Source organism: Bufo bufo, chromosome 1 (assembly GCF_905171765.1).
Source record: "Bufo bufo chromosome 1, aBufBuf1.1, whole genome shotgun sequence".
NCBI classification, from domain to species: Eukaryota; Metazoa; Chordata; class Amphibia; order Anura; family Bufonidae; genus Bufo; species Bufo bufo.
The window spans coordinates 142,567,443-142,639,531 of record NC_053389.1 but is presented as its reverse complement, the minus strand read 5'-3'; the positions used below and the strand labels follow the sequence as shown (position 1 = coordinate 142,639,531).

General features: G+C 45.3%; 1 protein-coding gene across 1 annotated transcript; it reads left to right on the top strand.

The window, feature by feature from the left end:
* Positions 1-23,185: 23,185 nt before the first annotated feature.
* ZBTB45 (zinc finger and BTB domain containing 45) lies at positions 23,186-56,431 on the top strand. The gene is made up of 3 exons (XM_040415572.1): positions 23,186-23,399; positions 32,588-34,192; positions 55,003-56,431. The coding sequence occupies exons 2-3, from the start codon at positions 32,605-32,607 to the stop codon at positions 55,254-55,256; spliced, it is 1,842 nt and encodes a 613-aa protein (XP_040271506.1). The 5' UTR covers positions 23,186-23,399; positions 32,588-32,604; the 3' UTR covers positions 55,257-56,431.
* The last annotated feature ends 15,658 nt before the right edge of the window (positions 56,432-72,089 follow it).

The following is a 72,089-nucleotide window of genomic DNA, read 5'->3' as shown; positions in this document are numbered from 1 at the left end:
CCACACAGAATCCCTCCATATTTCCCCCCCACACGTCCTCCTGTGTGCACCCTGGCCCCCTCATGTCCCCCAAAGTTGGCACATAAAAGAAAAAAAAACAAGAAAAAAAACAAGAAAAGCTAAATACTTACCTGCAAAGAGCATTATCTATCATGTTACTGCTCCGTGTCTCTGCTGTCCGGAGCGGGGCTTGGCTCTCTTTCAGCAGCGGATTCCACGCACGGCATCCGCTCGTGTGAAAGAGCCCTTAGGGTAAATGCACACATTCAGGCCTCTTTCACACGACCGGGTTATTTTTCCGTTTACGGGCTGTTTTTTGCGTTCCGTATACGGTTCCGCAAAAAAAACGGAATGTACTCCGTATGCATTCAGTTTCCGTATTTCCATTTTTCCATTTAGTTGAAAGATAGAACATGTCCTATTATTGCCCGCAAATTACGTTCCGTGGCTCCATTCAAGTCAATGGGTCCGCAAAAAAAAAGGAACACATACGGAAATGCATCCGTATGTCTTCTGTATCCGCTCCATTTTTGCGGAACCATCTATTGAAAATGTTATGCCCAGCCCATTTTTTTCTATGTAATTTCTGTATACTGTATATGCCATACGGAAAAACGGAACAGAAACGGAAACACAACGGAAACAAAAAAATGGAACAACGGAAAACACTGAAAAAGCCATACGGTCGTGTGAAAGAGGCCTCAGGATTGATGTGTGGACAATCAGCACTGAAATCCGCAGGTGTTAGCAGGGAAATCCATGTGGTCAATCCGCATCAGAAAAAATAAAATAAATTGACATGCTGCGGATTTTGAACTCTGGACCGTAGGTCAAAATCTGCGTTGTGTGCATGATAATTTCTACAAACCGGATTCCAAAAAAGTTGGGACACTAAACAAATTGTGAATAAAAACTGAATGCAATGATGTGGAGATGGCAAATGTCAATATTTTATTTGTAATAGAACGTAGATGACAGATCAAACATTTAATCCGAGTAAATGTATCATTTTAAAGGAAAAATACGTTGATTCCAAATTTCACAGTGTCAACAAATCCCAAAAAAGTTGGGACAAGCAGCAATAAGAGGCTGGAAAAAGTAAATTTGAGCATAACGTAGAGCTGGAAGATCAATTAACACTAATTAGGTCAATTGGCAACACGATTGGGTATAAAAAGAGCTTCTCAGAGTGGCAGTGTCTCTCAGAAGCCAAGATGGGTAGAGGATCACCAATTCCCACAATGTTGCGCAGAAAGATAGTGGAGCAATATCAGAAAGGTGTTACCCAGCGAAAAATTGCAAAGACTTTGCATCTATCATCATCAACTGTGCATAACATCATCCGAAGATTCAGAGAATCTGGAACAATCTCTGTGCGTAAGGGTCAAGGCCATAAAACCATACTGGATGCCCGTGATCTCCGGGCCCTTAAACGACACTGCACCACAAACAGGAATGCTACTGTAAAGGAAATCACAGAATGGGCTCAGGAATACTTCCAGAAACCATTGTCAGTGAACACAATCCACCGTGCCATCCGCCGTTGCCAGCTGAAACTCTACAGTGCAAAGAAGAAGCCATTTCTAAGCAAGATCCACAAGCTCAGGCGTTTTCACTGGGCCAGGGATCATTTAAAATGAAGTGTGGCAAAATGGAAGACTGTTCTGTGGTCAGACGAGTCACGATTCAAAGTTCTTTTTGGAAATCTGGGACGCCATGTCATCCGGACCAAAGAGGACAAGGACAACCCAAGTTGTTATCAACGCTCAGTTCAGAAGCCTGCATCTCTGATGGTATGGGGTTGCATGAGTGCGTGTGGCATGGGCAGCTTGCATGTCTGGAAAGGCACCATCAATGCAGAAAAATATATTCAGGTTCTAGAACAACATATGCTCCCATCCAGACGTCATCTCTTTCCTCTTCCTCTTTCAGGGAAGACTCTGCATTTTTCAACAAGATAATGCCAGACCACATTCTGCATCAATCACAACATCATGGCTGCGTAGGAGAAGGATCCGGGTACTGAAATGGCCAGTCTGCAGTCCAGATCTTTCACCTATAGAGAACATTTGGCGCATCATAAAGAGGAAGGTGCAACAAAGAAGGCCCAAGACGATTGAACAGTTAGAGGCCTGTATTAGACAAGAATGGGAGAGCATTCCTATTTCTAAACTTGAGAAACTGGTCTCCTCGGTCCCCAGACGTCTGTTGAGTGTTGTAAGAAGAAGGGGAGATGCCACACAGTGGTGAAAATGGCCTTGTCCCAACTTTTTTGGGATTTGTTGACACCATGAAATTCTGATTCAACATATTTTTCCGTTAAAATGTGTCACGAGGGTATCAAGAGCCACGTCTGACTCCGTTATACCCGGGGTCAGGAAGTCGCAGCGGGTGGCTGCGCGCTCTATATCTAAAGATCATGGTGTTTCTTAGTTTTTGTTTTCTGTGTTTGCCTTGCTATCCTTTTTGTCTCTCTCAGGGATCCGTAGCTTCTCCTCCTCAGCTGTTTCTTGTCTGCCACTCCCTACCTGATTATATTCTCCCCTCACACTTCTCTAGTTGCCAGTTATAGAGCTTCCTGCCTGGACATCTATACTGACCCACTGGAGTGGTTAATCCTGGTTGTCGTTCCTGTGTGCTACCCTCCGGATCCCTGTTTGGCTTATTGTTGTCTCCTGTTGTCGCCCACCTGGGAATATATGTTGAGTCTGTGTTGTCTGTCCTCCCCTTGGTGTTTTCCCTTAGAGTTAGTGGTGCGGACTAGTGTTCCCATCGCCCTGTTCACTACCTAGGGCTCAGCTCAGGGAAAGCCAGGGCTTTAGGCACGTGATCGGCGTACGGGTGAGGAACCCGTCTAGGGACGTCAGGGCAGCCAGGTGCCATCCGCCAGGTGAGTCAGGGGTCACCATCTTCCCTCTCACTTGGGCAGGGCCTTCCTCGTTCCCTCCCTCTGTGTCACGTATGTGATAGCCACGCCGACCGTGATATTATAACTGGCCCTTACTTTTTGAGAAAAAAATTAATAATTTTTTTTTTAATTTTTTGTTTGTTGTTTTTTTTTTTCTCTCTCTCTACTTAGAATCCAATATGGATCCTATTGATGCCTTGGCAGAACAGCTTCAAAGCCTGTCTTTGGAGGTGGCAGGATTGAAGGCGTCTGTTCTCCAACAACAGCAGCAAATGCAGCAGACCGCACCCCCAGCGGTTGCTATGGGTAACCAGGTTGTCACTGAACCCAAGGTTGCTCTTCCCGACAGATTTTCTGGGGGAAGGGACAAATTTGCGACGTTCCGTGAGGCCTGCAAATTATATTTTAAGTTGCGCCCTTACTCCTCAGGTCATGAAGAACAGCGGGTAGGGATTGTCATTTCCCTGCTTCAGGGGGATCCGCAATCCTGGGCGTTCTCGTTACCCCCTGGTTCTCAGGCTCTTCGGTCAGTGGAGGGATTTTTTGGGGCTTTGGGTCTCATATATGATGACCCTGACCGAGTCGCCCTGGCTGAGTCGAAGTTACGGAGACTCCTACAGGGAGATCGGTCAGCAGAGGAATATTGCTCAGAGTTCCGTAGGTGGGCTACGGATACTCAGTGGAACGACCCGGCTCTCAGGAGTCAGTTCTGCTCTGGGTTATCTGAAAGAGTTAAGGATGCACTGGCGCTGTATGAGACCCCCCTTTCCCTTGATGCTGTTATGTCCCTCTCTATCAGAATAGATAGACGTCTTAGGGAGAGATCGAAAATTCCGGAGCAATTGGTTACCTCTCCCAAGCAACAGTCAGCCTGTACTGACTTAGGGCTCTTTCACACTTGCGTTATTGTCTTCCGGCATAGAGTTCCGTCGTCGGGACTCTATGCCGGAAGAATACTGATCAGGATTATCCTAATGCATTCTGAATGGAGAGTAATCCGTTCAGGATGCATCAGGATGTCTTCAGTTCCGGTACGGAACGTTTTTTGGCCGGAGAAAATACCGCAGCATGCTGCGCTTTTTGCTCCGGCCAAAAATCCTGAAGACTTGCCGCAAGGCCGGATCCGGGATCAATGCCCATTGAAAGGCATTGATCCGGATCCGGCCTTAAGCTAAACGTCGTTTCGGCGCATTGCCGCATCCGACATTTAGCTTTTTCTGAATAGTTACCATGGCTGCCGGGACGCTAAAGTCCTGACAGCCATGGTAAGTGTAGCGGGGAGCAGGGGAGCAGCATACTTACCGTCCGTGCGGCTCCCCGGGCGCTCCAGAGTGACGTCAGGGCGCCCCAAGCGCATGGATCACGTGATCACATGGATCACATCATCCATGCGCATGGGGCGCTCTGACGTCATTCTGGAGCGCCCGGGGAGCCGCACGGACTGTAAGTATACCGCTCCCCCGCTCCCCACTACTACTATGGCAACCAGGACTTTAATAGCGTCCTGGGTGCCATAGTAACACTGAAAGCATTTGGAAGACGGTTCCGTCTTCAAATGCTTTCAGTACACTTGCGTTGTTACGGATCCGGCAGGCACCTCCGGCAACGGAAGTGCATGCCGGATCCCAACAACGCAAGTGTGAAAGAGCCCTTAGATGAGCCTATGCAGCTAGGCGGAACTTCTCGTCAGGTCCGTCCTCCCGAGGTTCGCCGTAGGGGGGGGGGCTTGTTTTTTCTGTGGGGGGAGGGGTCATTTCATTAATGTCTGTCCCTCCTTTCTCAAAAACAAAAGACCGTCGGAAAACTACTAACCCCGGGCTGTGCGGAGGATGTCAGCCGGGGGGTATACGTTTCCTCCATACGAACATCTCAATTTGTGTTACCAGCGGTCATTGTTTTTGGTGTTAAGACGGAGTCTATTTCTGTTTTTCTAGACAGTGGAGCAGGGGTAAACTTGATTGATGCCCATTTTGCCCGCACTATGGGTTTGTCTCTCTGTACGCTGCAGAGACCTATTCCCGTATTCGCTATAGATTCTGCTCCTCTGTCTCAGAGAAACCTCACCCACATTGTTCGTAATTTACACCTTCGGGTAGGGGACCACCATAATGAGTGTCTTTCATGTTACGTTCTGGAGGGCCTTCCCTCTCCGGTGGTATTGGGTCTTCCCTGGTTGGTAGCGCACAATCCAGTGGTGGATTGGCAGGCCAGGGAGATATTGGAGTGGAGTGAGCATTGCAGAGAGAATTGCTTAAATAACAATTGCTTAATCGCCTCCATAGCTTCCCTACCTACATTTATTTCGGACTTTGAGGACGTTTTTTCTGAAAAGGGTTGTCAGAAACTACCACCTCATCGTCCTTATGATTGCCCGGTTAACCTGATTCCCGGGGCAAAATTACCCAAGTCCAGGTTGTATAATCTTTCGGGTCCCGAGAGACAAGCCATGAAAGATTATATCTCCGAGAGTCTGGCTAAGGGACACATCAGACCCTCTTCTTCACCCGTGGCTGCAGGGTTTTTCTTTGTTAAAAAGAAAGATGGGGGCCTGCGTCCTTGCTTAGATTTCCGTGAGTTAAACCAGATAACCATCCGTGACCCATACCCTCTTCCTCTCATTCCTGACCTTTTTAATCAGATTGCGGGTGCTAAGTGGTTCTCCAAACTTGATCTTAGGGGGGCCTACAATCTGATTCGTATCAGGGAAGGGGATGAGTGGAAGACAGCTTTTAACACCCCTGAGGGGCATTATGAAAATCTAGTTATGCCTTTCGGTCTGACCAATGCCCCTGCTGTCTTCCAACATTTCGTTAATGATATTTTTAGTCATCTCATCGGCAGGTTTGTAGTCATATACCTAGATGATATTTTAATTTATTCGGCTGATCTGAAAACACATGAGGTGCATGTCAGGCAAGTACTGCAGGTCCTACGGACGAATAAATTATATGCGAAAATTGAAAAATGTGTCTTCGCTGTTCAGGAATTACAGTTCCTGGGATATCTATTATCTGCTTCAGGTTTCCGCATGGATCCTGGGAAGGTCCAGGCAATTTTAGATTGGGATCTTCCTGAGAACCTTAAAGCCCTACAACGGTTTTTGAGCCCTACAACGGTTTTTGGGTTTCGCTAATTTCTATAGAAAGTTCATTAAAAATTATTCAGTGATCGTTAAACCCCTTACCGACATGACTAGGAAGGGGACGGATTTTTCCAAATGGTCTGACGCCGCTAAAGATGCATTTTCCTCTCTAAAGGAGAGGTTTACCTCGGCACCTGTTCTAATTCAACCTGATGTCTCCCAGCCTTTTATTGTCGAGGTAGATGCGTCAGAGGTGGGAGTGGGAGCTGTATTGTCTCAGGGTCCGTCTCCTGGCAAATGGCGTCCTTGCGCTTTCTTTTCCAAAAAATTATCTTCTGCGGAGAAGAATTATGATATTGGAAATAGGGAACTGTTGGCGATTAAACTGGCGCTTGAAGAGTGGCGTCACTTCTTAGAGGGAGCAATCCACCCCGTCACGGTGATTACGGATCACAAGAACCTTCTGTACCTAGAATCGGCTAAGCGTCTCACCCTTAGACAAGCTAGGTGGTCGCTATTCTTTACCAGATTTAACTTTGTAATCACCTATCGTCCTGGGGCAAAAAATACCAAGGCAGACGCATTATCTCGTAGTTTCCCTGGAGGGGGTAATGTTTGTGATCCGGTACCTATTTTACAAAGAGGAGTGGTTGTCTCTGCTGTACACTCTGTTCTAGAGGGAAAGGTGTTAGAGGCTCAGGGGGACGCCCTGGCCTCTTGCCCCTCAGAGAAATTGTTTGTACCGTTAAACCTGCGTCTTGAATTATTAAAAGAACATCATAATTCGGCACTTGCTGGACACCCGGGTAGTAAAGCAACCTTGGAGCTTTTATCTCGTCGTTTTTGGTGGCCAAGGTTGCGTCAGGATGTAATGGATTTCGTGTCTACTTGTTCTACTTGTGCACGCGCGAAAGTCTCTCATACACGTCCAGCAGGGTCTTTATTGCCACTTTTCATCCCCAATAGGCCATGGACACATCTGTCAATGGATTTCATCACTGACTTACCGTTGTCGGCGGGTAAAACAGTTATCTTGGTAGTAGTAGACAGGTTTAGCAAAATGGTACACTTTATTGCGCTACCCGCACTTCCTAATGCTAAAACTCTCGCTCAGGTGTTTATCAGTGAAATCGTGAAGCTTCACGGGGTCCCTTCCGATGTGGTTTCGGATCGGGGAACCCAGTTTATTTCTAAGTTTTGGAAAGCTTTTTGTTCCCGTTTGGGGGTTCACTTGTCCTTTTCCTCAGCTTTCCATCCTCAGTCGAATGGACAGACTGAGCGTACCAACCAAAACCTAGAAACATATTTAAGGTGTTTTGTGTCTGAAAACCAAGAGTTGTGGTCATCATATTTACCGTTAGCTGAGTTTGCCATAAATAATCATTATCAGGAGTCCACTGGCAAGTCACCATTCCTTGGTGCATACGGTTTTCATCCCCAATTTTGTACTTTCAAAGAGGGGGGGTCTTCTGGGGTTCCCGAAGAGGAAAGGTTTTCTTCATCTCTTTCATCGGTATGGCAGAAGGTGCAAGTTAACTTGAAAAAGATGAGTGGTAAATATAAATGCATGGCCGATAAGAAACGGTCGCTAGGTCCAGACCTAGGAGTGAATGACTATGTGTGGTTGTCTACTAGGAATATTAAGTTGAAGGTTCCTTCTTGGAAACTGGGTCCTAGGTTCATTGGTCCCTATAAAATAGTAGCCGTCATTAACCCTGTGGCTTTTCGCCTGGAGCTACCTCAGACTTTTAAGATCCATAACGTCTTCCATAAATCGTTACTCAAGAAGTATGTTCCACCTCTAGAACCATCGCCGCTGCCACCTCCTCCGGTTATTGTGGATGGTAATCTGGAGTTTCAAATAGCCAGAATTGTTGATTCTCGTTGGGTCCGCCGCTCTCTTCAGTATCTGGTGCATTGGAGGGGTTACGGTCCCGAGGAAAGAATGTGGGTTCCAGCGTCAGAGGTAAACGCCAACAGGTTAATTCAGACTTTCCATGCCTCTCATCCGGAGAGACCTGGTCCTGAGTGTCCGGAGGCCCCTCGTGAAAGGGGGGGTACTGTCACGAGGGTATCAAGAGCCACGTCTGACTCCGTTATACCCGGGGTCAGGAAGTCGCAGCGGGTGGCTGCGCGCTCTATATCTAAAGATCACAGTGTTTCTTTATGATTGTTTTCTGTGTTTGCCTTGCTATCCTTTTTGTCTCTCTCAGAGATCCGTAGCTTCTCCTCCTCAGCTGTTTCTTGTCTGCCACTCCCTACCTGATTATATTCTCCCCTCACACTTCTCTAGTTGCCAGTTATAGAGCTTCCTGCCTGGACATCTATACTGACCCACTGGAGTGGTTAATCCTGGTTGTCGTTCCTGTGTGCTACCCTCCGGATCCCTGTTTGGCTTATTGTTGTCTCCTGTTGTCGCCCACCTGGGAATATATGTTGAGTCTGTGTTGTCTGTCCTCCCCTTGGTGTTTTCCCTTAGAGTTAGTGGTGCGGACTAGTGTTCCCATCGCCCTGTTCACTACCTAGGGCTCAGCTCAGGGAAAGCCAAGGCTTTAGGCACGTGATCGGCGTACGGGTGAGGAACCCGTCTAGGGACGTCAGGGCAGCCAGGTGCCAGCCGCCAGGTGAGTCAAGGGTCACCATCTTCCCTCTCACTTGGGCAGGGCCTTCCTCGTTCCCTCCCTCTGTGTCACGTATGTGATAGCCACGCCGACCGTGATAAAATGGTAAATTTTCTCAGTTTAAACTTTTGTTCCGTGATTTATGTTCTATTCTGAATAAAATATTAGAAGTTGGCACCTCCACATCATTGCATTCAGTTTTTATTCACGATTTGTATAGTGTCCCAACTTTTTTGGAATCCGGTTTGTAATTCTCATAGAATACAATATACATGACCTATGGTGTGGATTTTCCGCACACAATCCTGATCATGTGCATTTAACCTTAGGCCTCAGCAACACGACCGTAGTTATGGTCCGCATCCGAGCCACAGTTTTTGCGGCTCTAATGCGGACCCATTCACTTCAATGGCGCCGCAAAAGATACGGACAGCACTCCGTGTGCTGTCCGCACCTGTTGCTCCGTTCCGAGGTCCCGCAAAAAAAAAAATAGCATGTCCTATTCTTGTCTGTTTTGCGGACAAGAATAGGCATGTCTACAATGGGCCGCCCGTTCCGTTCCACGGGCGGCTTCCGTTTTTTGCGGATCTGCAGTTTTCAGACCGCAAAAAACAGCACGGTCGTGTGCATGAGGCCTTAATGGGTCATGCTGTCAGCCAACAGCCATTCCTCCCAACCCCTTGGTACACATACACCCTGGGCTCTTGTATGGCAGTGCAGTCTATCCATGTCACAGATGAAAAAAGTGGTAATGCTGACACGTACAGTATATAAACTAACAAGTATGCTAAGGGCCTTTTTCAATGTTCTCAGGGGCCCAATGCTGGATAAGGGTACATTTTTTTCTGTGGCATCGAACTATTTTTATGACATGATAATAAGGTTCAGATTGAAGGACTTTTCCTGTAGACATCATCCATGTAATATGTCATCATTAGGCCTCATGCACACGACGGTATGTATTTTGCGGTCCGCAAAAAATACAGATGACATCCATGTGCATTCCGTATTTTGCGGAATGGAACAGCTGGCCCCTAATAGAACAGTCCTATCCTTGTCCGTAATGCGAACAATAATAAAACATGTTCTATCTTTTTTGCGTAACGGAAATACGGACATACGGAAATGGAATGCACACAGTATCTTCCTTTTTTTTTGCGGACCCATTAAAATAATTGGTTCCGTATACGGTCCGCAAAAAAAACGGAACAGACACGGAATGAAAATACGTTTGTATGCATGAGCACACACGGGCACGGATCGCTCTGCCGGCCTGTGTGGGCGGAGCCTGCAGCCAGGGAGTCTGCATAGGTTCCGTCCACACAGTGCTGCCGAGCGATCTGTGCCTGCAGGGGAGAGAGGACTGTGAGCTTCAGGAACTGGACAAGGTGAGTAGTTACTGTGTTTCTTTTTTTTTTTTTTTTTACACAGAGGGGGCACAATGGTCATTGCTAATGTGAAGGGGGCACAATGGGCATTTCTACTCTGGAGGGGGCACAATGGGCATGGCTAATGTGAAGGGGGAACAATGGGCATTTCTACTATGGAGGGGGCACAGAGGGCATTGCTAATGTGAAGGGGACACAATGGGCATTTCTACTATGGAGGGGGCACAGTGCACACAGGGCATTACTACTCTGAAGAATGCACAGAGAGCATTACTACTATGAAGGGGGTACAATGGGCATTACTAGCTGTTCTGCCTTTTCATAGGTAAATACATTCATATCCAATTCATTATTGTCAAGATGGATGTTCATTGCCTTTAAGAGCCATGCTCGACTATAGTTGCAATTTTGTATGTCTTGAGTAGGCCAAATTAAGGTCATACAAAGGTTTCTGCTTTTTAGTGTTATTCTTATCATGAATGTACCAGTCTGAGAAAAATCCTCCTTGTCTACTTTTAAATTTATGACGGGAGATAAAGATAAGCTCTATGCAGCTGGTGATAATTACCTATACAATTAGATATTTATTAATGAAGCAAAATATATAATATTATTATTATTATTATTATTTATTATTAAAGCGCCATTCATTCCATAGTGCTGTACATGTGATAAGCGGTGCACATACATAATACAGACAATTGCACTAATCATAAACAAGACAAGTTACAAACTGGTACAGAAGGGGAGAGGGCCCTGCCCGTGAGGGCTTACAATCTACATGGTATGGGAGAAGGACACAGTAGGTGCGAGTTAAGTTGGTCATGGCGGTATAGAGGCAGCAGGGTCACTGGTTGTAGGCTTGTCTGAAGAGGTGGGTTTTCAGGTTTCTTTTGAAGGATTCCAATGTAGGTGAGAGTCTGGTATGTTGGGGTAGCGAGTTCCAGAGTATGGGGGATGCACGGGAGAAATCTTGGAGTCCATTGTGGGAAGAGGCGATAAGAGGAGAGGAGAGAAGGAGGTCTTGTGAGGATCGGAGAGTGCGTGTGGGGATGTATCGGGAAAATAGCTCCGAGATGTAGGGAGGGGACAGGTTATGGACGGCCTTGTATGTATTTGTTAGTACTTTGAAGTGAATTCGCTGGGCAATGGGGAGCCAGTGAAGGGATTGGCAGAGGGGAGAGGCAGAGGAGTAATAGGGTGAGAGGTGGATTAGTCGGGCAGCAGAGTTGAGGATAGATTGGAGGGGTGCGAGAGTGCTAGATGGAAGGCCACAGAGGAGAATGTTGCAGTAGTCTAGGCGGGAGATAATGAGGGCATGTACAAGAATTTTCGCAGAGTCAAAGTTAAGGAAAGCACGGATGCGGGAGATGTTTTTGAGTTGGAGGCGGCAGGTGGTGGAAAGAGCTTGGATTTGCGGTCGGAAGGAAAGTGCAGAATCAAAGGTCACTCCAAGGCAGCGGACTTTGTTGACCGGGGAGAGTGTGGAGCCATTGATCATGATAGATAGGTCTGCTGAGGGGGTTGAACAAGATGGGGGAAAGATTATAAATTCTGTCTTATCCATGTGAAGTTTTAGAAAGCGAGAGGCGAAGAAGGATGATATAGAAGATAGACATTGTGGGATTCGTGATAGTAAGGTGGTGATGTCTGGACCAGAGAGGTAGATTTGTGTGTCGTCAGCGTAGGAGTGATACTGAAAGCCATGGGACTCTATGAGCTGTCCCAGGCCAAAAGTGTAGATAGAGAAGAGCAGGGGTCCTAGGACAGAGCCTTGCGGGACACCAACAGAGAGGGAATGAGACGAGGAGGTGGTGCGAGAGTGGGAGACGCTAAACGTCCGGTCTGTGAGGTATGATGTGATCCAGAAGAGGGCCAGGTCGGTGATGCCAAGAGATGAGAGAGTTTGCAACAGAATGGAGTGGTCAACAGTGTCGAAGGCAGAGGACAGGTCAAGGAGAAGGAGTACAGAGTATTGTTTCTTGGTTTTGGCTGTCAGCAGGTCATTGGTGACTTTGGTAAGGGCAGTCTCGGTCGAGTGGTGGGGTCGGAAGCCAGATTGTAGGCGGTCAAAGAGGGAGCAGGAGGAGAGGTGGGAGGACAGTTCTGAATGGACATGTTGTTCAAGTAGCTTTGAGGCATACGGAAGAAGTGATATGGGGCGATAACTGGACAAGGAAGATGGGTCAAGTGAAGGCTTTTTGAGGATGGGTGTAATGGTAGCATGTTTAAAAGCAGAGGGGAAGACACCAGAGTTGAGTGATAGGTTGAAGAGATGAGTTAGGGTTGGGATAAACACTGTGGTGAGGTTAGGGATGAGGTGGGATGGGATTGGGTCAAGTGCACAGGTGGTCAGATGAGATTTGGAGAGTAGAGTGGAGAGTTTTTCTTCTGTAATGGTGGAGAAGCAGGTTTTGGGAGAAGAGGACCGAGCATTTGTATAGAGGGTCTGTGGGGACTGTGTAGTGAAGCTTTCCCTGATGTTGACTATCTTTAATATGTATGTATTCATTTAATGAGCCTTAGTTAGTCCTTAGCATAAGACAATCAGTAGGACATATATATATATATATATATATATATTTGTTTATATTATATTGTTATATGTTACGAAGACAACATGTATCCAGTATATTGTATATATCTTTCTCATTAGGAGAATATCTGTCTCTAAAAGAGTGTCTGTGAAGATGTGTGTTTTGTAACAATTATTCACATCTTTGGTATGACAGGAGGTACTGATATCTCTGTGAGAAAACAAGGCCATTCATATCAATAAATCAACAGTGTGAGAAACATTCAGAGAGACGCCTAGAGGTCTGTCTCTAATTGCTACAAGTGTCAGAATTAATCCCTATGGCTTTGAATTAAAGCTTTTAAGGTCAAATGTATATTCAGACTTACATAAGTTAACCCTTTATACTATGATGCAAATAGCTTACACAGCAGTGCCACCTAGGTATCAGTAGGTGACATTACAACAGTAGCGAAAGCGCATTCTGGGTAGGGTTATGATGTCACATTTTTTATCAATGGTCACGCCCATCCGACAATGATTGGAAAGTTCCAAACTAGGAAGGTGTGTCTAACTGATAGGTTTGTGATCATAAGCCATACACAGGAGGTAGAAGAAAAAAGGAGAAAGAAGAGAGAAAAGGAAAGAGAGAAGAAAGGTTGAGCTCTCTAGAGGGGTCTATCAAGATGAAAGCCATGGTGAGATGTGCTATGATGGACCACCCAGCTTTCCTAGGAGCAGAAGTGAGATTCCTACTAGGACTTGGTAAGAGGCACAGAAAATGATATTTCATTTTATTAAGACTAATTAGACAGTGTGGGTGAAATTATACCATCTAGATTGGTGAATAAATAAATAAATTAATTGATCATCTCCATATTGAGATGTAGTCTTAGGATATTGTGAGGCTTCATTCTACCTGCAGAAGAATCTAGACTCATAATCTAGCAAAGCATTAAATGATTGCTTATATATATTGATAGAACATTCTTCACCAAGCTAAGTGATGGATTCCCACAGGAAAGACTTATTTCAAGTACTTCCCATTTAAGATATGGTCTAGCAAGATCCTAGATCCCTGTTATTTGTCTTAATAGTCTTACCAAAGTTATATATGTGAAAATAGTCCAGGATGGGGTGGAAGGATACAGTTATCTCTTCTAAGTGATATATCCTTGAATGGATTTGCCCATCTTGAAGTCATGTGATGTGTATTTGGTTAGAGGGGGCAGAATGTATTTAGCATTCTATAATGATGTCTAGGATTAGACATGCCCATCTTGATATCATGAGGTTTTCTCTGAACAGAAGTAATATATATAACTTATGTTCCTACTTTGATATCCTAACCTAATAATAGCTTGGTTATAATGTGACAAGTTATTTCCACTCACATGTATTGTTAAGCTTGTAATGCTTTATATTAACACTACATATATATTTATTTGCATGTATCATTGTGTTTATTTACTTATATATATTTATAATCTTGTAACCAATAAATCTGCATATTTTTATAATACCTGTGTATTATTGTATAATGTAGGACTACATTTTATCATTAACGTCACCTCACGTCAAAAAGAACTTATTTATCTGAGGAAATAGTCCGACTCAGATGTGAATTGTATCAATTAGATTGTCTACAATTCACCAGGTCATGATTTTAAGAATTTATGACAAATTTTATAAATGTTATTTTTTTATGGTTAATTATTTTTATGACCATAATTAATAATTCTTAATTGAATTACTACCTCCCGACATAGCACAGAGGATATTACTACTATTAAGGGGGCACAATGGGGATTTCTACTAGGAGGGGACACAGAGGGCATTATTACTGTGAAGGGGGCACAATGGGCATTATTACTGTGAAGGGGCACAATGGGCATTATTACTATTAAGGGGGCACAATGGGCATTATTACTATTAAGGGGGCACAATGGGCATTATTACTATGAAGGGGGACAATGGGCATTACTACTATTAAGGGGCATTATTACTGTGAAGGAGGCACAATGGGGATTATTACTGTGAGGGGGCACAAAGAGGGCATTACAACTGTAAAGGGGCACAGATAGGGCATTACTACTGTGAAAGGGCCACAGAAAGGGCATAACTACTGTGAGAGGGGCACAATGAGGGCATAACTACTTTAAAGTGGGCACAATGAAGGGACAAGTACTTTAAGGGGGCACAATGTGGGCATAACGACTGTTAGGGGGCACAATGTGGGCATAACTACTGTTAGGGGGCACACATCTGTACAAAACTACTGTGAAGGTTGTACAATGAGAGCAATACTACTGTTAGGGGGTACGATTTTTTTTAAGTATTAGGAGGGGGTATATTATTATTGCCAGAGAACAGACCCGCCCCGGGTGCCAAACAACCTAGGCACGCAACTGCTTTTACTAAATAATACATTTTACTCCCTGGAAAAAGTCCCCCACATTCATCAGCGCAGTGAGCGCTGTGAATGGCACGGGCAGCACAGCGATGCTGCCTATGCCTGAAATAACCAATAACAAAGCTCCTTACAGCAAAGGGCTTTGTTATTGGTTGGGTATTGGCGATACAGGTCGGGTCAGGCAGGGGAAGTCGGCGAGAGCTGGAAGGAGGAGGGGCTGGCTCCCGGAAGTGGCTGTATTAAGGAGAGCGAGGCGCGTTGCCCAAGGACCCTGGGGAGCCACGGACTCATGTGACTGGACTGGTCTGAAAGAAAAGCTGACCCTGGGCCTGTGACCCCCCCTTTCCCGGCCGTGTTGTGGCAGCGAAAAGCCTGGCCTGTCAGTCTTCAAGTAAGTGATTCCCCCAATCATGGTTCCGTCCAGTCTCACAGTTCTCTGCTCCCCCCTCCTCCTGTCACCCCACTAGTAACCCTGCTCCCCCTCCTCTGGTCACCCCACTAGTGACCCTGCTCCCCCTCCTCCTGTCACCCCACTAGTGACCCTGCTCCCCTCTCCTACTGTCACCCCACTAGTGACCCTGCTCCCCCTCCTCCTGTCACCCCACTAGTGACCCTGCTCCCCTCTCCTACTGTCACCCCACTAGTGACCCTGCTCCCTCCTCATGTCACCTCACTAGTGACCCTGCTTCCCCCTCCTCCTGTCACCCTACTAGTGACCCTGCTCCCCCCTCCTCCTGTCCCCCCCCCAGTGACCCTGCTCCTCCTCCTCCTGTCCCCCCCTAGTGACCCTGCTCCCCCCTCCTCCTGTCACCTCACAAGTGACCCTGATTCCCCCTCCTTCTGTCACCCCACTAGAGACCTTGCTCCCCCCCTCCTCCTGTCCCCCCCAGTGACCCTGCTCCCCCCTCCTCCTGTCACTTCACTAGTGACCCTGCTCCCCCTCACTAGTGACTCTGCTCCCCCCTGCTTCCCCTCCTCCTGTCACCCCACTAGTGACCCTGCTCCCCCTTCTCCTGTCACCCCACTAGTGACCCTTCTCCCCCCTCCTTCTGTCACCCCACTAGTAACCCTGCTCCCCCTCCACTAGTGACCCTGTGTGTTCCTGTACGGAGAGGAGCCTGGCTAGAGTGTGGTGAGGCCTAGCTGTGTGTCTGTCCCTGTGTGTGTGTATCTGTCCCTGTGTGTGTGTCTCTCACTGTGTATGTGTGTGTGTGTGTGTGTGTATGGCCCTGTGTGTGTCACCATCACCATGCCCACAGTGTTCCTATGTCTTGACGCAGCTGCATCAGGACGTTCTGTGTGGGGCAAGAAGAAGAAGATGGAAGAGGAGGCAGCGCCGCCAGCATGGAGTCCATGGGAGAGACACAGGGAGGCACACTATGGACGTAGGTAACACTACCACATTATCAGCACTAGTGTTATCTGTGTTTTTACATAGGACTGCAGGTTACACTACCACATTATCAGAACATTATCTGTGTGTGTCTGTCCCTGTGTGTGTGTCTGTCCGTTAAAGGGGCGGGCACTGTGGAGGTCACTGTTAAAAAGGCGGGCACTGTGGAGGTCACTGTCAAAAGAGAGGGCACTGTGGAGGTCACTGTTAAAGGGGCCGGCACTATGAAGGTCAATGTTAACCCCTTAAGGACTCGGCCCTATTTCACCTTACGGACTTGGCCATTTTTTGCAAATCTGACCAGTGTCACTTTAAGTGCTGATAACTTTAAAACGCTTTGACTTATCCAGGCCATTCTGAGACAGTTTTTTCGTCACATATTGTACTTCATGACACTGGTAAAATCAAGTCAAAAAAAATTCATTTTTATTTATAAAAAAATACCAAATTTACCATAAATTTGTAAAAAATTGCAAATTTCCAAGTTTCAATTTCTCTACTTCTATAATACATAGTAATACCTCCAAAAATAGTTATTACTTTACATTCCCCATATGTCTACTTCATGTTTGGATCATTTTGGGAATGATATTTTATTTTTTGGGGATGTTACAAGGCTTAGAAGTTTAGAAGCAAATCTTGAAATTTTCAAAAACCCAATTTTTAGGGACCAGTTCAGGTCTGAAGTCACTTTGCGAGGCTTACATAATAGAAACCACCCAAAAATGACCCCATTCTATAAACTACACCCCTCAAGGTATTCAAAAATGATTTTACAAACGTCGTTAACCCTTTAGGTGTTCCACAAGAATTAATGGAAAATAGAGATACAATTTAAAAATTTTACTTTTTTGGCAGATTTCCCATTTTAATAATTTTTTTCAAGTTATAAAGCAAGGGTTAACAGCCAAAACAAACTCAATATTTATGGCCCTGATTCTGTAGTTTACAGAAACACCCCATATGTGGTCGTAAACTACTGTACGGGCACACGGCAGGGCGCAGAAGGAAAGGAATGCCATACGGTTTTTGGAAGGCAGATTTTGCTGGACTGATTTTTTTGACACCATGTCCCATTTGAAGCCCCCCTAATGCACCCCTAGAGTAGAAACTCCATAAAAGTGACCCCATCTAAGAAACTACACCCCTCAAGGTATTCAAAACAGATTTTACAAACGTCGTTAACCCTTTAGGTGTTCCACAAGAGTTATTGGCAAATGGAGATTAAATTTCAGAATCTAAATTTTTGGGCAGATTTTCCATTTTAATCCATTTTTCCCAGTAACAAAGCAAGGGTTAACAGCCAAACCAAACTCAATATTTATGGCCCTGATTCTGTAGTTTACAGAAACACCCCATATGTGGTCGTAAACAGCTGTACGGGCACAAGGCAGGGCGCAGAATGAAAGGGATGCCATACGGTTTTTGGAAGGCAGATTTTGCTGGACTGTTTTTTTTGACACCATGTCCCATTTGAAGCCCCCCTGATGCACCCCTAGAGTAGAAACTCCAAAAAAGTGGCCCCATTTTAGAAACTATGGGATAGGGTGGCAGTATTGTTGGTACTAGTTTAGGGTACATATGATTTTTGGTTGCTCTATATTACACTTTTTGTGAGGCAAGATAACAAGAAATAGCTGTTTTGGCACCGTTTTTATTTTTTGTTATTTACAACATTTATCTGACAGGTTAGATCATGTGATCTTTTTATAGACCAGGTTGTCACGGATGCGGCAATACCTAATATGTATACTTTTTTTATTTATGTAAGTTCTACACAATGATTTAGCAAAAATAAATCATGTTTTAGTGTTTCCAGAGCCATAATTTTTTCAGTTTTTGGGCGATTACCTTGGGTAGGGTATAATTTTGACGGTTTTATTGGCACTATTTTGGGATGCGTGTGACTTTTTGATCGCTTGCTATTACACTTTTTGTGATGTAAGGTGACAAAAAATGGTTTATTTAGCACGGTTTTTATTTGAAATTTTAGACGGTGTTCATCCGAGGGGTTCGGTCATGTGATATTTTTATAGAGCCGGTCGATACCGACGCGGCGATACCTAATATGTATACTTTTTTTTTATTTATGTAAGTTTACAGAATAATTTCATTTTTGAAGCAAAAAAATCATGTTTTAGTGTTTCCATAATCTGAGAGCCATAATTTATTCAGTTTTTGGGCGATTACCTTGGGTAGGGTATGATTTTTGCGGGATGAGATGAAGGTTTTATTGGCACTATTTTGGGATGCCTGTGACTTTTTGATCGCTTGCTATTACACTTTTTGTGATGTAAGGTGACAAAAAATAGTTTATTTAGCACAGTTTTTATTTTAAATTTTTTACGGTGTTCATCTGAGGGGTTAGGTCATGTGATATTTTTATAGAGCCGGTCGATACGGACGTGGCGATACCTAATATGTATACTTTTTTTTATTTATGTAAGTTTTACACAATAATATCATTTTTGAAACCCAAAAAAAAATCATGTTTTAGTGTCTCCATATTCTGAGAGCCATAGTTTTTTCTGTTTTTGGGCGATTATCTTAGGTAGGGTCTCATTTTTTGTGGGATGAGATGACGGTTTGATTGGCACTATTTTGGGGTGCATATGACTTTTTGATCGCTTGCTATTACACTTTTTGTGATGTAAGGTGACAAAAAATGGTTTATTTAGCACAGTTTTTATTTTTTATTTTTTACGGTGTTCTTCTGAGGGGTTAGGTCATGTGATGTTTTTATAGAGCCGGTCGATACGAACGAGGCGATACCAAATATGTATACTTTTTTTTTATTTATGTAAGTTTTACACAATAACAGCTTTTTTAAAACAAAAAAAATTATGTTTTAGTGTATCCATATTCCGAGCCATAGTTTTTTTCTTATTTGGGCGATTGTCTCAGGTAGGGGCTCATTTTTTGCGGGTTGAGGTGATGGTTAGATTGGTAATATTTTGGTGGGCAAACGCCTTTTTGATCGCTTGCTGTTGTACTTTTTGTGATGTAAGGCTACTTTCACACTAGCGTTCGGAGCGGATCCGTCTGATGTTTTATCAGACGGATCCGCTCCGATAATGCAGACGTTTGCATCCGTTCAGAACGGATCCGTCTGCATTATAAAGTAGCCTGAGCGGATCCGTCCAGACTTTACATTGAAAGTCAATGGGGAACGGATCCGCTTGAAGATTGAGCCATATGGTGTCATCTTCAAGCGGATCCGTCCCCATTGACTTCCATTATAAGTCTGGACGGATCCGCTCGCCTCCGCATGGCCAGGCGGACACCCGAACGCTGCAAGCAGGAGCCTGAGCGCTGGCAGGCGGATGCATTCTCAGTGGATCCGCCTCCACTGAGAATGCATTGGGGCCGGACGGCTGCGTTCAGGACCGCTCGTGAGCCCCTTCAAACGGAGCTCACGAGCGGACACCTGAACGCAGGTGTGAAAGTAGCCTAAGGTGACAAAAAAATTGTTTATTTAGCACAGTTTTAATTTTTTTTATTTTACGGTGTTCATCTGAGGGGTTAGGTCATGTGATAGGTTTATAGAGCCGGTCGATACGGACGCGGCGATACCTAATATGTATACTTTTTTTTTCCCCCTATTTTTTACCAATTTTTTTTTACTTTATTTGGGAAAAATGACGTTTTTGTTTATTTTTACTTGAAACTTTATTTTTGGGGAAAACTTTATTTTTTCAACTTTTTTTTCACTTTATTTTTTGTCCCACTTTGGGACTTGAACTTTTGGGGGTCTGATCCTTTACAATGCATTCCAATACTTCTGTATTAGAATGCATTGGCTGTATGAGTAATACTGTGTGTATTACTCATACAGCTTCCGGGGCCTGTGAGATCCAGGGGGCTGGATCTCACAGGCTCTACACCGGAAGGCAGCGCGATGCTTTCCTTAGACATCGCGCTGCCTTCCATGCCATCGGGTCCCCCCCACAGCCGCAAACCGCAGGTAAAAGCCGCAAACCGCAGGTAAAAGCCGCAAACCGCAGGTCTGAATTGACCTGCGGTTTGCGGTGGATCGCGATATGGGGGGGGTCACATGGCTCCCCCCGGCGTTGTGACATAGGGCCGAGTCCTTAAGGGGTTAAAGGGGCAAACACTGTGGAGGTCACTGTTAAAGGGGCGGGCACTGTGGAGGTCACTGTTAAAGGGGCGGGCACTATCGAGGTCACTGTTAAAAGGGCGGGCGCTGTGAAGGTCCCTGTTAAAGGGGCGGGCACTGTGGAGGTCACTGTTAAGGGGCAGGGGCCACTATTAAAGGGGCAACTGTTAAGGAAGCAGGGTACTGTGGAGGTCACCGTTTAGGTGGTGGAACCCTGAGGAGGTCACTGTCAATGGAGTAGGGTGCTGTGAAACTCACTGTTAAAGAGCGGACTGCTGTGAAGGTCAAAGTTAAGGGGATGGGCTGCTGTGGAGGTCCCATTTTAAAGTGGCGGGGCACTGTGGGGGGTCAGTGTTAAGAGGTGGGGAATTGTGGAGTTCACTGTTAAAGGGACGGGGTGCTGTAGAGGTCACTGTTATGGGGGATACTGTCGATATCTTTTAACGACACACAGAAAGATTAAATGAAATAAATAAGATATACCCATGCGAAGCCGGATCCTTCTGCTAGTCTTATATATATATAAAAATGAGTTTCTGTTTGTCTGTCTATCTGTCTGTTCTTTATGCATGACCAAACGACTGGACCGATCTTCAGGAAATTTGGCACACAGGTACATCAGGTGTCGGGAAAGGTTTTAGACCGGCTCAGCTCTCTAGGACATACTGTTCCTGAGATATTCCCCAAAAATGACCCACATTAGCCAATACAAGCCTGCAAGTCTTTCTCTTCAAATCCCAACTGCCATAAACACAGTTTTACTCCAGGTTTCCATAACAACCCAGCCATTTTTCTTTACTGCTTTACCTAAAGGGGCGGGAACAGTGGAGGTCACTGTTATTAAATGGGCGGGCACTGGGGGTCACTGTTATTAAAGGGGCGGGCGCTATGAAGGTCCCTGTTAAAGGGGCAGGCACTGTGAAAGTCACTGGTAAAGGGGCGGTCACTGTGAAAGTCACTGTTAAAGGGGCGGTTACTGTTAAAGGGGCAGTCACTGTGAAAGTCACTGTTAAAGGGGCGGTTAATGTGAAAGTCACTGTTAAAGGGGCGGCCACTGTGAAAGTCACTGTTAAAGGGGCGGTTACTGTGAAAGTCACTGTTAAAAGGGCGGTCACTGTGAAAGTCACTCTTAAAGGGGCGGTCACTGTGAAAGTCTCTGTTTAAGGGGCAGTCACTGTGAAAGTCACTATTAAAGGGGCGGTTACTGTGAAAATCACTGTTAAAGGAGCGGTCACTGTGAAAGTCACTGTTAAAGGGGCGGTCACTGTGAAAGTCACTGTTAAAGGGGAGGTCACTGTGAAAGTCACTGTTAAAGGGGAGGTCACTGTGAAAGTCACTGTTAAATGGGCGACCACTGTGAAAGTCCCTGTTAAAGGGACAGTCACTGTGAAAGTCACTGTTAAAGGGGATGTCACTGTGAAAGTCACTGTTAAATGGGCGACCACTCTAAAAATCACTGTTAAAGGGACGGTCACTGTTAAAGGGGCGGTTACTGTGAAAGTCATTGTTAAAGGGGCGGTCACTGTGAAAGTCACTGTTAAAGAGGAGGTCACTGTGAAAGTCACTGTTAAAGGGGCGGTCACTGTGAAAGTCAATGTTAAAGGGCGGTCACTGTGAAAGTCACTTTTAAAGGGGCGGGCACTGTGGAAGTCACTGTTAAAGGGGCAGGCACGGTGAAGGTCACTGTTAAATGGGCAGCCACTATGAAGGTCACTGTTAAAGGGGTGGTCAATGCTAAAAGGGTGGTCACTGTTAAACAGGCGGGCACTGTGGAGGTCACTGTTAAAGGGGCAGGCACTGTTAAAGGTGCGGGCACTGTGAAGGTCATTGTTAAAGGTGCGGGCACTGTGGAGGTCAATGTTAAAGGGGCGGGCACTGTGGAGGTCAATGTTAAAGGGGCGGGCACTGTGGAGGTCAATGTTAAAGGGGCGGACACTGTGGAGGTCACTGTTATGGGGGAAACTGTCGATATCTTTTTACGACACACGGAAACATAAAATGAAATAGATGAAATATACCCGTGAGAAGCCGGGTCCTTCTGCTAGTCTCTTATATATACAAAAATAAGTTTCTGTCTGTCTGTCCTTTATGCGCGACCAAACGACTGATCCAACCCATAAAATAAAAAAGGATCGGATATGGACCAAACGTGACGATCGTGTGCTGGAGGTCTAATTGCAACTTTAAGCTACGTGTATCGTCCTTCTCTTTGGATGGGTGGAGGGAGATTATACATCAGGGCCCAGGGGTAGTTTGTGCCCCTTATTATCATAAAAAATACATGGTGACAGCAGTGACATATCTGCCATCTATGGTCACCATCTCATGATCAGCACTATTTTTCTTTGAGGAGGCATCAATCTGCATAAGGAGGCAATCATGATGGGTGATGTTCGCATAGGGGAGAAGGATAAGAACCAGGTAAAATAATATATTCTGGATATAGGATTATAGGTTGGACTTGGTCTTGATGAATCTGTGTCTTCTTCCAACCTTACAAGCTGTGTAACTGTGTATCTGGTGTATGTATAGCACATAGACCAGAATACATAGTGAAATCATGAGGTCTGGGAATAGACTGATCTTCCAGGATGATGGCTGTGAATAGTCAGTAGGACTGCCCAGACTGCCCTGTGTCTGAGCAGATAATAGAACAGAGGAGTGTCACCTTTGTTCTTGTAAATAAAGTTATTTTATGTCTGGCTGGAGAGCCGACGGCGCATGCGCTAGAGAGCCGCCTGTCCCCGCTGTTGCTGTTGCTGCCGCCGCTGCTGTCTGAGGAGGTGGCTCTGCTGTTCAGACCCATCGCAGACTTTAAGTCAGAGACTGGCGGCCACGGCGACCCTCTCCCCGTCCTCCTCCCCCCCGCAGCGGAATCCCGGAGCGCTGCGGGTTCCGTGCAAGAACATCCTGTCTAACGCCAGGAGCGAGAACGCGCGGGCGCGAGCCCTCGGGAGAGCGGGTGAGTACCGGGCGTTCTAGAGAGCCGGGCGGATCCGCTAGTGCTAATGCGGGGCAGCTGAGGGCAGTGTGCCATAGTACGGTGACAGCTCCATGGTGCCCCCTCCCGGGTGAAGGCTCCACTTCACTTTCCCTGACCCCAGCTGCCCACACCCCAATCTGTCCACAGTGCCCCCTATAGAGGGTGACGGCCCCAGTCTCAGCTGTAAAGGATGGTGGCTTCACAATAACCCCACCTTGTGGATGGTGACCCCCATAGACAGTGATGTCCTGGCTCCACTGACAGCCTCAGTGCACCCCCTTCCATCATAAGGCTACCTTCACACATTTGTGACAAGAGGGTCAGCGGCTCATCCGTGAAGCGTCTGGGTTTGATCCGTGTGTCCGTTTTTTGCTCTCTGCAGGGCATCTCCCAGGAACAATCCTCAGACCAAACATGGATGCCCTCCATGCTGTGCCCGTAGTTTTCGCGATCACATAACTATAATCTGCACGAGGAAGCCGTAATCGCTAACCAAAACAGGGCGCGCTTCGGTGGTGTCGCCACGTACCCGTGGTCTGTGAAAAACCGCGGATGTGGTCAATGGGTACCTGTGCTGTTCGTGATTCACTGACGTGTGCACGCACCTCCCCCATAGGGCACCCATACAGACTTGATGTTCTCTATGAACGTTCTGAGAATTGCGCCCTGCAGCCACCTGCCGTTGTTGGCTCCATGCTTGGTTTATCCATATACACACCCATGTGTTTAATGTACAGCTAGAGATGTGTATATATAAATAGGGGAGTGTATATATAACATACCGCGGTGTGTATGTGGAAACCTGCCTGTATTTATATACACACATATAGCACCGCACCATAGGAGGCCTGCTGGGCGAGGGGTCGCCCCCCTGGGGTCGCTCTTTACCTTTATGTGATTATTGTGCAAGATGATACATTGTTGCTCTTTGTCTTCCTCTCCAAGAGGTTCCAATGTATCTTGTGTATTCTGCAGAGCTGGTTAGCAACCTGTGGCTCTCCCACTGCTGTGAAACTGTCAGGGTATGCTGGGAGTTGTAGTTTCACAGCAGCCACATAATGCTAGCTTGCCACCCACTGTGCTAATGTGTCATCCTTATCTTGGCTTTCCTTCTTTCTTTGCATTCCTCTGATAATCTGGGAACGGTATCATGTTATGTGGTAGAAGAATGGGTTATTACAGTGCTGTACCTTATTGACCTTAAAGGGGTGTCCCAGAATGGCAGCTTATTCGGCCCTCTTCACATATATCCGTTGTCTGGCCACTTTTTTTTTTTTTTGGCTACTTTCACACTGCAGTTTGGTGCTGATCCGTCATGGATCTGCACAGACGGATCCGCACCGATAATACAACCGTCTGCATCCGTTCAGAACTGATCCATTTGTATTATCTGTAACATAGCCAAGACGGATCCGTCTTGAACACCATTGAAAGTCAATGGGGGACGGATACGTTTTCTTTTGTGCCAGGACGGATCCGTTTGGCTCAGTTTTGTCAGACAGACACCAAAACGCTGCAGGCCTCCAAAGCGGAACGGAGGCAAACTGATGCATTCTGAGCGGATCCTTTTCCATTCAGAATGCATTAGGGCAAAACTGATCCGTTTTGGACCGCTTGTGAGAGCCCTGAACGAATCTCACTAACGGAAAGCCAAAACGTCAGTGTGAAAGTAACCTTACACTGGAGCCGGACACAACTGATAGATGTGTAGTGAACTCCGCGTCCATCCACTGAGCATGCAGCGTTTCTATCTGGCTGTATGGAAATTATGGAATCAGTTCTGTCGCTGTTCTCCTGCGTTTTCTACTTCACGCCGGAGGAGAACTGAGCCCGATTGCTGGACATGTGTGGGGCCCTAACCTATCCACAGAATAGGTGATAAGTGTCTGGTGGGGTTTGATTGCTGGGACCCCAACGATTATTAGAAAGGTGGTTCTGTATCCCCCTTTTGAACGGTCAGAGATAGCCGGGTGGTAGGTTGTCGTTCTCAGCAATAAATGAGAGGGTGCTGGCAGTGCCTGAGAGCAGAGTCCATGACAAAGCCTCGTTCACATTTCCGTTTTTCACTAACATGTTCTGTCCACATTTTCTGCGGGCAGCACAGGTACCTATTGATTTTAATATGTTCACTCATCACTATTTTTTATTTTTACTGACTGTGGATCAGTGAAAAAAATCAGGGAGACATGCACTACTTTGATCCGTGATGCGAACCCAAGACGCCCATTGAAGTCTGAGGGTCCGTGAAAATCATGGACACAACACGGATGGCATCCATGTTTGGTCTGTTTTCCACTTTTGAAGTTTAACTTTCATCTGAGCAGTATCCATAGAATAAGGATGACACACGGATCTTTCACGAACATCTTCAGGGACGAAACAGACTGATTATTTTCACAGACGTCAAAGGGACACAGAAATATGAACGATTCCTATTGGGGGAGGGGACGACGACGACTCTAGGCTCACGGCTGTTGGACACACAGTCACTCAGCAGGGGTTCACTGAGCCAAAAAAAAAATCCTCAGACCAGGATTTCTAAATCCCAGTCCCCAAATCTGCCCTGAGGTCATGAAGCAGCTCTCCTGTAGGGAGAATGCTTGCAGCAGTCCCTCATACACTGTATACTGCGGAGCACTGGATACCAACCTTTCCCAATGTGGTGAAACTATACCTCCCAGATAACTTGTGGCCGCATTAAGCTACTTACACACTGGCGTTTTGGCTTTCCGTTTCTGAGATCCGTCATGGGCTCTCAGAAGCGGTCCAAAACGGATCAGTTATGCCATAATGCATTCTAAATGGAAAAGGATCAGCTCAGAATGCATCAGTTTGCCTCCGTTCAGTCACCATTCCGCTCTGGAGGCGGACACCAAAACGCTGCAGGCAGCGGTTTTCTGTCCGTCATGTGGTGCGGAACAAGACAGATCCGTCCTGACACACAATGTATCGTATTTTTCGCCCTGTAAGACGCACTGGCCCATAAGACGCACCTAGGTTTTAGAGGAGGACAATAAGAAAAAAATATTTTTCATTAGACCTCAGCTCAGCAATCAGACCTCAGCTCACAGCCCCGAACAGATCCCCAATGTTAATAAGATCTCAGATCAGACCCCAATGTGACCCCCAATCAGACCTCAGATCAGTGCCCATTTTATAAAGACCCCCAATCAGACCTCAGATGAGGCCCCCAGCCATATGTGAGCAGCCCCCAGCCATAATTCAGCCTCAGATCAGAAACTAAAAAACCCACTTGCCTTATCCTGCTTTTGGACGCCGCCGCTCCTCACCGCCCGCGATGAACCGGCGTGCACAGCGTGAGGTCACAGAGCAGCCTTCACAGCCGAGGACCAGGAAGCGGTGAGTACAGAGCCTTCACTGCTTTCTGGTCCTCCGGTACTAATGAGCGCTCCCATAATGGAAGCGCTCATTAGTATTCGCCCCATAAGATGCAGGGGCTTCCCCCCCCCCACTTTGGGGGGGGGGGGGGGAAGGGGGAGTGTGTCTTATAAGGTGAAAAATACGGCAAGTCAATGGGGATGGATCCGTTTTCTCTGACACAATAGAAAACGCATCTGTCCCCCATTCACTTTCAATGGTGTTCAAGACGGATCCATCATGGCTATAGAAGAAATAATAAACCGGATCTGTTTGACGGATGCATGCGGTTGTATTATTGTAACGGAAGCGTTTTTGCAGATCCATGACGGATCCGCAAAAAACGCTAATGTGAAAGTAGCCATACACTGATAATGGGGGATCCTGTTTTGTGGCGACCCTTGAGACACATTGAAGCTGTAATACCCCACACAAACTGTGGACAGGTATGGCACTGTGATTTTGGAGAAACCCCTCACCTTGCAACACTACAGACATCCTAAAACATGACTTGTTGAGGGTACTTGAGAACTGGAGTTTAGAAACACGGTATATGTCACACTTAATACAGTGGGGCAAAAAAGTATGTAGTCAGCCACCACTTCAAAAGATGAGAGGCCTGTTATTTTCATCATAGGTACACTTCAACTATGAGAGACAGAATGGGGGAAAAGAATACAGGAGATCACATTGCAGGATTTCTAATGAATTAATTGGTAAATTCCTTGGTAAAATAAGAATTTGGTCACCTACAAACAAGCACGATTTCTGGCTCTCACAGACCTGTAACTTCTTCTTTAAGAGGCTCCTCTATCTTCCCCTCGTTATGGCACCTGTTTGACCTTGTTATCAGTATAAAAGACACCTGTCCACAACCTCACAGTCACACTCCAAACTCCACTATGGCCAAGACCAAAGAGCTGTCGAAGGACACCAGAAACAGAATTGTAGACCTGCACCAGGCTGGGAAGACTAATTCTGCAATAGGCAAGCAGCTTGGTGTGAAGAAATCAACTGTGGGAGCAATTATTAGAAAATGGAAGACATGCAAGACCACTGATAATCTCCCTCGATCTGGGGCTCCACGGAAGATCTCACCCTGTGGGGTTAAAATGATCACAAGAACGGTGAGCAAAAATCCCAGAACCACATGGGGGGCCTAGTGAATGACCTGCAGAGAGCTGGGACCAAAGTAAGGCCTCATGCACACGACAGTATTTTTTCACGGTCCGCAAAACGGGGTTCCGTTGGTCCGTGATCCGTGACCGTTTTTTCGTCCGTGGGTCTTCCTTGATTTTTGGAGGATCCACGGACGTTTTGGTGTCCGCCTGGCTGTGCGGAGCCAAACGGATCCGTCCTGACTTACAATGCATGGGGACTTACAATGGTGCAATTGCAAACGGATTCGTCCCCCATTGAGTTTCAATGTAAAGTCAGGAGTTAATATAGCATAGGATCAGAGTTTTCTCCAATCCGATGGTATATTTTAACTTGAAGCGTCCCCATCACAATGGGAACGCCTCTGTTAGAATATACCATCGGATTTGAGTTAGATCGTGAAACTCATATCCGACAGTATATTCTAACACAGAGGCGTTCCCATAGTGATGGGGACGCTTCAAGTTAGAATATACTACGAACTGTGTACATGACTGCCCCCTGCTGCCTGGCAGCACCCGATCTCTTACAGGGGGCTGTGATCAGCACAATTAACCCCTCAGGTGCCGCACCTGAAGGGGTTAATTGTGCGTATTATAGCCCCCTGTAAGAGATCAGGGACTGCCAGGCAGCAGGGGGCAGACCCCCCTCCCTCCCCAGTTTGAATATCATTGGTGGCCAGTGTGCGGCCCTGCCCCCCCTCCCTCCCTCTATTGTATTATCATTTGTAGCCAGTGGGCCCCCCCTCCCTCTATTGTATTAATATCATTGGTGGCCAGTGCGGCCCTCCCCCTCCCTCCCTCTATTGTATTATCATTGGTGGCCAGTGTGCGCCCCCCCCAGCCCCCCCTCTATTGTTTTAATTTCATTGGTGGCCAGTGTGCGGCCTCCCCTCTTCCTCCTCCCCCTCCCCCCAATCATTGGTGGCAGTGGAGAGTTCCGATCGGAGTCCCAGTTTAATCGCTGGGGCTCCGATCGGTAACCAGGACGCTACTGCAGTCCTGGTTGCCATGGTTACTTAGCAATATTAGAAGCATCATACTTACCTGCTGCGCTGTCTGTGACCGGCCGGGAGCTCCTCCTACTGGTAAGTGACAGATCATTAAGCAATGCGCCGCACAGACCTGTCACTTACCAGTAGGAGGAGCTCCCGGCCGGTCACAGACAGCGCAGCAGGTAAGTATGATGCTTCTAATATTGCTAAGTAACCATGGCAACCGGGACTGCAGTAGTGTCCTGGTTGCCATGGTTACCGATCGGTGCCCCAGCGATTAAACTGGGACTCCGATCGAAACTCTCCGCTGCCACCAATGATCGGGGGGAGGGGAGGCGGAAGATGGGAGGCCGCACACTCGCCACCAATGATATTAATACAATAGAGAGAGGGCGGGCCGGGGGGGGGGGCCGCACACTGGCTACCAATGATAATACAATAAAGGGAGGCAGGGGGGGTGGGGGGGGCCGCACTGGCCACCAATGATATTAATACAATAGAGGGGGGGGGGCCGCACACTGGCTACCAATGATAATACAATAAAGGGAGGAGGGGGGCCGCACACTGGCTACCAATGATAATACAATAAAGGGAGGCAGGGGGGGCGGGGGGGGGGGGGGCGCACTGGCCACCAATGATATTAATACAATAGAGGGGGGGGGGGCCGCACACTGGCTACCAATGATAATACAATAAAGGGAGGGGGGGGGCCGCACACTGGCTACCAATGATAATACAATAAAGGGAGGGGGGGGGCCGCACTGGCCACCAATGATATTAATACAATAGAGGGAGGGGGGGCTGCACTGGCCACCAATGAAATTAAAACTGGGGAGGGAGGGGGGTCTGCCCCCTGCTGCCTGGCAGCCACTGATCTCTTACAGGGGGTTATGATACGCACAATTAACCCCTTCAGGTGCAGCACCTGAGGGGTTAATTGTGCGGATCACAGCCCCCTGTAAGAGATCGGGTGCTGCCAGGCAGCAGGGGGCAGTCATGTACACAGTTCGTAGTATATTCTAACTAGAAGCGTCCTGATCACTATGGGAACGTCTCTGTTAGAATATACTGTCGGATTTGAGTTTTCACGAAGTGAAAACTCAGCTCTGAAAAAGCTTTTATGCAGACGGATCTTCGGATCCGTCTGTATGAAAGTAGCCTACGGACACTGATGCCAATCTTGTGTGCATCCGTGTTTTTTCACAGACCCATTGACTTGAATGGGTCCGTGAACCGTTGTCCGTCCAAAAAATAGGACGGGTCATATTTTTTTGACGGACAGGATACACGGATCACGGCCGCGGATGACAAACGGTGCATTTTCCGAGTTTTCAACGGACCCGTTGAAAGTCAATGGGTCCGCAGAAAATCACGGAAAACGGAACAACGGCCACGGGTGCACACAACGGTCGTGTGCATGAGGCCTAACAAAGGCTACCATCAGTAACACACTACTCCGCCAAGGACTCAAATCCTGCAGTGCCAGACGTGTCCCCCTGCTTAAGCCAGTACATGTCCGGGCCCATCTGAGGTTTGCTAGAGAGCATTTGGATGATCCAGAAGAAGATTGGGAGAATGTCATATGGTCAGATGAAACCAAAGTAGAACTTTTTGGTAAAAACTCAACTCGTCGTGTTTGGAGGAGAAAGAATGCTGAGTTGCATCCAAAGAAAACCATACCTACTGTGAAGCATGGGGGTGGAAACATCATGCTTTGGGGCTGTTTTTCTGCAAAGGGACAAGGACGACTGATCCGTGTAAAGGGAAGAATGAATGGGGCCATGTATCGTGAGATTTTGAGTGAAAACCTCCTTTCATCAGCAAGGGCATTGAAGATGAAACGTGGCTGGGTCTTTCAGCATGACAGTGATCCCAAATACACCGCCCGGGCAACGAAGGAGTGGCTTCGTAAGAAGCATTTCAAGGTCCTGGAGTGGCCTAGGCAGTCTCCAGATCTCAAACCCATAGAAAAGCTTTGGAAAGCCCGTGTAAACCAGCGACAGCCCCAAAAACATCACTGCTCTAGAGGAGATCTGCATGGAGGAATGGGCCAAAATACCAGCAACTGTGTCTGAAAACCTTGTGAAGACTTACAGAAAACGTTTGATTTCTGTCATTGCCAACAAAGGGTATATAGCAAAGTATTGAGATGAACTTTTGTTATTGACCAAATACTTATTTTCCACCATAATTTGCTAATAAATTCTTAATTATTATTATATTCTTTTTTTCTCATTATGTCTCTCATAGTTGAGGTATACCTATGATGAAAATTACAGGCCTCTCATCTTTTTAAGTGGGAGAACTTGCACAATTGGTGGCTGACTAAATACTTTTTTGCCCCATTGTTCACACAGAAGAGGGGGGGGCAACAGACAGTTATCTCTGAGACTGCCGACTATGAGAGGCTCAGAAGTGGGGAATAATTCTGCAGTGTACACAGTACTGTAGGATGTGCAGATATCACAAAACTAAGAGCAAGCATCACAGCCCGAAGATCCTGCTTAAAGAGGACCTTTCACTAGAATAAAAAATCTAAACTAAGCATACAGACATGGAGAGCGGCGCCCAGGGATCTCCCTGCACTTACTGTTATACCTGGGCGCCGCTCCGTTCTCCCGGTATAGGCTCCGGTATCTTCATATGTTCGGCTCCACCCAGGGGAACCTGCCGGCATCTCCTTCTCCCAGGCTGTAGCGCTTGCTATGAGCTGAGCGCTGCGATTGGCCAGCGCTACAGCCTGGGAGAAGGAGACGCTGGCAGGCTCAACTGGGTGGAGCCGAACATATGAAGATACCGGAGCCTACACCGGGAGAACGGAGCGGCGCCAAGGTATAACAGTAAGTGCAGGGAGATCCCTGGGCGCAGCTCTACATGTCTGTATGCTTAGTTTAGATTTTTTATTCTAGTGAAAGGTCCTCTTTAAGGTTCCTTTACACGGGCCGAGAATTCCACAGATAATCGTTAGCGAGTGTTCATAAAAACGCTTGTTGGCGAATATCTGGCAGTGTAAATGCTTGTTCATCGGGAAATGGACCATTTGGTTGGTCGCAAATTTTTTTGTTTGCCTGCAGTGGATCATGCTCTGTAAACAGCATCTGCTGTCGGCAAACAGCTAGTCAGTATGTGGACAAGCGATGGGATTAGCGATCGTTCCTCCCTATACTGTGGAGGAGATCCTGCATGTAAATGCAACGTTCTCCTCCACCAGCGAGCAGGCGATTGTTGGGAAGGAACGGATCTTACCCGATAATCTGCTGCTTTATTGTCCCATGTAAAAGGATCTGTACTCAGAAAGCATGCAAGGAGAAGTCATTCAATTGCAGGAGCCATGCAAAGTAGACCCTAAGTTACTGGCTGCACTACATCGAATTTACATCTGACTACAGAGGGATTGTCATTCCCCTCCTTTGTTCTTCACATTTATGTGAATTCAGATGCTGTTTGTGGCAGCCTGTGTTGTGTATATGGAGCAGCAGGCATATACAGGTGGACCTAATACATCTTGAAGGGTTGCTATCAAAATTAAACCTATGCTTTTACCTTACTTTCTTCCTCCTCTGTATCTCTAGAGGTTTTCAAATTTCTTATGAAATGTTTTTCTTATAACTAAATGTTTTTGTTTCCTCCCCGATAGCAAACTACGCCCCTGGAATGATGGCAGATGCAGTTCACTACATCCACCTGCAGAACTTCAGTAAGTCTCTCTTGGAGACTCTGAATGCTCAGCGTCTTGGAGGTCATTTCTGTGATGTCACCGTGCACATCCACGATGCGACCCTGCGGGCCCATCGCTGTGTACTGGCTGCAGGGAGCCCCTTTTTCCATGACAAGCTTCTCCTGGGTTATTCAGAGATTGAGGTTCCGCCAGTTGTTCCCACCCAGGTGGTTCAGCAGCTGGTGGAGTTTATGTACAGCGGGTCGCTGGTCGTTGCCCAGTCGGAAGCACTACAGATTTTGACAGCTGCCAGCATCTTACAGATTAAGACTGTTATCGATGAGTGCACACAGATCATATCGCAGAGCAGAGGAAACAAGCCGGTGACTATTGCTGGAGCGATGGCGTCTTGTGGAACACAAAGCAGGTCTTCCATGAATAAAATTCAAGAGCAGCCCAACAAGGAGGCCGACTGCCCATCAGCCATCGGCTTGAGAGATTCCACTTGTTCATTACCGTCTTCCATGAGGTCCAATGAGTTGGATATCATCTCCCAGATGGGGGCTGTCAGTGAGGCACCAAAGCTACTGTGCGCTTCCGAAGTGCGGTATAAGTTAAGAGACATGTTGTCATCACAGCAAAGACAACTTTCAGAGGTGAGGGAGATGGTGCCTGAGGTTGAACATGTGTCTGATGGCGAAAGCATATCAACTGCTTACTTACCGCATGCGGAAGCACCACAGAGCTGCCACAGCCGCAAGCAGCGCCAACCTGTGCGCCTCCAACTGTCTGATTCCGTCCCTGTCATCATAAAGGATGAGGACGACGAAGACGAGGAAAATGAAGAGAGTCCTGCAAAAGAAGAGAATGAAGACGAGAAAGGAGGTGGCGTGTTCAGTGAGTGCAGCGGCGGATTCACCAGCTGTGGAGAAAACGATAAAAGCAGAAGCCCTGATGACAAAGTGCGGAACGCCAGCAATGGAAGGAAAGACTCTACAGGGCAAATGGAATTTTCCTCTGAGGGACAAGATTTTTTCTCGAACCAGGATGTGTTCTCAGAATCCTTTATACCTCCTTGGCAGAATGAGGAGAACCTGGCAGAAGGAACCAGGGAGAATCCAATAGACAATGGTGAGAAGTTCCGCTCTGACTGCAGTTTGGACGGCTCCAGCTTGAGGAATTTGGCGGTGGTTGCTAGTTCTGACTTCAAGTCAAGTCCACCCTTTAACGCAAGAGTTGCTGAAACCAGGACACTGCCATTTGTGGCTTCAGTCCTTCCCAGAGACCTTAAAAATACAGTGTCTGCTGCAGTGGCGACCAGCTCATCCAGCATTTTCCAATTCCACCTGACTCATCCTAACCAGAATCAGGCTGGAGTCACACAGGGCTTTTTCAGTGTCCAACAAGATGGTGCAAGTAACGTAGTACAAATGAACTCTAGTATGGTCCCGGGAAACATGCAGAATGACCAGACACAGCGCCCTGGACCTTCCCGGAACCCAGAGCCTTCCTATGTGTGCAGTCACTGCCAGAAAACCTTCAGTTCTAGGAAAAATTACACCAAACACATGTTCATCCATTCGGGTAAGGATCTCCTATTTAAAAGAATCTCTGTACCATGTTAGAAAAGCTGAAAAGTGACCGTCTTCAGTTCTTACCTTTTAATGGCTAACTGAAAACCTTTGAGACTAGTTCTTTCTAGGTTTCTTCTTCAGGCATGGTTAACACAATATCACATTTATACATTAAAAGACATAGAAAGTGATACTTGATCAAATTCATATGCTCATCTAGGGCTGCAGTAAACGATTATTTTAGAAATCGAGTATTCTATCGATTTTTATTTTTTACGATTAATCGAGTATTCTAAAGAAAAAATGTATTAATAGATGGTTTTCCTTTATAAAAACTCATCAGACCCCTTGCCAAAAGTCCCCAACACCCTTCGTTCCCCCCTGTGTGACCAGCCCAAGTGCTCCACTATCCCCCAGTGCCATCGGCTCCACTATCCCCCAGTGCCAGCAGCTCTCCCCCCTTGTAAAATCATCCCACCCCGCTCCTCCTGACACCCAGAGTGCACAGCGTTATTGGTTGCTATGACGCTGTGCACTCCGGGCGCCCGGCCTTAGTCGCACCAACTTACCTTTCCCGGAGGGGTGCCACCGACACTCCATCGTTCCGCACTGCTCTGCGTCTGACGTCACACAGCGCGTCATGTCACGGCGTGCGTACGTCAGGAGGTCAGTGCAGCGCGGGACCATGGATGTGCTGTGGAGTGTCCGGAGGCCCCCTGCTGGAAAGGTAAGTATTGCGGGAGACCACGGAGCGGGAGTAATAGCAAGCGCTTCACTCCCGCTCCGTGGTCACGTGACACAAACAAATCGAGTAATTTGACACCAAAAAATCCTGGATGCAAATTTTTTGCATCGAGGATTATTTTGTGTCGAATTACTCAATTCAATCGAGTAATCGTTTCAGCCCTATTATCATCCCAAAAATTTATATTCGCACGGCAAGTCCGATTCCTCATGAAATATATAAGCAAAGTGTACGTGAGATGTATCGCATCTCCTTCCCTTTTTTGTTACTGCATTATGCTACATTTCTTCCACACGAAAATCCGCACAAAAAACGGTGCATAATCCGCAATGTGTGCAGGTAGTCTAATAGTGTATTCTTGTACATAGGAGCAGTATTCTTAAACAGGATGTAGTATTATCGTACTTTTTTTTTTGTACATGGGGAAGTATTATGGCAGTTGTAATTCTGTAACCAAGTAGTTATATTCTTGTACATAGGCATTAGTATTGTAGTTGTTATATTGTACGTATTGGGTAGTAGTATAGTTATTTTTAGTACATGGGGGCACTATTATAATACATTTATACTTAGGGGGCAATATTATAGTAGCTTGAACAGTATTATTGTATTTGTGTTCCTGACATAGGCAATCGTATGATAGTAGTAATATTGTTGAACAGGGTGCAGTATTATAGTAGTCACAGTGCATTTGGAAATTCTTCAGACCCTGTAAGTTTTCAAGTTTTTTATGTTGCGACTTGTGCTAAAATAAAATAAAAAGTTCAAATTTTCCCCGTCATTCTGCACACAATACCCCATAATGAGATAGTAAAAACTAAATTTCTGAATCTTTGCTAATTTATTGAAAAGGAAAATCTTGCGATGACCTAAGGTCTTAGTTGAAGCACCTTTTGGCAGCGATTACAGCCTAAATAGTTACAAGAATAGGTGCACTACTGTGGTGGATGCAAACAGTAACATCTGACTAAACCCTCACACCGATGTTAAAAATGAGACTTTAGCCAGTATATTCTTATATTAAGGACATACCTGAGCCCGCGCACCACGCCAAGGTTTCTCAAGTGGCACGGGACCTAACGCTAAACCTACCTGTACCATACGGGTAGTACCAGGAGCCAGTGGGCAAATTACAGCAGCATAAGGTCCGACTCACAGCAGACAGCTCCCAGTCCCCTCCAATGTGACTAACCACACATACAATGGGAGGAGGCTTAGAGTCCCACCCATGGCTGGCTGATATGTTGCAGGCCTCACAGGTGCACCTAAATGGTGCCTATGGATGGTAATCAAGGCGCATTTGGATTGCAGTTTATACACCTCCTCATATAAATATACGATTTAAATGACAAAAATACGTGGTCTCAAAAGGCAGGATATGCTCAACCCCAAATGCAGTTGTGCATTTATGCTCAGGGGAGCAGATACTGAGCTTGTGGTCTGTTGCTAAGGGCGATCCCCAGCAGAAAATGCATACAGTGGAGGATGCCCGCAGCAGACCACAAGTGCCACAGAGACATCCTACACCATATAGTAAAATGTGTGGATGTGGAATGATATATTGAATAAGTGGTCTGCTGTGGGCATCCTCCACTGAATGCATTTTTTGCTGGGGATCGGCCTTAGCAACAGACCACAAGCTCAGTATCTGCTCCCCTGAGCATAAATGCACAACTGCATTTGGGGTTGAGCATTTCCTGCCTTTTGAGACCACGTATTTTTGTCATTTAAAGCGATTACAGCCTCCAGTCTTCTTGTACATGATGCTACAAGGTTTGCCCATTTTCTAGCATTCTTTGCAGATCCTCTCAAGTTCATTCAGGTTGGATGGAGACAGTCGGACAGCCATTTTCAACTTTCTCCAGAGATGTTCGATTGGCTTCAAGTCAGGACTCTGGCTGACTTGAACCCAGTCGAATATCTCTGGAGAGACATTCACAGAATCGTCTATTAGCCTCTCCTGTGTTGTCTTGGCTGTTTACTTGGGGTCATTGTCTTGTTGGGAGGTGAACCTTTAGCCCAATCTGAGGTCCAGAGCCCTCTGCATCAGGTTCTCATTAAGAATATCTCTGTACTTTTCTCCATTCAGCTTTCCCTCAGCCCTGATCAGTCTCCCTGTCCCAGCTGCTTAAAAACACCCCCTTTGCAAGATGCTGCTACCACCATGCTTCACTGTAGTGATGGTGCTGGGCAGTTGATGAGCAGGGCCTGGTTTCCTCCTGATATGACTCTTAGGCCTCTTTCACACGGGCGAGTTTTCCACGCGGGTGCAATGCATGAGGTCAACGCATTGCACCCGCACTGAATCCGGACCCATTCATTTCTATAGGGCTGTGCACATGAGTGGTGATTTTCATGCATCACTTGTGTGTTACGTGAAAATTGCAGCATGCTCTATATTGTGCGTTTTTTGCAAGCAAGTGCGGATGCGGTGCGATTTTCACGCATGGTTGCTAGGAGAGGATCTGGATGGGGACCTGATCATTATTATTTTCCCTTATAACATGGTTATAAGTAAGATAGCATTCTTAATACAGAATGCTTAGTAAAATAGGGATGGAGGGGTTAATTCTTCTTTTTTATAAATTTAACTCCCCTCATCCACTTGCTCGCACAGCCCGACTTTTCTTCTGTCTTCTTCTTTGATGACCTGGGAGGAAAAGGACCTTTGGTGACGTCACTGCGCTCATCATATGGTCCATCACATGATCCATCACCATTTAGGTGCACCTGTAAAGCCTGCAACATATCAGCCAGCCATGGGTGGGACTCTAAGCCTCCTCCCATTGTATGTGTGGTTAGTCACACTGGAGGGAACTGGGAGCTGTTTGCTGTGAGTCGGACCTTCCGTTGCTGTAATTTGCCCACTGGCTCCTGGCATTGACCTCAAGCCGTGCTGCGCGAACAAGTGGATGAGGTGAGTAAAAAAAATATTTATTTTTAACCCCTCCATCCCTATTTTACTAAGCATTCTGTATTAAGAATGCTATTATTTTCCCTTTATAACCATGTTATGAGGGAAAATAATAAAATCTACACAACACCTAACCCAAACCCGAACTTCTGTGAAGAAGGGTCCATTCACACATCCGCAAAATGGGTCTGCATCCGTTCCGCAACCCATTCATTTTCAATGGGGCCGGAATGTGCTGTCCGCATTCTCATTTGAGGATCCGCACTTCCGCATCCGTGCTTCCGTTTCCACAAAAAAATAGAACATGTCCTATTCTTGTCTGCAATTGCGGACAAGATTAGGCATTTTCTATTATAGTGCCGGCGATATGCGGTCCGCAAATTGCGGCATGCACATTGCCAGTGTCTGTGTTTTGGGGATCCGCAATTTGCGGATCCGCAACACACTTATGGATGTGTGAATGGACCCAAAGTTCGGGTCTGGGTACCAAACCGATTTTTCTCACACGCGTGCAAAACGCATTAAAACGCTTTGCACTCGCGCTAAGAAAATAACGCATTTTCCTGCAACGCACCCGCATCCTATCCGACCCTCACACGCGACACCCGTGTGAAAGAGGCCTTAGAATTGAGGCCAAAAAGTTCAATCTTGGTTTCATCAGACCAGAGAATCTTTCTCGCAGTATTTGTGCAAACTTTCATGAGTCTTTTTACTTAACAGAGGCTTCTTTCTGACCACTTTGCCATAAAGCTCAGATTGTTGGAATGCTGCAGTGATGGTTGACCTCCTGGAATTTTCTCCCATCTCCATCCAGCGTCTTTAGAGCTCAGCCAGGGTGACCATTGGGTTCTTATTCAACTCTTTCCAAGGCCCCTCTGCTTAGTTAGGCTACATTCACACGTCCGTGGTGTGCTGCGGACCCGCAAATTGCGGGTCCGCAACACACCAGCCCGTCACCCCCATAGAAATGCCTATTCTTGTCCGCAAGCTGCGGACAAGAATAGGACATGCTCTATCTTTTTACGGAGCTGCGGACCCAAAATCGGGGCGGCCCTCCGCAATTGCGGCTGCAGACAGCAAACTGTGTGCTGTCCGCATCCATTCCGTCCCCATAGAGAGTGAATGAGTCCGCACCCATTCCGCAAAATTGCGGAAAGGCTGTGGACCCATTTTGCGGACGTGTGAATGGAGCCTTAGGTGGGGTGGTCAGCTCTAGGAAGAGTCCTGGTTGTTCTGAACTTCTTTCATTTTAAGAATTAAGGAGGCCACCGTGCTCTTGGGTACTTTAAGTGCAGCAGAAATATTTTGTATCCTTCTCCAGATCTGTGCCTCCACACAGTCCTGGCTGTGAACATTACAGGCAGTTCTTTCCTCCTGCTGACCTGATTTTTGCTCTGATATGCATTGCCAGCTTTGTGTCCTTATATAGACGGGTCATGTCCACAATCATCTGAATTTACCACCGATGCACTCCAATCAAGGTGTAGAAACAAGAGAAATGGAAGGCCCCAGAGCTAAATTTCAAGTGTCATAGCAAAGGGTCTGAATACTTATCTGAAATTTTTGATTTTCCTTTTAAATAAATTTGCTAAAATTTCTAAAATTCTAACTTTCTCGTTATGGGGTATAGAGTGCAGAATGATGGGGAAAGAGTAATTTTCTCTTTTTCGCACATTACAAAATGTGAGAAAAGTAAAAGGGTCTGAAGACTTTCTGAATAAATGGTATATTCTTGTTTCTAGGTGACACTGTTATTGTAGTTACATTCTTGAACATGGGGGAAGTATTTACTGTATGTTCTATATAGGGGCAGTATAATAGTAGTTATGTTCTTGTATATAATAAGTAGTATTGTAGTGTTTTTATTCTTTTATATAGGGGACAGTATTACAATAGTTATTCTTGTACATAGCAAAATATCTTCCAACGTTCAAAAGAATATACACTGCTCAAAAAAATTAAGGGAACACAAAAATAACACATCCTAGATCTGAATTAATTAAATATTCTTCTGAAATACTTTGTTCTTTATATAGTTGAATGTGCTGACAACAAAATCACACACAAATTAAAAAATGGAAATCAAATTTTTCAACCCATGGAGGTCTGGATTTGGAGTCACCCTCAAAATTAAAGTGGAAAAACACACTACAGGCTGATCCAACTTTGATGTAATGTCCTTAAAATAAGTCAATATGATGCTCAGTAGTGTGTGTGGCTTCCACGTGCCTGTATGACCTCCCTACAACGCCTGTGCATGCTCCTGATGAGGTGGCGGGCGGTCTCCTGAGGGATCTCCTCCCAGACCTGGACTAAAGCATCTGCCAACTCCTGGACAGTCTGTGGTGCAACTTGACTTTGGTGGATAGAGTGAGACATGATGTCCCAGATGTGCTCAATTGGATTCAGGTCTGGGGAACGGGCGGGCCAGTCCATAGCATCAATGCCTTCGTCTTGCAGGAACTGCTGACACACTCCAGCCACATGAGGTCTAGCATTGTCTTGCATTAGGAGGAACCCAGGGCCAACCGCACTAAGCATATGGTCTCACAAGGGGTCTGAGGATCTCATCTCTGTACCTAATGGCAGTCAGGCTACCTCTGGCGAGCACATGGAGGGCTGTGCGGCCCTCCAAAGAAATGCCACCCCACACCATTACTGACCCAATGCCAAACCGGTCATGCTGGAGGATGTTGCAGGCAGCAGAACGTTCTCCGCGGCGTCTCCAGACTGTCACGTCTGTCACATGTGCTCAGTGTGAACCTGCTTTCATCTGTGAAGAGCACAGGGCGCCAGTGGCGAATTTGCCAATCTTGGTGTTCTCTTGCAAATGCCAAACGTCCTGCACGGTGTTGGGCTGTAAGCACAACCCCCACCTGTGGACGTCGGGCCCTCATATCACGCTCATGGAGTCTGTTTCTGACCGTTTGAGCAGACACATGCACATTTGTGGCCTGCTGGAGGTCATTTTGCAGGGCTCTGGCAGTGTTCCTCCTTGCACAAAGGCGGAGGTAGCGGTCCTGCTGCTGGGTTGTTGCCCTCCTACGGCCTCCTCCACGTCTCCTGATGTACTGGCCTGTCTCCTGGTAGCGGCTCTATGCTCTGGACACTACGCTGACAGACACAGCAAACCTTCTTGCCACAGCTCGCATTGATGTGCCATCCTGGATAAGCTGCACTACCTGAGCCACTTGTGTGGGTTGAAGACTCCGTCTCATGCTACCACTAGAGTGAAAGCACCGCCAGCATTCAAAAGTGACCAAAACATCAGCTAGGAAGCATAGGAACTGAGAAGTGGTCTGTGGTCACCACCTGCAGAACCACTCCTTTATTGGGGGTGTCTTGCTAATTGCCTATAATTTCCACCTGTTGTCTATCCCATTTGCACAACAGCATGTGAAATTGATTGTCACTCAGTGTTGATTCCTAAGTGGACCGTTTAATTTCACAGAAGTGTGATTGACTTGGAGTTACATTGTGTTGTTTAAGTGTTCCCTTTTTTTTTTTTGAGCAGTGTATTTGTTTGTGTGTCTCGTCATGGGAGCATAAAGTAAATGTAGTTACAAAAACCTGTTTACCCTGTGACCTGGGAAAGATTTCTGCAGAATTAATGTTAAAGGCTATGTACACCTTTTGGGGACAATATTTTTAATGATTGCATTTTACTCAATTGGGGCTAAAAATATTTTTTTCAATTGGTGTTTATTAAAAATATTGAGCCGTTCTGTCACAAAGAGTTACCTGTTTTTATAGCTTTATGCATCCTACTTTCATTTTCGCTTTGTGCCGGTCATCTAATGAACCTTATCTCTAAGGCTACTTTCACACTAGTTTTTTGGCTTTCAGTTTGTGAGATCCGTTCAGGGCTCTCAAAAACGGTCCAGAACCAATCAGTTTTGCCCGAATGCATTCTGAATGGAAATGGATCAGCTCAGAATGCATCAGTTTGCCTCTGTTCTGTCTCCATTCTGCTCTGGAGGCGGACACCAAAACGCTGCCTGCAGCGGTCGATGTCCGCATGACGAAGCGGAGCCAAACTGATCCGTCCTGAAACACAATGTAAGCCAATGTGGATGGATCCGTTTTCTCTGGCACAATAGAAAACTGATCCGTCCCCCATTGACTTTTAATGGTGTTCAAGACTGATCCGTCATGGCTATAGAAGACATAATACAACCAGATCCGTTTATGACGGATGAATTCGGTTGTATTATTGTAATGGAAGCGTTTTTGCAGATCCATGACGGATCTGCAAAAAACGCTAGTGTGAAAGTAGCCTAAATTGCTAAGAGGTCAAACACTTATTTAGGCCACATTCTTATCAGTAAGATAAGGATTAAGCTATAAGAAGTGTTTATAAGGTCAGAGAGCACACGTAAGGAGTTTCCTGTCTGACGAAGCAGAGACAAAATTCAGACACTGCTAGTAGAGCATTTCAGCTCTATACAGAGAAAAGGACTCCATATTTTTAATAAAGACCAATTGAAAAAAAATATTCTTAGCTTATAATGAGTACAATGCACTATTAAAAAATAAAAAATAAAATCTGCCCCCCAAAGGTGTACATAGGGTTGGAAATCATTGGTAGCCTGTTGCTGCTTAGTGTTCGGCATATAGAGAATCAACACTGCGTATTGTATACAGTATGGCGGTGAGATGACACTGTGCTCTGTTGGCAGCTTTTATCTATGATTTTCTTTCTATGTTTATCCTTTAGGATCATTTTTCACTTTTTTTAGGTTTTACTTTTTAGTAAGTGGCTTAAATTCCAGTTTAGAAACTGAAATAGCATAGGGGTGGCCGCCATATATAGTATAACCCTGGAGTTATTATTACCGCCCTACGCCTGCTATGGGATCCATGTATTTTAGCCACTGACTTTAGCTCTGTCACATTCTTCTCTACTGCTGTCTGTAGCTGCATTTTGGCACAATCTATAGAGAACTGCATGAAAAACAGTTCCCTAATGCACATGAATTGTAGCGGACCTGTATAATCCTTCTGTCTGCTTTCCTTCTGAGTTTTACTGCTGTTTTTGAATGGGGTAAACAAGACTGACCCTGGGTGTTTGTAAAAGTCCTGTATAGTTGTTTGGATAGAGCTGTTCACACACTGCATCAGGGCTATCCTCCCTCTCTACCTCTCTCTACACTCAAGGCCCTCCATATGTGCTCTCTGCACTGTAGGCTGCAGATTATTTTTGGCCGCTATGTGTGAATACTGTAGAGTTGTTGCAATACCAAATTTTTGATTCGGTTTCGATACCATGAAAAAGTATTGCGATACTCTATACCATTCGATACCACGCGAAAAAAATAAACCAAACTAGACACGTGCAGTACGCATTTTAGAAAATGGTGAATCGTGCAGTTTTTATTTATTTTTTCTGTTCCAGCGTTCACCGCATAGATTTTTTTAAAATATTTTAATAGTTTGGACTTTTCTGACGTGGCGATATGTAATATGTTTATTTATACATTTTATATTTGAAATTGGGAAAAGGGGGTGATTCATACTTAAAGGGCTTCTGTCACCTCACTAAACAGTTTTTTTTTTGGGTTACTTATAATCCCTATACTGCGATTTATGCATACATACTGTAATTTAATCTTTTTGGTTCAGCAGATTCTGTTAAAAACGTACTTTTAAAATATGCAAATTACCTTGCTACCAGCAAGTAGGGCGGCTACTTGCTGGTAGCAGCCGCATCCTCCTATCCTAAAGACGCCCCCTCCGCATGTTGATTGACAGGGCCAGCGGACGGGATCTTTCTCTGCTGGCCCTCAGGAGTTAACTGCCGCTGATCGCAGCTTCCTGTCAGGGGCAGGGTTCCGGCAATGCGATTCTGCTGCTGGCACCCGCCTCCTGTATTATGTGTTTAAAGTCTTTTCCTGGGTCCAGACTTTAAGTATTAGGCTACACAGAGCGGCACCCAGCGATGTCCCAGCACTTACTATTAGTCCTGGGCGCCGCTCCGTTCGCCCGCAGTGCCCCATTACTGTCTCCTCTCCTGCTCCATATGCTAATTACTATTGGAGCAATGGGGTGGAGACATCAGCTTCTCTAGTGGGCGTTCCTTCTCCCTGGCTGTAGCGCTGTCCAATCGCAGCGCAGCGAGAAGGAACGCCCACTAGTGAAGCTGATGTCTCCTCCCCATCGCTCCGATAGTAATTAGCTTATGGAGCAGGAGACAGTAATAGGGCACAGCGGGCGAACGGAGTGGCGCCCAGGAATAATGGTGAGTGCAGGGACATTGCTGGGCGCCGCTCTGTGTAGGAAAAGTTGTATTATTGGTGGCGCAGTGCGCCCGCCCCTCCTCCGCCCCTCTCTTCCCATTGGTGGCAGCGGCAGCACAGGGGGAGGGAGAGACTGCTTCCTTCTCCCCTGTGCTGCTGAGAGAACATGAGCGCGCTGACAGCAGCGTGCTCATGTTCAGAGATACTACACTGCGCAGAAGCGCAGCCCAGTATCGAAAAAATCGTATCGATACCGGGACAAAAGTATCGATTGGGTATCGAAATTTCGATACCCGCAACAACCCTAGAGTACTGTACTGTACCGGTTTTTCCCATGTTTAACCCCTTCAGGGCTGGCCCTTTTTTTTACTCCCAGGCTTCCCAGGGTCATAACTTTATTTTTCCATTCACATAGGCGTATAAGGGCTTTATTTTTGCAGGACAATTTGTGGTTGCATACAATGTAGTGGGAAGCTGGAACATTTATTTTAAATGGGGTGGATTTATACAAATAAAAACCCAATTTATCACAGTTTTACAGATTTAGCTTTTTACACCAATTCCTATGTGTTAAAACTGACATGTTTCCTTCGTTCTCCAGTTGAGTACAATTACAACGATGCCACATTTATATAGTTTTTCTTGTATTTTTATACTGAAAAAAAATTAAAAACCTTTTTAACCACCTCAGCTCCCCTAGCTTAAACACCCTTAATGACCAGACCACTTTTTACAATTCTGCACTACACTACTTTCACTGTTTTTTGCTCGGTCATGCAACTTACCACCCAAATGAATTTTACCTCCTTTTCTTCTCACTAATAGAGCTTTCATTTGGTGGTATTTCATTGCTGCTGACATTTTTACTTTTTTTTTATTAATCGAAATTTACAGATTTTTTTGCAAATAAATGACATTTTTCATTTTCAGTGGTAAAATTTTTCAAATAAAACTACATTTCTATTTAAATTTTTCTCTAAATTTATTGTTCTACATGTCTTTGATAAAAAAAAAAAAATGTTTTGGTAAAAAAAAAAAATGGTTTGGGTAAAAGTTATAGCGTTTACAAACTATGGTACAAAAATGTGAATTTCCGCTTTTTGAAGCAGCTCTGACTTTCTGAGCACCTGTCATGTTTCCTGAGGTTCTACAATGCCCAGACAGTAGAAAAACCCCACAAATGACCCCATTTCGGAAAGTAGACACCCTAAGGTATTCGCTGATAGGCATAGTGAGTTCATAGAACTTTTTATTTTTTGTCATAAGTTAGCGGAAAATGATGATTTTATATATATTTTTTTTCTTCTTACAAAGTCTCATATTCCACTAAGGCTACTTTCACACTAGCGTTCGGGGCTCCGCTTGTGAGCTCCGTTTGAAGGGGCTCACAAGCGGCCCTGAACGCATCCGTACTGCCCTAAAGCATTCTGAGTGGATGCGGATCTGCTCAGAATGTATCAGTCTGGCAGCGTTCAGCCTCCGCTCAGCAGGTGGACACCCGAACGCTGCTTGCAGCGTTCGGGTGTCCGCCTGGCCGTGCGGAGGCAAACGGATCCGTCCAGACTTACAATGTAAGTCAATGGGGACGGATCCGTTTGAAGATGACACAATATGGCTCAATTTTCAAACGGATCCGTCCTCATTGACTTTCAATGTAAAGTCTGGACTGATCCGTCTGAACTACTTTCACACTTAGAATTTTTTCTAAGCTATAATGCAGACGGATCCGTTCTGAATGGATTCAAACGTCTGCATTATAGGAGCGGATCCGTCTGTGCAGACAGCAGACGGATCCGCTCTGAACGCAAGTGTAAAAGTAGCCTAACTTGTGACAAAAAATAAAAACTTCCATGAACTCACTATGCCCATCACAAAATACCTTGGGGTGTCTTCTTTCCAAAATGGGGTCACTTGTGGGGTAGTTATACTGCCCTGGCATTTTAGGGGACCTAATGCGTGAGAAGTAGTTTGAAATCAAAATGTGTAAAAAATGCACTGTGAAATCCTATGGGCAATGTGTTTTGGGGTGTCTTTTTACATATACCCATGCTGGGTGAGAGAAATATCTCGGCAAAAGACAACATTTCCCATTTTTTTTATACAGTTGGCATTTGACCGAGATATTTATCTCACCCAGCATGGGTATATGTAAAATGACACCCCAAAACACATTGCTCAACTTCTCCTGAGTACGGCGATACCACATGTGTGACACTTTTTTGCAGCCTAGGTGCGCAAAGGGGCCCAAATTCCTTTTAGGAGGGCATTTTTAGACATTTGGATCCCAGACTTCTTCTCACGCTTTAGGGCTCCTAAAATGCCAGGGCAGTATAAATACCCCACATGTGACCCCATTTTGGAAAGAAGACACCCCAAGGTATTCAATGAGGGGCATGGCGAGTTCATAGAAGATTTATTTTTTTTGGCACAAGTTAGCGGAAATTGTTTTTTTTTTTTTTTTTTTAGTTTTTTCTCAGTCTCCCTTTCCGCTAACTTGGGACAAAAATTTCAATCTTTCATGGACTCAATATGCCCCTCAGCGAATACCTTGGGGTGTCTTCTTTCCAAAATGGGGTCATTTGTGGGGTGTTTGTACTGCCCTGGCATTTGAGGGTCTCCACAATCATTACATGTATGGCCAGCATTAGGAGTTTCTGCTATTCTCCTTATATTGAGCATACGGGTAATGATATATATTTTTTTCCATTCAGCCTCTGGGCTGAAAGAAAAAATGAACAGCACAGATTTCTTCATTTGCATCGATCAATGTGGATGAAAAAATCTCTGCCCAAAAAATTAAAAAAGGAGGGGAAAGGCGTCTGCCAGGACATAGGAGCTCCGCCCAACATCCATACCCACTTAGCCCGTATGCCCTGGCAAACCAGATTTCTCCATTCACATCAATCGATGTGGATGAATAAATCATTGCCGGGATTTTTTGATTTTTTTCATATACAAAGTGTTTGCCAAAGCATATGAACACCGCGCCCCTCAGCTCATATGCCTCGGCAAACGTATCTTTTACTGCAGAGGAGAAATCTCGTCTTGCAGCGCCGCATACACAGACTTTTGTGTAATCTGACAGCAGCGCAATGCTTCTGTCAGAATGCACATCAGTGCTGCAGCTGGTTCATCGGTTGGTCCACCTAGAAGGTAAAAAAAACAAAAAAGAAAAAACCAGGCCACAACGCAATAAATTTATTAACATTATATAACATTTGAACTGAACATTAACTTTTATAAACTTTTTTTTTTACCTTTTTATAGGACAAACCTCTCCTTCCCCATGGGACAATGTGCAAATCGCCCAAAGTTGTGGCGAAGTACATTATGCACTTTGTCCCAGGTGAAAGGAGAGGTTTGCAGCAGCTGTGAGTGAAAGGGCCCTAATAGCCCTGTGTGCCTGTCCTGTGAAACGCAATCCCTATGCTAAGTGTACCTGTGTGTGTGGTACTTCTGGAAACACTCCCCAAAGCATAGGGCAGGGTGGTCAGGATAGTCAGGACAGAAATAGCGGGTGTCACGCCTTATTCCACTCCTGCTACAGACACGACATCTTTTTCGGGTTGACGGTTGGGTTGAGGTACTAGCAACGACATTGGGGAAATGTCGCTCGAGTAGACAGCTCACTACACTGGTGGATGGGGCCACGGAACCTCCTGGATACAGGAGGTTCTCGATGATCTCTTCCTGAAATTTGAGGAAGGATCCTGTTCTCCCAGTCTTACTGTAGAGAACAAAACTATTATATACAGCCAATTGAATCAAATATACAGACACCTTCTTATACCAGCGTCTGGTGCGTTGGGAAACTAAATAAGGAGCCAACATCTGGTCATTGAAGTCCACCCCTCCCATGAACGAATTATAGTCGTGGACACAGAGGGGCTTTTCAATGACACGGGTTGCCCGTTCTATTTGTATTGTCGTGTCTGTGTGAATGGAGGAGAGCATGTAAACGTCACGCTTGTCTCTCCATTTCACCGCGAGCAGTTCTTCGTTACACAAGGCAGCCCTCTCACCCCTTGCAAGATGGGTGGTAACGAGCCGTTGGGGGAAGCCCCGGCGACTAGGTCGCGCGGTGCCACAGCAGCCAATCTGTTCTAGGAACAATGCCTGAAGAGGGGCATCTTGTGTAAAAAATTGTCCACATAAAGATGGTACCCCTTGCCAAATAAGGGTGACACCAAGTCCCAGACTGTCTTCCCACTGCTCCCCAGGTAGTCAGGGCAACCGACCGGCTCCAGGGTCTGATCTTTACCCTCATAGATCCGAAATTTGTGGGTATAGCCTGTGGCCCTTTCACAGAGCTGATACAATTTGACCCCATACCGGGCGCGCTTCCTTGGTATGTATTGTTTGAAGCCAAGGCGCCCAGTAAAATGTATAAGGGACTCGTCTACGCAGATGTTTTGCTCAGGGGTATCCAAATCTGCAAATTTGGTGTTGAAGTGATCTATGAGGGGCCTAATTTTGTGGAGCCGGTCAAAAGCTGGGTGGCCTCTGGGACGAGAGGTGCTGTTGTCGCTAAAGTGCAGGAAACGCAGGATGGCCTTAAATCGTGCCCTGGATATGGCAGCAGAGAACATGGGCATGTGATGAATTGGGTTCGTGGACCAATATGACCGCAATTCATGCTTTTTGGTTAGACCCATGTTGAGGAGAAGGCCCAGAAAAAAATTTAATTCGGAAACTTGGACGGGTTTCCACCGGAAAGACTGGTCATAAAAGCTTCCCGGGTTGGCGGCTATAAATTGAGTGGCATACCGATTTTGTTTCTGCCACGACTAAGTCCAAGAGCTCCGCAGTCAAGAACAGCTCAAAAAATCCCAGTGCCGAACCGATCTGAGCTGTCTCAACCCGAACTCCAGACTGGGCGGTGAAAGGGGGAACTACTGGTGCGGCTGAAGTTGGGGGCTGCCAATCAGGCTTTGCCAGCACCTCAGGGACTCTAGGGGCTCTACGGGCCTGTCTGTGCGGTGGCTGCGACGGGGTAACTACTGAACGTGCCACCGTACCAGCTTCAGCTGCCCTTCTGGTGCTAGCCACTTCACCACCATGTTGTACGGCAGTGCTGGTACTAGGTCCAGGGTGGGCTGCGCTGCTGGTGTATGCCTCACCACGTAATCCGACAACGCCAGCCCCACTCTGCTGCCCTTGAAGCGGATCCTGCGCAACCTGTGGTCTAGCAACACGGGGCCGGGTACGCCTGGTGGTATCAGGGACCTCAACCTCCTCGTCCGAACTTTGGGTCAGACTGCCACTGCTTTCTACAGGTTCATATTCTGACCCGCTGGATTCGTCAGATGAGGGTTCCCATTCCTCATCCGACTGGGTCAGAATCCTGTAGGCCTCTTCAGAAGAATACCCCTTATTTGCCATTTGGTCAACTAAATTTAGGGGGTATTCCCTGAGACTACCCAAGAAAAAAAGCAAGCCTGTCTTACAAATGGGAGGCTAGCGAAGTACCGGAAGCCGCTGCGATTGATAAAAAATATCAAAACTGATTTTTTTTTATCGCCGCAGCGCTTGTGAAGTGATTGTGCAGTGATCAAAAAATTAAAAAAAAATTGTCACTGCGGCGGGGCAAACGCTGCATTTTGGGTGGAGGGCGAACTAAGGCGACACTAATACCTATTATACAGGGTGGGCCATTTATATGGATACACCTTAATAAAATGGGAATGGTTGGTGATATTAATTTCCTGTTTGTGGCACATTAGTATATGTGAGGGGTGGGGACCATGGCGGCCATTCAAGATGGGTGGGGACCATGGCGGCCATTTTGAAGTTGGCCATTTTGAATCCAACTTTTGTTTTTTCAATAGGAAGAGGGTCATGTGACACATTAAACTTATTGGGAATTTCACAAGAAAAACAATGGAGTGCTTGGTTTTAACGTAACTTTATTCTTTCATGAGTTATTTACAAGTTTCTGACCACTTATAAAATGTGTTCAATGTGCTGCCCATTGTGTTGGATTGTCAATGCAACCCTTTTCTCCCACTCTTCACACACTGATAGCAACACCGCAGGAGAAATGCTAGCACAGGCTTCCAGTATCCGTAGTTTCAGGTGCTGCACATCTCATATCATCTGAAGGCAATCGTCTATGCTGTGAAGATACGAGATGTGCAGCACCTGAAACTACAGATACTGGAAGCCTGTGCTAGCATTTCTCCTGCGGTGTTACTATCAGTGGGAGAAGAGGGTTGCATTGACAATACAACACAATGGGCAGCACATTGAACACATTTTATAAGTGGTCAGAAACTTGTAAATAACTCATGAAATAATAAAGTTACATTAAAACCAAGCACACCATTGTGTTTCTTGTGAAATTCCCAATAAGTTTGATGTGTCACATGACCCTCTTCCTATTGAAAAAACAAAAGTTAGATTCAAAATGGTCGCCATGGTCACCACCCATCTTGAAAAGTTTTCCCCCTCACATATACTAATGTGCCACAAACAGGAAGTTAATATCACCAACCATTCCCATTTTATTAAGGTGTATCCATATAAATGGCCCACCCTGTAGATCTGACTGTGATCAGTTCTGATCACTTGCAGATTAAGGGGAGGGGGCTGTGAAGCTGCTGCTGGCCACCAATGACTATAATATTGACGACACCAATGAATATAATTAACCCCTAAATAAAAATGTACGCAACTGGTGCTTTAAGTGCCTCAATGACAGGGAATGGTGATCTTGCCGAACCCTGAGGGGTTAATTGACTGGGTTCAGCGGGATCCCTGTCATTGAGGCTGCATACATTTGTATTTATGGGATAATTATATTCAAGTATTTTCATTGGAGGCAGTAGCAACTTCCAGTCAGAGCCCCAGCAGTGAAATCACGGGGCTCCGATCGGTTTACCATGGCAGCCAGGATGCTACTAAAGCCTTCCATGGCTGCCATGGTAAGCTCCCTGCTGCCATTTGCAGAAAGCACAGGCCACCAGGGACAGTGTAAAATCCTATTCACCATAATAGAGTGAATAGGACAAGGGTTCGAGTCCTTAAGGTGGCTAATAGTTATTAAAAAAAGCAAAAAAAACCAAAAAAAAAAACACCTAAATATTAAAACGCCGTAACAGATTTTTTTTTTAAAAGCACTCTATTCGCCATTTTTTTTTTCAGTCCCCTTGTCTGCCCTAAAAAAATAGGATAGGACTGTTCTATTATAAGCTGGACGTTCCATAAAATGCGGAATACACACAGCTTTTTTTGGTGTTCTATTTTTCTTTTGTGCGGTATTGAGTATCGCAATACTTTTTTATGGTATTGAAATGTATAGTGACAACCCTAGGCTGTGCTTAGTATAGCAGCCCAGGCCTATTCACTTGGATGACCATGCAAACGTGATGGTGTAGGACAGCGATGACCAACCTTGGCACTCCAGCTGCGGTACAACTACGACTCCCAAGATGCCGCTTCCCCCCCCTTACTTGGCTGCTCTCACAACTCTATAGAAATAAATGGAGCATGCTGGGAGTCGTAGTTTCACCACAGCTGGAGTGCCGGAAGTTAGACATCACTGGTCTAGGATGAGGAGCACAGCAATCTTTTCCGCAGCGGGTCAGACCTCCGCCAATCAGATATTAATTACTGACAGGTCATCAATTTTATATTCCTGGAAAACCTTTTTGCATTTATTATGAGACCTTTGTGCTCATACAGGCAGCATATTGAGTAGTTTTGCATGAGCCACCTGATATGTGCTCCATCGGTATATTAGTACAGGGTTGGCACAGTTGACGCTGATGAATATGCACAGCAGGAGCCATTTTAAACCGTACTGGCTGTAATAAGCTGCAAGCAGTTCCCCCTTTTGGATGGGATAGTAGTGATAAGCAGTGCAGTCATTGTGCTCAGTGAAGAGATAAAACCCAGGTTCTAGCCTACAATTTAGTGCAAGCTGGGTGCTGATAACAGGATGGCTGCAGGGGATGAGCGAGTTTATCACTGCAGAGAAGCACAAGGGGCCATAGCAGCCCTGAAGGCTTCTAGGTGGAATTGGCTGCTGTACGGCGCAAAGCTGTTAGGGATATATTTATCAGAAATTGCTTGAACAACAATTCCATAGTCTGTTATCAGCCTCAGGACTCCTCTTCAAAGCTGAGTGAGGTGCCAAAGATCTCCACATTCCCCTCTCCATGGCCCCTGGTATGTCTCCTGCGGGTTTACAGTTAAATGTATAGCTAGATGAGGTCCATACATCTACTGTATGTTCAGAACAGCCTTGATTCACTCCAGTTTTCACTGGGATAGTGAAAAATACACATCATGGGTATTGCTGCTTACAAAATATATATTTACCGTATATATTTATCCCATACAAAAAAAGCGTCAAAATGGCTTGCCATTTTTTTGTCACTTCTCCCACAAAAAATGTAATCAAGAAGTTGTACACACCCCAGAATGGGGTCAGTGAAAAGAACAGATCGCACTTCAAAAAATGAGCCTTCATACAGCCCCGCACACAACTACAAAAAAGTTATAGGGGTCAGAAAATGACGACAAAAATATATATATTTTTTTCACGTTGTTATTATTTTTTTTTCAGTATCAAAACACAAGAAAAACTATACATATGTGGTATCGCCAGATTCGTACTGACCTGCAGAATGAAAATCACACGTCAGTTTTACCACATAGTGACCGATGTAAAAATGTGGCAAAATTGCGGGTTTTTTTTGTTGTTGTTTTTTTCCCAATTCCACACATTTGGAATATATTTATTTTTTTCCCACTACATCCAAATGGTGGCATTGGAAAGTACAACTTGTCCCACAAATAACAAGCTCTCCTACGACTATGTGAACGGAAAAATAAGAAAGTTAAGGCTCTGGAAAGGCAGGGAGTGCAAAACCAAAACACAAAGGCGGAAAAAACCTCCAGGGGTAGAAAGGGTTAAGGACTTCTGTCAAGTACCTCCTTGATGGAGCTTAAAGGGGTTGTACGGGTTCAGAACTGAACCCGGACATACCTCCATTTTCACCTCGGCAGCCCCCCTGACTTGAGCATCGGAGCAGTTCATGCTCCGATGCTCTCCTTTGCCCTGCGCTAAATCGCGCAGGGCAAAGGCATTTTTTTGGAGATCCGGTGATGTACCGGGGCTCTCCATGGGGCTGCCAGTAAAACGGCTAGGGCAGCGCTAAAGCCGGCCCATCAGAGCCGGTGACGTCACCGAACACACTGCCGGGCGGAAACTTTCCGCCCGGCAGTGTGTTATTGAAAACAAAAGAGACCTTGCCCTGCGCGATCTAGCGCAGGGCAAGGGAGCGCATCGGAGCATGAAATGCTCCAATGCTAGCCTCAGGGGGCTGCCTGGGTAAAAATAAGGGTATGTTCGGGTTGAGCTCTGAACCTAGACAACCCCTTTAACTTTTAGTCTGGTAGTGAATGGGCATTCTCTTTTTTGTCTTTTAGGGTTAATGATTTCTTGGCTTGCAGCTCGGGCAGGGGTATACTTTGCTTGGGACATTCCCTCAATTCAGCATGCCTGTTAAGTATCGGTTTATAGGATCCTCTAACCTGACGCCACAGGGTTTATACAGTGAGCCCATATTTTCCTCTGAGGACAATAAATTATACCTAGAGGTATAAACAGTCCTGTTCAATGAGTACAGGGAGGTGGACGCCGGCCCTACTACACACCAAACTCTCTTCTAGTAAATGAATTTCAATGACACTGTCTACCAGAAGTTTTGCTGTAAGCCCTTGGGGAACATAAATGTTTGTAAGATGTTCCTCAGCAGATCTGACTATAGGAGCTTGGGCTGTGAAATGGAAATAACAAAGAAGAGAGTAAAAGTACAAATATAGTAATTTACTCATGAAATAAATGTTGCTTTGAAATTGTTTATTGTATATGGAGCATTCCAGTTCTGTGAATGAAGCCTTTGGTGTAAAGTGTGATGCTATTTATTCCTGGTGTCATGGCTATGTGCAAGTTCATGAAGGAATCTTATTGCCATTGGCAAAATCTCTATGTAGCCTTAGGCGAAGTTCACAGGCTGCGCTATGTGTTCTGGGTTTTATGGGATTTTATTAATCAGGATAGACCATCGGTATGAGATTGTATGATGTCTGATTCGCTGCCGATCATCTGTTTGAAGAGGCCACGGCGCCCATTCAAACAGCCGGATAGGACAGAGTTGCAGTACCAGTGTGTCGAACCTCTCCAATCTAATATTGATGGCCTGTCCTAAGAACAGATCGTCAATGTTAAATTTGGGAAAACCTCTGTAAATGTCGTTCTGTAGTGAACAGGATTTATAAAATATATTCTTTATAAACTTAGCTTTCTTTGATTTAGGGGGCATTTTGCATCTTATGACAGGTCATAGTGACTTTAGAGATTGTGCTGAGACCCCTACTGGTCACTGGAATGAAGGGACTATGACCAGTCTGCCTCCTGTCTGCTCTCCTCAGACACCCGTAAGATAGATTTACACGTCCAGATAATCGGGCAGATTATAAGGGTGCAGCCGATCACCCGATGAACGAGCCGTTGTTCATTGGATGATCCTGTCGTATGAGCAGACACCTAAATTATTGTTTCTAGGCAGCAGATTGCGGTGTCTAAACAGCACATTGCTGCCCAGAAACAATGCAGCTGTATGAGGACAAGGGATCGCAATACTGTGGAGGTGATCGCTGCATGTAAATGTAGTGCTTCACCTCCACTAAACGAGCATCTGACTGTCAGGAAGGAACGCTTCCTTCCCAACAATCTGCTGCTCATCTGGGCGTGTACATGTGCATTTACAGTGCACCTTTAGTTTCTTTGCTAGCACAAAATGGAGCAGAAAGACATCTATTTAATCTGTGTTGGGGAGGGGGATACATCTGACACTAAAGTAAACACTTTACTAGTCATGAGTGATGCTGAACTATTTTCTCTTGCCTCCTCCCAGGTGAAAAGCCCCATCAATGTAGCATCTGCTGGAGATCCTTCTCATTACGAGATTACCTGCTCAAACACATGGTGACCCACACTGGTGTCCGTGCTTTTCAGTGCTCTATTTGCTGCAAGCGCTTCACCCAGAAGAGCTCACTGAACGTCCACATGCGCACACATCGGCCCGAGCGCTTCCAATGCTGCTTCTGCAATAAGTACTTTTCTCACCGTACTCTACTAGAGCGACACATCGCCACTCATACTGCTTGACCAGTGACCCTCATCATCCAAGTTTCATTGACAAGGTCTAATTTAATGGGGCTTCTGCTTCCCAATAGATGGGGTTATAGCCCAGGGCCAATCTTGCCAAGAGCCAAGTTTTTGTTCATATTGCCCTAGTTCTGAAGGACCTCTCTTGATTTTGAGGTTTTTAAAGTATTTGATAAAATTTCAAAGCACTTATCGCATTGAATCCAAAGCTGACTTAATCGAAGAAAGGACACCGCCCCATATGCTGTAAACCAGTGGGATCTTGTCTCACTTACAATATCAAGTTAAGGTCCAGAACGTTGAGTTTTGCTACAGACGACCAGTGATCTGTATGCCAATAAGCATGGAGCAACATCATCCAGCCTGGACCTGCATTCCAAGAAGAACATAGATTCTATGTTATTTATTTTACACACCGTCAAAGTTCTGGATATGGGTGGCATTTACAGTTTAATGATGGAACATGTGTTTTCATACCCTTTTGAGAACCCATGTATTGGACAGTATTGTGAGTTAATGCCTACTTTATCTTTATAGTATAAACTGGAGTGCCCCCCTACAGGGGTTCCCCAGGTACGTGGCTAGAAGTGTCCCCTGGTGCATGACCTATAAAGGTACATTAATGCTTGCTTAGACAATAGAGAAGGTCTCCTTAACGTTACCAATCTATTCCCTTTGCAGGTACATCCATAGGTCTTATTCCAGGAGAGACCATTTTTTACTGCCATATGTTGTGGTATTGGCCAACCCCTGTACCATAAAGGTTCTGAAGATTATATGGTTTCTGAAGGATAGGACATCAGAATTTATCTTCTAAACCAGGGACCAGAACATGGTTCCCAATTGATCTATCCAACTTGCACAATAGCACCCTATGTTTCAACTGTGAGGGTACAGCAATGATAAGGTTACTAGTGTCCCATAGTACACAAGGTTTCTATCAGAGGAATGAAGACCAGGGACACTTACATTTTCTAATTTGTTTGTCTTGTATAATTTGTATATAGACTATTTAACCACCTTATATAATGTTTGTATTTATGAAAATGTGTGTGACTTTGTGTCTGGTGTGTGTTAACCGTGTGTGTATGTGTCTTATCGCGTCACCTGCTTTAAAAGACGTTGCATCAATGGTATTTGTAAGAAATTTGTTTGTTATACAGCACGAACCTTATTATTTTTTACTCTTAACACCAAAACTATTTTTTTTTCTTTGCTTCCCCTCTGCATAGAAGGGGTAGTTTTTAAGAAGTGATATTTGCACTTTTTTTTTTTTTTTTTGCAGTGTGTCTCGCTTCAAGCTGTTACATTTCTGCCAAATATGAATGGAAATATTATGTTTATAGATATTGAAAGTAGCCATGAAAATTGCAGTCTGGAGGTATCGATCTATAGAGCAGGAGGAGCTGAGCCGATTTATATATAGTTTTGTGGAAAAAGATTCTGTAAAATGTGTCATTCATTCATTTAAATCCCTGCTGTTTCTATGCTTAAAAGAAAACTGTCGCATTTAGACCCTAATTTCAATTTTCATATATGTAGTTACTAATAACATGATATTCCAGAATCAGTTACTATTAGACTGACTTACCCCATATTTAATAAGATTCAGCCCTTAGCAACCAGTCTGCATAAAACTGCAATCTCACTATTCAGATAAGATGGCCGCCACTGCCCTCACCCTGAGGCTAATCCCGCCTGCCCTCACTAGCCAGTAACAATAGCCCCCCAAAAGTGTCAGTAACCAGAGCCCTCCCACCTAAAGGGTTAATCTCCTGCAGCACAAAGGGGTCCTCTTACCACATGTTGCTTTCATTTATACACTGAGCAGATGGCAGATCTCCCTTCCCTGGTCTGCACTGCTTCAACTCTGCATTCTCCAGCTCTGCTGAGTGAGGGAGCGTCTGCCAAGCGCAGGGACAGGGAGAAGTGCACACAGCCCAGGCACTGTTATCAGCTGCTGGGGAGGACCTGGCTTTAATCATTTACTTACAGTCCCTGGCTGTCAGTAATGTGACCCTGCACGCAGCCTGCTTCTGCGTGCTCCGTCCTTCAACAGATAGACGGACCATGCCTAGCAACCCTATTTTAAGCATAGGTAAAAATAGGCAGTACAGGGAACAAAAATGTGGAATTGAGGGGTAATTGAATACACAGTGAAAAGTTGAAATAGGGCCACCAAGGAGATAATAATCACCACAATCCAATACTCAAAAATAAATAAAATAAAAATAAATATATATATATATATATATATATATAGAATAAAGAAAGACACCGCAGCACATCCGTTTGGTGAAAAAAGTGGGACCCTTTATTCACCTGTGCGACGTTTCGGTCCGCTTACTGGGACCATTCTCAAGCAATATATATATATATACACGACAGTTATCCTTTAAAGAGGACCTTTTTTTTTTTAATTCTAGATAAATACCTTTTACTTGTGTGGTACCCCCCCCGCAGATGCTGCCACCCTGCCTTTTTTTTCCTTTTTTTTATCTTTTTTTTTTCTTTTTATAAATATTGCTCCTGTGCCCCCCTGTAGTTTTCCCGCTCATTATGTTAATACTGAGCATCGGTACAGGGAGGAGGAGACGCCAGGGTTTTTCAATGGGAGTCTCCTTCTCCCTGGCTGTGCCGCGATCCAATCACAGCTAGGGAGAGAGAAAAAAAAGCTCACCTTCTCCCTGACTGTGACGTTCTCCACTGTGATTGGATCGCGGCACAGCCAGGGAGAAGGAGACGCCCATTGACAAACCCTGTCGTCTCCTCCTCCCTGTACCGATGCTCAGTATTAACATACTGAGCGGGAAAACTGCGGGCATAGGAGCAATATTTTTTTTTTAAAACAGGCAGGGTGACTGCATCTATAATAAAAAAATAAAAAACGAGAAAAGGTCCTCTTTAAGAGTCATGCTGGTGTTATGTGCATGCCTAAGCATCAAGATAGCCGTCAGTCATTGAATAAGACCGCCAACATGACTCCTAAGTACAGAAAAAACTGGGATTTAAATGAATAAAATACAAGGTTTACTGAATCTTCTCTATAACATACTGCTTGCAGATTGCACTGCATTTTCCTGGTGATAGGTTTCCTTTAAAATACTTCAAATTTTTATTTATTTTTTCTCTTTTTCTCCTCCTTCCCCCCCCCCCCCCCTCCTTTCTGGTATCAGGAGGGGACCAAGACAACCTTAGGGATCATCTTGCAATAATGAAGTGATTATTACTTACCTGGCAAATCCAGTGCGTCTACTTTGGTTCTCTCAGCCGGACTCTTTTTACCCAGGTGCACTGCCGAGGCCAGTCACGTTTTCGAAGGACATCACTGCTGCAGCCGGGTATACAGAGCCTAAATGAGAGAACCAGAGCGGTGGTGCCTGATCTGCCAGGTTAAGTACTGCTCAGTTCTTCATTGCAGGCTGATTTGCTCCTGAACCGGGACGACCACTTTAAGCCTTTAGACTATATCACCTCTTCTATTTGAATTAAAAGTGATCTGTCAGGCTACTTTCACACTAGCGTTCGGAGCGGATCCGTCTGATGTTTCATCAGATGGATCCGCTCCGATAATGCAGACGTTCGCATCCGTTCAGAGCGGATGCGTCTGCATTAAAACGTAGAAAATTTTCTAAGTGTGAGCGGATCCGTTCAGACTTTACATTGAACGTCAATGGGGAACGGATCCGCTTGAAGATTGAGCCATATTGTGTCATCTTCAAACGGATCCGTCCCCATTGACTTACATTGTAAGTGTGGACGGATCCGCTCGCCTCCGCACGGCCAGGCGGACACCCGAACGCTGCAAGCAGCGTTCAGATGTCCGCTCACTGAGCGGAGCGGAGCGGAGGCTGAGCGCTGGCAGGCGGATGCATTCTCAGTGGATCCGCCTCCACTGAGAATGCATTGGGGCCAGACGGATGCGTTCGGGGCAGCTCGTGAGCCCCTTCAAACGGTGCGCACGAGCGGACACCCGAACGCTAGTGTGAAAGTAGCCTCACCCTGACATTGTATCAGTAAGATGGTGAACTAGTAGTGAATGAAGTCTTTTTGAATCTCCTCAACTCTTTGTTATGGGCCCCTCCCTCTGTTTGCCCATTCATCAGAACTGAGAGGGATCTTGCACGATACACTAAGCTTTTTCTCTAATGATCTAAAAGGTTGGACATTGGCCTTACATAGTAGTCAACCATAGGTGGCACTAGTGAGAGTTCTTTTTTAATCTGGAGGAGAGTTTTGCATCCTTTTTTCTACATACATTACCTGAAAGGTGAAACTGTGCCTTATGACCTCTCAACTCTGCTGACTGAGAAACCCTCTCAGATGTTCAGCTGTGGAGTATTAAGCCTTAGGCTGAATTAACACGTCCGTGGAACACGGTCCGTGAGATACCGGACTGGCATGCTGCTTAGTGCAGGAGTGCTCGGCGTCATTGGTTGCTATGACGCCGCGCGCTTCGTGACGCCGCCGCAGTACAGTAATACACTCGTATGATCTATACGAGTGTATTACTGTACAGCAGTGGCGGACCAAGCGCACGGCGTCATAGCAACCAATGACGGCGTGCACTCCTGCACTAAGCAGGATGCCAGTCCGGTATCTCACGGACCGCGTTCCACAGACTTATAAATTCAGCCTTAGGGCTCATGCACACGACCGTTGTTTTGCGGTCCGTTTTTCACTGATCCGTTGTTCCGTATCTGAGGTTTTTTTTCTCTGATTTAAGTCCTCTTCCGTTCCGTTATTGCACAAAACATATCCGTATGGTTTCCGTATTTGATCAGTTTTTGCAGATTGTATACAGAAACAGTAACTTATTAATCACCAAACACATGAGCAAAATGGGCTGGGCATAGCATTTCTACAGTATGGATCCATGACATGCGGATGTGTTCCGTGTGCGTTCCGTATTGTTTGCGGACCCATTGACTTGAATGGGGCCTCGGACCATGATTTGCGGACAATAATAGGACATGCACTACTTTTTTGCGGAACGGCCATGCGGACAAACGGAAACAGAATGCACACGGAGTAACTTCTGTATTTTCTACAGCCCCATTAAAGTGAATAGTTCAGTTTTTTTTGCGGACGTATGCGGAACGGAAGCGGAAAGAAAATATGTTTGTGTGCATGAGCCCTTATTCACACAGTCAGTGATTTCCATCAGTGATTGTGAGCCAAAACCAAGATTGGAGCCTCCACAGACCATAAGGTATACGGGAAAGATCTTCTCCTGTTGTGTGAATAGAGCCACACCTGGTTTTGGATCAAAATCACTGATGGAAATCATTGACCGAACACTGACGTGTGAATGAGACCTCATGTGACACATCTAGGGAAGCTCCCTTAGACCATTAATAGAGCTAAGACAGGTCACATGACTCAGACAAATGATCCTTCCTGGCTGTACGGAGTGGCTGAAATGGCTTCCCTAGGTATGTCATGTGAGGCGCTCATGGCTGCATTGAATGGCTGAGAGGGCTTCCCTTATATGTGCCATGTGTTGCTTCTCAGCTTTGCTAATTTGCTAAGACATCTCTTGAATTGCATAATAAACACTATAAATATCTGTTCTGACTCCTAACCAACCAAAAGAGCCCTCTTTCTAAGAAGTCAGGTTCGCGTCTTCTGGCTCCTGATAAAGGCAGCGTTCTACCAGTGCAGTTTTTCTTTTTCTTGTTACTTTTGGGTATGACCATTGAGATCTAGTTGTCAAGGACATCGCCTGTTATACGTACTAATCTTTACCCAATCTCCTGGCAGAAGCAGCCATTTTTGTAGCTAATGCTTTTGTTGATAGAGCTGGTCATACACATTAGGTTATATGTCCGGCAATTCTCACTGTTCTGAAGACCAGATTTGATTTTAATCTGTTGGGTCCTTTTTGTTTCGTTAGAGCACTGCCATGAGTGACTGGCGTCTGCTTATCTGTCCTTTTTAAAATATCATGCTCACTTAGTCACAGGCCAAGTAGAACATGCATGTTAATAGGGAGTTGAGCAACCTAGCTGTTGGTTAGAATTGTTTCACCAATTACACTCATCGATTTTTTTTTCTTTTTTCTTTTTTTTTCTTTTTCAGGCCCAAAAAAATGACTTTTTCCTTTGTGCCCATGTGGCAGGTTCATGTGTTAGTGTCTTCATAAAGAGCAATAACTTCTGTGATCACAATATTGGCAAACTATTTAAACACAGTGAACCTGCTACATGACTGCTTCCATTTGTATTGAGAAGATCCTTGGTTCTTGAGTATACATTTTGTTTTTAAGTGCCTACTGTTGCCTGCTCACTGCAGTGACTGCCATATTGTAAGCGGAAGCATACTATTTTAAAGGCTATACCTTTTTGGGGGCATTTTTTATTGCATTGTAATAGTTTTTGAGCTAAAAATAAATAAATCATGTTTTCAATTGGTCTTTATTACAAATGTTAAACCTCTGTCTCTGTGCAGCTTTGAGTTTCTCTAGTAGCAGGAACTGAAGTTTCACTCTGTTCCATCAGACAGCTCAGCTAATGCACTCCTTATCTCTGACCTTATAAACATTCATTATAACTCAATTCTTATGTTACTGATAAGAACGTGGCTAAATAAGGGCTGTATTACACCAACAGATTATCTGACTGATTTTCTGACCAGTCATTGGTCATTACCCAAACAGATCTTGAGGTTCATTACAAAGTAAAAAGTAGGATTTACACCGCTAGGCAATCGATTAACCCTTTTGTGACAGAATGGCTTAATATTATTTTTTTAATTTTTTTATAAAGACCAATTGAAAAAGATGATTTAGCCCAATTTGAGTAAAATGAAAGCGGGCCATGGGAACGTTCTTTCAAAGAAAGATCATCCGTTCACAAACCATTTTACTTTGAACAAAAGATCTATGTTTGGCTATCAGACGAAAATATTAAGCTTTTTAAACAATAATGGTCTGTCATTGCTTGGCTAAAACGATCGTTCGTTGTTAAAGTTTAAACAATGTTCGTTTTGGTTAAAATCGTCCATTTTGATCATCTTTAGACTAATATGTATGGTCACTAGTGTGTTGAGCGAAGCGAGCTTCGGATGCTTCATCCAATGTCGCCTCGTTCAAAACTTGAGAATCATACTGTATAGAGATCTGTCTCCGTACAGTATTAGAATGTATGGGCTCCGATGAGCCGAAGTAAGTTATTCAAGGTACTAGTCGGACCCGAAGCAGAGTTCGGTTTCAAAGTAGTGTTCCACTTTAAAAATCAAGTACCAAATCTATTTAATAAAGTCACGCGCGACTTCGCAAATAACTTAATTCGGCTCATCGGAGCCTATACATTCTAATACTGTATGGAGACGGATCTCCATATAGTAGTATTCCGAAGTTTTGGAAGAAGCAACTTCGAACGAAGCATCCAAAGCTCGCTTCGCTCAACACTAGTCACTAGTGATGAGTGAAGCGAGCTTCGGATCCTCTGATTCGGTACCTCGGATTCGAAGATGAGTTCGTATCCAAGTTTTAAAGTGGTTTTCCACTTGAAAAAGCAAATACCAAAGCTATTCAATGAAGTCTTGTGAGACTTTGTGAATAACTAACTTCGCCTCATCGGAAGTCGTACATTTTAATGCTGTACGGAGACGGATCTCCGTACAGCATTAATCTAAGTTTTGAGCAAAGTGACCGCTTCGCTCATCACTAATGGCCGCCTTTACTCTCTCTTGTTCACTGCCTGTGCAGTTTATGTTCAATTGATTTGTGCGGGTAAAATTTGCTAAAGATTGTAACTAGGGATGAGCGAATCGACTTCGGATAAAACATCCAAAGTCGATTTGCACAAAACTTTGTTCTAATACTGTACGGAGCAGGAGCTCCATACAGTATTAGAACGTATTGGCTCATTGGAGCCAATACATTTTAATACTGTACGGAGCTCCTGCTCCGTACAGTATTAGAACGAAGATTGATGCAAGTCGACTTCGGATGTTTTATCTGAAGTCGATTCGCTCATCCCTAATTGTAATACCAGGCAAGTGGATGAGATTTTATAAATCTCGCCCGCATGATGCAGCTTTTTAAACGGAATGTGTCATCAGAAAATGACCTATTCTAAAGTCCAGCTGTTTTTGCTCTGGCCACTAAGCACCACTTTTTGTTCTGTACTGATTACATTTCCGTAGGCATCTCCTTATTATAGGCAGGATTTACAATGACAGATAACACAATCTACCATTCACAATAACGTATTTTTATTATTATGTTTTTTTCTCGTTTGTTTTCAATGCTTATCTACTCCTTCCTTGCACTATGACCCCTGTACAGGTCACAAATCATGCCTAGAAAACTTTATGGATCATGCTGGCTGCCGTACAGCCTAACACTGAATGCTCTTAACAGCAGCTGAGGAAAGATGGCCGTCTCCATAATCATGTTCAGGAAATAATACAAAAATCTACAATCGGAAAATAAAAACAGATTATGAAAAAGGATAGGTGTCACTATCTGGTTTTAACTGTCAGAAATAGACGAGACATTCCTTTTAATTCCTCAGCATTCTCATTCTGTTGTGCAGTTGTCGCAGATATTCACGGCAGATTTCACCACATTCAGGTGAAATCAGTGGTGAATCTGCAGCATAAGGGCTCATGCACATGACCGTATGTATTTTGCGTTCCGCAAAAAACAGAGCTGCATAAAATATGGATGACATCCGTGTGCATTCCGTATTCTGTGGAACGGAACAGCTGGCCCCTAAACAGTGCTATCCTTGTCTGTAATGCGGACAATAATAGGGCATGTTCAATTTTTTGGCGGAACATACAAACGGAATGCACACTGACTAACTTCCGTGTTTTTTTTTTTTTTTTTTTTTGCGGACCCATTGAAATGAATGGCTCTGCATACGGTCCACAGAAAAACGGAACTGACACGGAAAGAAAATACGTTCATGCACATGAACCCAAAGGCTGAGTTCACATCAGTCTTCAGCCTTTCTCTTCTCCTGCTCCGTTATAGGAGCAGGAGAACGGAAAGGACAGATTCGGCATGTAACTGAGCTGAATGGAGCTTGCGAACCCCATAGACTATAAGTCCTGCGCGCACAACTTGCGTCTTTGGTTTAAAAATCTTCCTCTGAGCGGAAACCTAATGGACCCAATTATAGTCTATGGGGTCCGTAGGCTCTGTTCAGCTCCGTTATGTGGCGAATCAGTCCTTTCCGTTCTCCTGTTCCTATAATGGAGCAGGAGAACGGAAAGGCTGAACGCTGATGTGAACGCGGCATAATACACATGAGACTCGTGTAGACATACCCCCTTACATGTTCTTGCATTGGGTCAATGCTGGCTGTGTGTCTGTAAGCAAAGTGGTGATCTATGTGGCAAAATGTATTTGCAAACTTACTCAAGAACTTTGGAAATTTCTCATGCAGGATGCTCCACATTAATGTCGCCAGCTCCAGGCTTACGGCCAGCTAGAGGTCAGTCACTGACACAATGCCCATAGCTCCTAAGATTTTCAATGTATTTTCTGCATTAAATGTCCACAGTGATTTTCATGTTTCATTGCACATATTACTACAAAAATAATGTAGCGTTTTATTATTGTTCACATGTTGTTGCATGTTAGTTTTTTTTTTTTTATTAAAAAATTGAGAAAAGTTTTTAGTTTTAATGATTTTATGTTTTTCCAAGTCAACTCTAGAGTGTAGGTGCATGGGAAGGTTATATGGCACTACATGGACACTAGGATCTAATGATCAGGAGATTGCAGTTTTAGAAATTATGGCTTAGTTCCATTGTCATATTTCAGGGTCTAATATGGCTCCTACTAGAGCTCCCAAAGTGATGGTCATTCATCACATACCCACACAGGCCCCCCTAATATGAGTATCGGAGCGTTTCATCAATTGAGCAGGGCAGAGGCTTTTTTAGGAGATCTGGTGATGTACCAGGCTCTCCATAGGGTGGAGGCTTCCACTCAGCAGTGAGCCTGCTGATGTCTCCGGCACTAATGGCCGGGCTTTGGCGCTGCCCTTACCTGTAAAATGGATAGGGCAGGGTTAAGCCCGCTCATCAGAGCCGGTGACGTCACTGAATACCCTGCAGGATGGAGGCCTCCTCCTAGCAGTGTGAAAAAAAAAAAAAAGGCTCTGCCCTCCGCGATACAGCACAGGGCAAGTGAGGGCATTGGAGCATGAAATGCTCTGATGCTAATATCAGGGGGCATGCCTGGGTGAAAAATGTGGGTATGTCCGGGTTCATCTCTAAACCCGGACAACCACTTTAGTAATAGCTTGAAATCAGGTCCTGCTATGGATGGTGTGAATCTTGGTGCGGACCCCGAACCATGTGGATGTTACTTTTGCATGTTTGAAACATCTGAATCTTAGGACTTGCTGCCTCTGTGCCTAGCTGGCTTCCTCATGTCCCCTGGGTTTCTTTTTCTGTCCCTTATTGGCTGACTTTCTGAATTTATGCCAGCTTGACTATATGCTTCTGGATCTTTCGCTACTTTCACACCTGCGTTAGGTGCGGATCTGTCTGGTATCCAAATTTTTTAAATTTATTTTTTGTTCGTAATAATGCAAACGGATCCGTTTTGACTTGCATTGAAAGTCAATGGGAGGCGGATCCGTTTTCAATTGCACCATATTGTGTCAGTGAAAACAGATCCGTCCCCATTGACTTACATTGTAAGTCAGGACGGATCCGTTTGGCTCCGCATCGTCAGGCGGACATCTAAACGCTGCAAGCTGCGTTTTGGTGTCCGCCTCCAGAGCGGATTGGAGGCTGAACGGAGGCAAACTAATGCATTCTGAACGGATCCTTATCCATTTAGAATGCATTGGGGCTAAACTGATCAGTTTTGGGCCGCTTGTGAGAGCTCTGAAATGGATCTCACTAGCGGACCTAGAAACGCCAGTGTGAAAGTAGCCTTTGCCTGCTTGGTGAACTGCTTTGCAGCCATGTCGAAGCGACTGACTGCTTGTGTGCTTATGCCTGTGTAACTCTGGAGCATATGCCTGCTTGACTGGCTACTTTGGTGTCGAAGCCTGCTTGGCTGACTTTTTGCAGCTATGTCTGAGTAACCGCTCCTGCCTCTGTTCTTGTGTGGCTGACTGCTTGTGCAGCTATGTCTGCGGCTGTTTGTGCAATCATGTCTAGGTGACTGACTGTGCTGCTATGTCCTCTTGTGTCTGACCGCTTTTACCTTTGTCCCTTAATGGTGAGGAGTTGTACGATAGGGTACTTCATCGAAACCATATAATGCTCCTTGTTGGGAGTAAAAAAAACAGGCAGGGCTATATAGAGTCTGGATGTTGTGGTGTTTCGCCCTGGTAGATAGGGTAAGCGGGCGCAGTACAGAGGCAAAATGCAAGTTCTTAACTCAAAACGTCTGTGTTTATTCACACTTGAGGCAATTGCACAAAACAGCACGTAACTTTGCAGTCTTGGTGTTAATTCACACACAATGGAAAGTTCATATAACACAAGTCACCTTGCTGGCAGTTCTGCCTCCAGTAGCCCACAGCAGGCTTTAGGAGCCTGTTTCCCCAGCATGCGGCTCTCAGCCCTCCAGAACGGCACAAAGCCTCAGATCCCAAAAACGGACATCTCTGCTGAGCCAAAACCCGGACCGGTACTTAAACTCTGGTCCGGTATTTGACCACACCTGGCTGGAAATCGGCCCAGCCGCACATGCATTATATTGTAGGCAATGTAAAGGAATCCCAGCGGACCAAAGTTTCTTCAATCAATATTCTTTGTATTTATTCCATAAGTGGGTACAATAAATGACTTCATCAGCAAGCATAATACAAATGATACAATTCTCACATTTATGATTACCCACACACACGTGGGATGATGTCAGACGCCCAGGTCAGGCAGCCGTAGTCGCTTGTCAATCACAAATAGTAGGCCTGTACCTCAGCCTACATAGCACATAATAGAAATACAAATCTATCGAAAGAAACTTATATATGGTAAAGTATTTCATAGTAGAATATTTAACTTGCCAAATATTAACAAATTAATGAAATAATAAAAGCTCAAAGCGTAATAACGATACCGCAAAAATCACAAGTGTCATCTTGATTTCGCCATCTGAAAGGGAAATAAATAATCATTAGTGCATCATCTACATCAAATAGCATCCAAATGAGTGATATCATAATCCCTATTCAATCCCCTGGGTTGCAAAGTACCCAGGGTATGGATCCAATAGGCTTCCCTACGGAGTAGCTGTTTCTTTATATCTCCACCTCTCCTATGTCTTGTGACCTGCTCCAATATTTGGAATCTCAATAGAGAGACTGAGTGACCTGCACTATGAAAGTGAGCTGGTATAGGTAATGATAAATTCTTAGACTTATGTTAACATATACGATCCCTTACTGTCTGCATAGTCTCTCCAACATACACAAGGCCACATGGACATTTAATTAATTAAATAAATGACATTGGAAGGCAGACAGCAGGAATTGTATTAGAGGGAGTGTATATCTCGCCCGGAAAGTTAAGCTGCGCAAGATACTAAAAGCCGGATAATGTTTTGTTCAGGAGCCTAGTTGCTGAACGGTTGGTAAATGGTAAAATCAGTGACGTCTTGGTTGGAGTGGTGAATAGGTGGTGGTGGTATTCACCACTCCCACTCCATTACAGAGAGTGGGGGAGACTCAGCCCGTTCAGCTGAGTAAAGAGTCCTTCATTACAGGTACATAAGTCTGAGGGAACCAACAGTGTCTCTCTGCCAACAACCCAGTTGAGAGACACCAGCAGTCTGCAGGCCGGTAACAGAGCCGAGTCAGTGGCGGATCCAGGGGGGGGGGGGGGGGGGGCAACGGGGCAATTGGGGGGCCTGTTATTAATACTGGCACATGGGGGGCCTGTTATTAATACTGGCACATGGGGGGCCTGTTATTAATACTGGCACATGGGGGGCTGTTATTAATACTGGCACATGAGGGGGCTGTTATTAATACTGGCACATGAGGGGGCTGTTATTAATACTGGCACATGAGGGGGCTGTTATTAATACTGGCACATTAGGGGGCTGTTATTAATACTGGCACATGGGGGGGGGCTGTTAATACTGGCACATGGGGGGCTGTTATTAATACTGGCACATGAGGGGGCTGTTATTAATACTGGCACATGAGGGGGCTGTTATTAATACTGGCACATTAGGGGGCTGTTATTAATACTGGCACATGGGGGGGGGGCTGTTAATACTGGCACATGGGGGGCTGTTATTAATACTGGCACATGAGGGGGCTGTTATTAATACTGGCACATGAGGGGGCTGTTATTAATACTGGCACATGGGGGGGGGGCTGTTATTAATACTGGCACATGGGGGGCTGTTATTACTGGCACATGATTGGGGGGGTTGCTCTTGTTACTGGAACATTATTGGGGGCACTATAGGGGCATCTACTGGGGTGCTCTGTACAGTACCATTTTATACTGGGACACATTATGGTGGGTACTATGGGGAAGGGGGGAGAGGAGTACTATGGGGTCATCTACGGGGGGGAAATTATGGGGGACACTGAGGGCATCTACTGGAGCATTTTATACTGGTACATTATGGGGGACACTAGGAGGAAGGAGGGTGTGGAGCACTATGGGGTCATTTACTGGGGGCACTATATAGGGGTATTTTATACTGGCACATTATGGGGGCACAATGGGGACATTAGCTCACCAGGGGCATTACAAGGGGGTATGTTTTTCACATTATAAGGAGAATTATTTCTACTGGGGGGGCATTATGGTGGGCTTTATTACTCCCCCATGGTATGACCCCCTAGTAGCAGCACCAGCCTCTCCCTGCTCTGCTATCCCTCTGCCCCTCCAAATCCTTATTATGAAATCTTTCTCATTAGGATAAAACACATCAGCTCCGCCGAGCCCCCCGGTCAAAGTGTTGAAGTGGTGTCCGAGATCCCCAAGGGCCAAGCCAAGTAATTGTAAGTTTTCATGTGGAATATGTTATACACATATAGCATACCATGTGCCACACAATATACCGTATACCTCTACACTGTGGAGTCTGTTCTATAAGCACCATTGTTTTGTGGCGGCGGACAAAAAATAATCTGGAAGTGCCCCTCCCGAGACCAGGCTCTGGATCCGCCACTGAGCCGAGTGTTACCATACCTTGGGAGTGTGAGGCAGTGGCCTAAGGCTGGGTTCACACGAGCGTGTCCGGATTAGTTCCGGATGCGTCCCGGTGTGTTGCGGCAAACCCGCGCGAGTAGGAATGCAATTGCAGTCAGTTTTGACTGCGATTGCGTTCCGATGTTCAGTTTTTATCGTGCGTGTGCAATGTGTTTTGACTATGGTACCCAGACCCGAACTTCTTCACAGAAGTTCAGGTTTGGGTTCGGTGTTGTGTAGATGTTATTATTTTCCTTTATAACATGGTTATAAGGGAAAAGAATAGCATTCTGAAAACAGAATGCATAGTAAGTGATCAGTTGAGGGTTGGACCATGTGATTGGAGCATGTGATCTGACGTCACCAAAGGTCCTTTAGCCCATAGTTCATCTTTTGAGAAGTAAAGAAGAGACCGGGACTTACGCGAACAAACGGAGAAGGTGAGTTTATTTTTTTTATTTTTTTTAACCCTCAACTGATCACTTACTATGCATTCTGTTTTCAGAATGCTATTATTTTCCCTTATAACCATGTTATAAGGGAAAGTAATACAGTGAATAGACTGTCACCTAGCAACCATGCGTGAAAATCGCACAGCATCCGCACTTGCTTGCGGATGCTTGCGATTTTCACGCAACCCCATTCACTTCTATGGGGCCTGCGTTGCGTGAAAAACGCAGAATATAGAGCATGCTGCGATTTTCACGCAACGCACAAGTGACGCGTGAAAATCACCGCTCATCTGAACAGCCCCGTAGAAATGAATGGGTCAGGATTCAGTGCGGGTGCAATACGTTCACCTACCGCATTGCACCCGCGTGGAATACTCGCCCGTGTGAACGCAGCCTAAGTCATTATACCAGCCGACCCAGGTAAACTCGTTTTGGTGTTATTTCTGTTTAGCCGAACTAGGCAAATGTGTTTTGGTATTATTTCTGTTGCCTTGCTGAATCCCTGTGGAGCTGAAATAAACCTCTACGTTACTGTATTGGGACTGTTGCGTCTGTGTCACCTCCACGCTGCCCTACCTCGCTTCAAAACATTACAATATATACACTCACCTAAAGAATTATTAGGAACACCATACTAATACGGTGTTGGACCCCCTTTTGCCTTCAGAACTGCCTTAATTCTACATGGCATTGATTCAACAAGGTGCTGATAGCATTCTTTAGAAATGTTGGCCCATATTGATAGGATAGCATCTTGCAGTTGATGGAGATTTGAGGGATGCACATCCAGGGCACGAAGCTCCCGTTCCACCACATCCCAAAGATGCTCTATTGGGTTGAGATCTGGTGACTGTGAGGGCCATTTTAGTACAGTGAACTCATTGTCATGTTCAAGAAACCAATTTGAAATGATTCGAGCTTTGTGACATGGTGCATTATCCTGCTGGAAGTAGCCATCAGAGGATGGATACATGTTCTCATTCTGTTTACACCAAATTCGGACTCTACCATTTGAATGTCTCAACAGAAATCGAGACTCATCAGACCAGGCAAAGTTTTTCCAGTCTTCAACAGTCCAATTTTGGTGAGCTCGTGCAAATTGTAGCCTCTTTTTCCTATTTGTAGTGGAGAGGAGTGGTACCCGGTGGGGTCTTCTGCTGTTGTAGCCCATCCGCCTCAAGGTTGTGCGTGTTGTGGCTTCACAAATGCTTTGCTGCATACCTCGGTTGTAACGAGTGGTTATTTCAGTCAACGTTGCTCTTCTATCAGCTTGAATCAGTCGGCCTATTCTCCTCTGACCTCTAGCATCCACAAGGCATTTTTGCCCACAGGACTGCCGCATACTGGATATTTTTCCCTTTTCACACCATTCTTTGTAAACCCTAGAAATGGTTGTGCGTGAAAATCCCAGTAATTGTGAAATACTCAGCCCGGCCCGTCTGGCACCAACAACCATGCCACGCTCAAAATTGCTTAAATCACCTTTCTTTCCCATTCTGACATTCAGTTTGGAGTTCAGGAGATTGTCTTGACCAGGACCACTCTCCTAAATGCATTGAAGCAACTGCCATGTGATTGGTTGACTAGATAATTGCATTAATGAGAAATAGAACAGGTGTTCCTAATAATTCTTTAGGTGAGTGTATATAGGTACAGGAGGGAGGTGTTCTCAGTGACGGACAGCTATCTCTGTATGTACACTTATACACACAATGCTATCAGTCACTGATAAAACCTCATTCCTGTACCAATAGTTGTTCAGTGATTGAAAAAAACTAACATAAATGTATTAATTACAGATTCTACTGAATCCTTTCCCACAAAAATATATATCAGTCTGCTTAGCTTCCCCTGCTCTGTAACATGCTGCCCTCAGATTGCGTGGCACTTTGTGGTGACAGTTCCTCTTTAATGGTGCAAAATAAGTTACAATAAACACATTTTTGTAATAACTCTATGAAATGTCACAAAACCATCCATTATAGGAACAGAACATTTAAAGGGGTTATCCCATGAAAAAATGTTCAAACCAGCACCTGGATCTGAATACTTTTGTAATTGCATGTAATTAAAAATTTTGTATAGCCACTGAGTTATTCAATAAAATGTATCTGTATAGCACAACCTGCTCTTTGTTCATTTTCTTTGTCCTGCTCACTGAGATGGCCGCACATGCTCAGTTTCATCCTTCAACTGCCTCCTGAGCTGTGATAGGGGGAGCATGGACACGCCCCCTGAGCTGCAG

Bases quoted from the DNA above. Each gene is read 5' to 3' on its own strand.
- ZBTB45 (XM_040415572.1), top strand. From the start codon at position 32,605: ATGATGGCAGATGCAGTTCACTACATCCACCTGCAGAACTTCAGTAAG. The intron at 34,193-55,002 runs GTAAGGATCTCC...GCCTCCTCCCAG, and splicing joins ACACATGTTCATCCATTCGG to GTGAAAAGCCCCATCAATGT.